The 56,086-nt window shown below is 29.4% G+C and overlaps 1 protein-coding gene across 1 annotated transcript; it reads left to right on the top strand.

The window, feature by feature from the left end:
- Positions 1-26,914: 26,914 nt before the first annotated feature.
- LOC101505551 (protein RETICULATA-RELATED 4, chloroplastic-like) lies at positions 26,915-33,828 on the top strand. The gene is made up of 8 exons (XM_004499877.4): positions 26,915-27,518; positions 28,900-28,968; positions 30,021-30,152; positions 30,768-30,821; positions 30,900-30,944; positions 32,115-32,248; positions 33,209-33,334; positions 33,428-33,828. Exons 1-8 carry the CDS (start codon positions 26,979-26,981, stop codon positions 33,474-33,476), a joined length of 1,149 nt encoding a protein of 382 aa, XP_004499934.1. The 5' UTR covers positions 26,915-26,978; the 3' UTR covers positions 33,477-33,828.
- The last annotated feature ends 22,258 nt before the right edge of the window (positions 33,829-56,086 follow it).

The following is a 56,086-nucleotide window of genomic DNA, read 5'->3' as shown; positions in this document are numbered from 1 at the left end:
GTGAATGAGTGTTTGTTAGATGTGCCAAATCAGATTTTTTTTTTTAGGTGTCAATATTTTAATGAGACAAAATATTTAATGACATGTCGTAATAGAATGTAGAGTCTATTTTAATATATTATAATGGATACATCGGAAGATAAATAAATTACGAAAAACACATAAATGTAATAAAATATCAAATAATTTAAATGAATAAATAATGTATGTTTAACATGTGAAAAGGCCCACAAGAGTTGACCATAACAATGACAATAATATCATCCTCATCATTTTTTGTCAAAAATATTTTCCACAAGTAACTTTGTCGGTACGAATCGTAAACACATTTTAGAGTTATGTAAAATCTCAAAACTTAAAAGAAAATAACAAACTTAATTATCATCTAAGAAAAAATACCAATATTTCTACTATATTTATTAGAACTACTTTAATTTAATATGTATCATGAGAATGTACTATTTTTCAGTATTCATATATCAAATATGACTTTTAAAGTCATATATATTATGTGAGAATAACTAATATATATATATGTTAAAACTAAAAAGTGATTGTAAATTTTAACTATCGTTACATTTATATATTATGTATTTATCATTGTAAAGTGATTAAGTACAAATCTCACATGCATCCTTTATCATTTTGTTATCATACCTAACACGAACTATTTAAGAGAATACAAAGATTAATTTAAACAATTGCTAGAACATTAATATTCTAATATTAATTTTTCAAACTTGTATTATTATTTTTTTACTTGTTGTTTGATTTTACAGTCCATTATTTTTATATACATTTTCAACTATGAATTTCATATTTTCTATTGCTGTCATTTTATCTTACTTTCAACTATGAATTTCATATTTTCAATTGTTGTCATTTTATCTTACAGTCCACTCTTTACAACGTGCATTCTTAAAATTCATATGAAATTTCTTCTAAATTTACCTATAAACTATCTATTTTAACAATAATATAAAATATTTTAGAAATAATATAAAGTAACTATATGTTACGACAATAAAGACAATAAAAAACAGTGTCGGTTATATGTTACGACAATAAAGACAATAAAGAACGGTGTCGATTATCGATGAATGACACATATAATAGAAGCTGTGATACATGCTTATTGTTTTTTTTTTTTTTATCAATTTTAATTTTAAATTGTTTATCGTTATAAATATATTAACTCATGTATTTATTAAATATGTTTACTTAGACTTAGACATCTGGTGTAAATGTTATAAAATTATTGGTAATGTAATGTAATGTTCCCGTAAATCAATTTTCTCTTTGTATACGAGAGAGTAATATGAAATAAATAAAAAGTAATGTTCCCGTAAATCAATTTTCTCTTTATATACAAGAGAGTAATATGAAATAAATAAAAAGTAAGTAGATAAGAATTTGTTGTAAAGTGAATCCATTCAAAGTCAATTTATTTTTGAATAATTATATATAAGCTATGATTGTTATAGTATAAAGGAGAAGGTAAAATATTTTTCACTAATAAAATCATTCAAGGTATATTGAAATATGAGACAATTCATAAGATTTTATAACTTTAGAGATGCAATTCTTGTCTTTAATATTTTTTAAATGTCAAATTGGTTTATTCAAACTTTTTAGTTTCATTGAAGTGTTCCTTCTAATAATATATTTGTTAAATATTAGTATATTTATTTATTATTAAAGTTGTATATTTAACTATAATACGTTCATAATTTTATATGATTTATATTAGTTTTGAAACATTAGATTTTATAAATTTATGTACTTTTTGACAATTTCAATTTTTTAGATTAATTGTAATTATGTCAACATCACTGTAAATCTAAGCATGCACTAAATGATATTGTGTGCCTTGCAATTTATAATAGCATTCATTCATGAGTGGTAGTTTGTTTAAAATAATGTTTACATTCAAAATATTGAAACAATTCTTCACGTGTGTAAATATAGGTAATATATATGGAAGCAACACTACAAAGAAAAATAAAAATTTCTTAAGGTTCAAAAATCTTAAATAATAATATTTTTATATAATAAAAATGTTAGTTATACAAAATTGTCAAGCTAGCCAAGTAAAACTTCAATACAAAATGTAACCAAAATCTGTAGGGTATTTTTTATGAAGAATATTATCAATTACTTTAACTATTGTTTCTTCTAAATAATTAGAATTTGAAATAAAATATTCAAATAATTATAAGCAAGAAATGTTTATGGATGTTTAAGACATAGAAAGTTTTGAGTCAATAGTGAAATGGTTAAAAGTTAATGAAATTGTTAGAAGTTATTCATTTCTAGATATTTTATATTATTCATCTTTTTTTTTTGTTTCGATTATGATTTTTGTTTTTATTTAACTCTAAAAAGAAGAAAAAATGCTATGAGAGACGTATTCAACATCATTGAGGAAAAAACTCACCTCTGCAATGATAGTTATATTGAAATATTTGAGAACTAAGAATCTGCGACATAAATAGGCGTAGCTTGGTTGCATTTTATAATTTCTTTATTATTGCTTGAACCAAATGCAAGAGGGTTTAACTTGGTTGCATTTCATAATGTTTTTATCATTGCTTGAACCAAATGCAAGAGGATGGTTGAAAAACAGAAGATGGATATTTATGTATGTAAGTAGTCGAACTTGCATTGTGATGCTTCGAAGATATCGGATGGTTTCAATTTTTTTTTGTGAGTGAGTTATTTAAATGAAATGTTTCATGAGTAATTAGAGTCTTTAAGTGTATTGCTAAGTCATTAAGTGATAAATTAAAGATGAAATTGCATAACATGTGGAATAATTATATACTTGAATGGGCAAGTGAAAAAGTTTGTGTTGTGGTGAATCAAAATACAATGGAAGTAGAAGATAGAAGAAATAGTGTGATTTGAAAGTTGGCACATCCTAATTTTTGTGAGTTGACAAATATTAGAGTATGTGTCATAGATGAAGATGAATTGTCGCAAAAGAATTTGAGGTTGTATTTTAATATATTATAATAGATTTGTAAAATTAATTAAGCTTGTTAGAGTTTACTTTTCTTAAGTTGATAGTAGATGTTTTATTTTGTATAATATTTATGATAATGATGTCAATATTAATGTTATATGTTTTTATATTTGAATTTTGAAAAGATTAATTAAGTCAATTTCAGTTAAAATTTGAAAATAATTGATTTAAGGATAAATTTATCTAGAAAAAGATCCAACTAAAATAAGTAGTCTTTACATAATGATATATATTATAGTCCTTAAGTCATACGTCAACTGAAAAATACCGATATTGTTATATTAAATGTCTTGTCCCGAGTATGATCTTATGATTTTTTTAGTTGTGTTAATTTATGATGGTATTTACACAAAAATTAAAGAATTTATAGATCAAAATATTTTAGAAAAAAAACAAAGTGAATTATAGTACTAAAAAACTATTCAAATCATAAGGTATTCTAAGAATAAAAAAATGCACAAATATTACAACAAAAGAAAATAGGCAATAGCCATAATAAATCTGGCCTCTAACCATTAACCCCTCAGTAACCATGGAAACCTAAACACATTAGAGATTGTGTAAACCATTGTTAGAGGTCATAGCAAAAACCTTGCACTTTAGGCTTTAACAAACACTATGTATTAAATTTTACAATCTCCAAAACTTGACTCACACAAAACCTTGTGACTAAAAATTATCTTATTTTGTGTCTTCCAAATTAATACCTCACTAACATGATAACCGAATAATAACAAATCAATCATGTAAAATCTTGTCTCCTTGTACTAAACCCTAGAATTAAAATGTGGATTAGAAGAAGTTAGATCTATTTCTATTACTGTAAGAGATATAGAGATCAAGAAAGTGGTCAATGAAGATGTAATATAGACAGAAAATAGAGAACAAAAAAATATAAATACAACATACTATAAAATGTAAATAAATCTAAATTTTTAATTAAAATTTTGAAAATTAAGTTTATCTTTAAATTTAATTATAAATTACGGTAGATTGCAACTATATAATTAATTTATATAAAATGTCATTATGGAGTTCAACAAAAACTTCTACAACTACAAAATGTTATTGTATCATGATTAAACTATACGTTCAAAGATAAATTGAATATTCTTTTTTTAAAATATTTGGTTTTGAAATCTTGTATCGGATTATGTTTTGTGGCTTCATTGTATTGAACTTGGCTAGAAAATTCAATTTCTGTTAGAAGACAAAGGGTGAAGCGTGTTATCCAAGTAACAAGCTTGTCAATTGTAAATTTTTTTAATTAGTGTTTCTTGACTAAGTCTCTTTTCAATTGTAAATTTATGTTATATTTTTGTTAGTTAGTTTTGTTTTGTTTATTAAGGTTGTCAATTGTATGTTAGTCAAGGTTACCTTGTATATAAAAGGTGTTAATCCCCTTGATCAATTCAATTGATTATTTTTTAATCAATTCATATATTTTAAGATGATATCGGTGGCTGCGGTTTAGACACAATAACAATCAAAGTAATGAAAACAATGAGAATAATGACAATTTTGATTCTGCGCAAAATAATCACAATCCTTATTACATCTTATTGCATCCATCCAAGTGAGGGGAAATTAAGAACAAGTTGGACTTTCTTGATGGCACAATTCCTCTCCCTGATACTTTTGATCCAGCACATAAGTTTTGACTTCAATGCAATAGTTTGGTTCTTTCATGGATCATAAATTTTGTGTCTCCTTCAATTGCACAATGTTTGGCTTTTAAAGGTAATGCTCATAGTGTTTGGAATTAATGAGCTCAAAGATAGTTTTCTCAAAGTGATTTGATTCTTATTTCAGATTACAAAAGGAAATTAGTTCTTTAAAACAAGGTGATTCTATTGTTTCTAAGTCCTCAATGTCCTTGTGATCTTTCTAAGTATACTAAAAAAGATAAAGTTATTATCTTCTTGACTGGTTTGAATGAACAGTTTGAAGTTATGAAATCTCAAGTACTTTTTGTTGATCCTTTACTAAACATAAACAAGGTTCTTTCTTTGATATTTCAACAAGAAAGGCAACATGGGACTTTTAATGATAACTTTGATTCCACATCTTTTGCCAATGATGCTGATGGTAAAAGAGGTTATGGAAAAGGTAAGAATGGAAGCAAGTATTGCACTTTTTGTGGAAGAATTGGACATACTGCATAGACATGCTTATGGAAACATGGTTTTCCTTCAAAACCAAAGGGTAATGGCTGCTCAAATAATGCTTGTGGTGATCATGATGATAAGTCAGATGATGATTAAGGTAATGAAAAAGATGACTTATCAAAGGATCAGTCACCTTTCACCCAGGAACGAGTTTAAAGTATAATGAATTTGGGTCAGATAACAAATAATGGATCAGGTGGTGCTGCAAATGGATCAGGTCAGAAAGCAACATTTCATGTATTTTCTTACTATTATTGATCATAGCACTAGGTATCTTTGGGTTGTTTTTATGAAACATAATTCTAAAACCAGGAATCATATTTATATATTCATTAAAATTATTGAAACTCAATTCAATTCAGACATGAAAGTCATAAGAACTGACATTGGTGCTGAGTTCGTTATGCCAAATTATTATTCTAGTAAAGAGATAGTGCATCAAATATCTTGTGTTGCAAATCCACAACAAAATCGAAGAGTTGAAAGGAAACACCAACATATATTAATTGTTGCTCGAGCTTGTCTTTTTCAATCCAACCTTTCTAAGCATTTTTTGTCTTAGACCATTAATGTACAGGCAGTCCATTTAATAAACATAATGCCTACCCCTTTATTGAGTAATAAGTCACCATATGAGTGCCTTCATAAGTATTTGTTTGACTTGAATGATTTAAGAGTTGTTGGATGTTTATGTTATGTTTCTACTCTAAACTCTCATCGTTCTTAAGTTTGATATAGAAGCAAGGAAATCTATATTTCTTGGCTACAAGGCAGGTACAATAGGGTTTGTTCTTTATGGTATGAATGTAGGTGGAAAATACACAAGAAATGGAAATTTGAATTGTGTATTTTGTTTTTAAAAATTCTTTGGGCTAACAAATGGTGAAAAGAAAAACAAAAAATGTCAGAGGCAGTAAACAGAGGTAATGAAAATGACACAATGATTTATCCTAGTTCACTGTCAACCTGGTAGCTACATCCAATCCCTTAACCCATAAGGATTTAATCTAGTAATTCAAAATAGATTACAACTACTTAACTTCACAAGTTAAGTCTTCTCAACATCCAACTTGAAAACCACAAGTCATTGATAATTTGTAGCCACTATAGGGTCAGGTTACACAAGTATATAGTTTGTGTTTTTGGATTTATTCTTGAAGGTGCAAACACGAGAAATGAGGTTGAATTTTGTTTGACTAAGTTGGATTCTTTTTGCTAATTTATTTAAAACTAGTTCGGGATTGGTGACTTACTTAGAATAAAAGTAGTGGCAATCAGATTAAATGATCAGAGGCAGAAGTAAAACTAGAATTGCAGAATTAAATTGACACTAGAATTTATCTTGGTTCACCACCAACTTGGTAGCTACGTCCAGTCTCCTCACTCAGAATGATTTAATCCACTAATTCAAAACTTGAATTATATAGCACATGACCCTAGAAGTCTGTCTTCTCAAAACAACCTAACACGTACAGACTTTTTGAGGATCCCAAACACCTTGACTTTACAAGCCAAATCTTCTCCACACAACCTGAAAACCACATATTGTTGAAGGCACACATCATCTTGACCCTACAAGTCAAGTCTTCTCAACACAACTTGAAAATCTTTAGATTTCTTGAGGAACACGAAAACCACTATCGAGCTGGATTACAAAAGTTTGGAACAAATTGGTTTGCTTATAACAAGTTGATTGTAACAATGACTCTCACTATAGAAAACACTTAGAAATATTTCTTTTGAGCAAGTGTTTCTCTATACCTTAACCTTATGAACTCTAATGACTTAGGAAATTTTGTGCTTGTGAGTTCTCTTATTTTCTTCTTCCGCCTTGAGTATCTATTTATAGAATAGGTTAGGGTTTCTCTTTTGTCCTTGCAAAATCTAAATCATATCTTTGCAAATAATAAATGTATCTTCTTGTTGGTGTTTCTTCTTGTAAACAATTCTTGATTATATCTTGTTGTAAATAATTCATATCTTCTTGTAAATAAATCTTGATCAAATCTTCTTGTAAATAATTCATATCTTTTTGTGATAAACTTGATCAAATCTTCTTATAAATAATACACATCTTCTTGTAGATTATGATCAACTCTTTTTGTAGATAATTCTTGATCAAATATTCTAGTAAATAATTCACATCTTCTTGTGATAAATCTTGGTCATATATTCTTGTAGATAATTCATATCTTCTTGTGATAAATCTTGATCAAATCTTTTTCCAAACAAATCTTGATTGTATCTTCTTTTCAACTTGGTCAAAGATTTTCTTCAATTATAAATCTGAATCAAATATTAATTTAGATTGTCTACAAAAACACGAATCTTCTTTCATACTCTTGCTTGATTTGAGCTGGAATGGATTTGGGTGGTTCTTGGATCTTCATAAGTTTTTGTTTCGGCTAAGTCTTCTTTTCATACTAAATTCTTTCAAGTTCAATCGTTAACTTTCCATTAGAGGCATTAACTTTCTTGTTGGAGTAAGATGTTGTGTTTCTTGAATAACATTATTTGGGGGAATAATTGCATGACTTAGAATTGGTGGCATTGGCCAAATCACCTTGTTGAAACTTTAGAGTCAATGCAACATTAAGAGTGTGTTGCACCATTTTGATCAGTGGATTATGAGCTTTGTATTTATGATTTGAACAATATCTTCAGAGTTAATTATATACCTTGATATGAACTCTTCAGATGCATGATGAGTTTGTGTAAATCAGAGGCATACAAGGGCTTTAGAGGTATTCTTCAAATTCAGTCTTCAAATAATCTTCAGAGGCAATCTTCATACTCAGTTTCAGTGCCATTCTTCAGAGGCAGTCTTTAGACCCAGTCTTCAAACCCAAACTTCAGATCCATACATCATAGACAATCTTTGTAACCTTCAGAGGCGTGTTACTTTCAGTGGTATATGCTCAAATGCAGACACTCTATAAGCTAAGTTTCCTTATTTAAGCACTCTATAAGCTTTAGATATTTTAGAGTATCAAATGAAGGTGCACTTTTGTGATATGGAATCAAACTTACCAAGGTTGTCTTTAGTATTTAACATATAACAAGTATAACCAAATTATTTAAATTAAGAGATGTTAGGTTTTTTACCCTTCCATAATTCATATGGTGTTTTATTCAGTATTGACCTAATTATGATTTTATTTTGAATATAACATGTAGTGGTGAATTCTGAAGGTGCAAATATGTTGTCGTTAATAAGTTAATCTTGCATAGTATTAGTGATTAACCACAAAGGTGTTTACATTCATGCATTCATAGTTGTATCATGCGTCCATAATTGGATGGATCCCACATATTCTTGTGAAGATTTTGAGTTAGTGGTGTTGCTTGGAAGAACCAACAATGTTCTTGCGAGGGGAGGCAATATTCTGGAATTATTGCATTGGCATATAGATTAAGTAATAAGGTTTATGTATACATCATGATTGAGGCGTGGTTAGCGTTTTATGAAGATAATTGATTTTTTGTACCTCTTGCTACTTGTTGTTGTGAGAAATAAGTGTTATTAATTATATAGATATTGTACTATTATTTTTTATTTATTGGTAAGTACTTTGGAGATAATCTTTACTTTTGGACAGATGACATTCCCAATTTGCTTTCGCACTCGGAGGAGTTTTCCGATGAATAGATGAAGCATTTCTTTTAATTTCTTGGGCAGTTGTAGTCAGCTTTAGGGAATTTATTTTTGATAGACTCTAGCTTATACCATTTTTTTTTTCTATTTTGGAAAGATATTTTTGAATCCTAAAACTTGAGTATTCAATTATCTGATTGAGATACTTGAGGATTTTTCATTAATTACGGATTGTTTGTTTGAGTTTATACGTGTGATTATGTATGTGCTTGCACGAGAATTGAAATATTTTAAAAACAAAATTGGATTGTATTTTAAACATAGTATTTCGAGATAATGTCTCAAAAAAAGTGGGAAGTTACACATCATTTGCATCTGAATATGAGTGTCATTTGCATTGTCTTATATGTGTGTTATTTGCATATCATTTTTAAATGTCATTATTATGATAGTTACTTGAAATTCATCCTTGCTTTGAAAGGCTTAACATCCTCTAAAAATATGGTTTGTTCCATTAGGCTTAGCATATTAAGAACAACAATAATCCAAAGGTCTTACATCCTAAGGAATTGTGAAATGTTAATCAATAGACTTAATAAGAATTCAAAGGCTTAACAACCTATGAATATGTGAATTCAATTGACAACAATTGTCAAAATTATGATAAATTTTTTATGTATCGTATATATTTTCTTATCTTTATATTTTTTTTCCTTTCTTTTGATTTCAATTATTAATTTTACCCTTGTGTGTATAAAAAATGTAAAATAACTTAATAAGTTTGAAATTCTTAGAAATCGTGTTATCATAATTAGGGAGAGTCCCGTAATATTGATTTAAAATTTTTTTTTAAAGAATCTCAAAAGGATTAATAAATTAATCAATTTTTGCATACTACATTCAGGGGGAGAAAATTGTTAATTAATTGCATAGTTGTTTGACATCATCTACGAGGAAGAGATGGTTAGTGCAAAAGTGGTTTTTAGCTACAATCCTCTTATTGATGCTTTGATGATAACAAAACAAACAAATAAGAACTGTTTTGATCCTCTGACTTCAGATCAAAAAAGAAAGCTTTGAATGAAGTCTCAACTAGAGTCAACACTTTGATTTAAAGTCAACCTTGTTAAGTCAAACAACTGAACCCAAAACTTGGAAGAAGTCAACATCTTTGCATCATATGATGACAAGAAAAGATAAACAAACATGTCAAAGCAATACTCTGAAGAATCTATTAAAGCTTGTGATTGACTCTGTTAAATGTGCTCTCGACACACCTCTGCTAAATTTGATAACAAGTTCACTCTAATGATTATGCGTTTAATAATTTTAGTAAACCAATTGACTCTTTGGTCAATGCTTCAAGTCAACATATGATAAAGTCAACGCTCATCTTTCTTAAGTCAATCATTTGAACTTCTTATCAAACATGGACTTATCCACTAATTTAAGAAATGCATGATATCCTCTAAAAGTGTCACCATATGAGAGATCTGCCTTCCTAAATCAAGATACGTAGAACTAATTATGAAGATATATATGAATGTGCCTTAAAGGTTTGTTTGCCTTAAATTCTTATCCAAGACCTCCAACGGTAATATCCTCAACTGGTATATTCCTTATTATTTAAGTAGAAAACGATCAATATGAAAAAGACAATGCTCTACGAAGATTTTAGTAAAAGCTTTGAACACATCAAAAAAGAGGAATTAATGGAAAATCCTCTCAGTAGAGAGTTATTAGAATAGATGTAAATCAATCACAGTGTCTCACACACTTGAATTGAAACAGATCTTGAAATGTAATATTATGTCAATAAGAGTTAGAACCTTAGAAAAAGACTTTGTGTCAATTTCGACACAAACTGGAACTGATATAAATTATCCCAATATGGAAATAACTCTTCCATCAATAAGATGTAACTGAAGAAGTGTAAAAATACTTATGAACCTCAATGACAACATGTCAGAAAGTTGAGAAAGATACGTTTTGTAACAACTTGGACAAGCATAAGAAAAATACTCGTAGAGTAAATAATAATTGTATGTTATTGTTTTAATAGTGGATTAAATCCTAGACTGTACTGAGGTAAAATCTCTCTATTAGGAGATGATTAGTTGTAACAACAATTTGTTGTGAACTAGTATAAAAATTCTTGTGTTTTTTCTCTCTCTCTAGTCTGTTATTAAATCTAAGTTCTTTATAATTCAACTTTATTCTTACTAAAAATGTCTCAACTTTATTTTTACTAAAATTGTTTCATAATCAAATAATTTTTCAAAAATGGAAAAACACAAAATGAAACTCCCATTTCTTATGTTTTTCAGCACCTTCAACTTGTGGACCTACCACCTGGTGTCAATCCTATAAGGAGCTAATGGGTGTACAAAATGAAGAGAAACCAGATGGAAGCAAAGATAGATATAGGATAGGTTGGTTGCGAAGGGATATAACCAAAAGAAGGATTGGACTATTTTGTTACTTCCAGTCCAGTCACAAAGATTATTATAGTCAGAACCTTGTTAGCCTTAACATCCATCAACAACTAGCACTTGCACCAACTAGACATAGATTATGCCTTCCAATATGGTGACCTAAACAAGAATGTGTATATGTGTTTTCCTACAGATATGACTTCAAAACTCTCAAACCAGGTATGTAAAAGAGAATAGTCTTTCACTGTCATGGCCATCTATGTTGATGACTTAGTCCTGGTTGAGAATGATCTCTCATAATTTCAAGAGACCAAGTAAGTTCTTCACAACTGTTAAAACAATATTGGGATCTGCAACAAAGATTAACCAACAAAACAGAAAAAACAAACAATTGTAAAAAAAACGAAAACGAAGAACGATCTTGACAGAACAGAAAACCAGAAAATAAAGACTGATTATCGTTCTTCGTTTTCTGCAGTTTTGATTAAACTGTTTTCAAAATCAAATGCAAGCGAAAATAAAGAAGGATAAGGGAAGAATAACACCAAGAATTTACGTGTTCGGTCTCAATTGATGAGACCTATGTCACGGACAAGCAAGCAAGACAATTCACTATGAATATTTGAATTTACAAGATTAAAGCCTCCTCAAGATTGTTCTCCTAGTATCTATCACTATTGAAACTCAGCAATACTAGTCTTCATCACAATCTCTATTTTTTGTCCCTTTAATCTTCTCTCTATGATTTTCTATGAATCATGAATTGCATATATCTCTCTTAGTTTTTTTTGGCCCTTGCTATTACAACCACAACATTACAGCTGCTACAATAACCACTTATCATAACCACCTATTATAACTACAACACAAGCAAACTAACTATAACCACCTATCATAACTAACTTGGCCAAAGGTAGTTATAACAACCACTAAAGCTTAATCAACTTTAGTTAGACGATTTGAGACACACATTCACAATTCTCCACCTTGACTCAATATCAAAATAACTCAATCATTGATCTTGCTGCCATTGCTTCATCTTTACTCTTTGTCGAAGCCAACTATGTCCAAGCAATGCTTGAACTTATCTTGCGAAAGTGATTTGGTGAATGCATCAGTTGGGTTGTCCTCGGTTGCAATCTTCTCAACTCAAACCTGCTTTGAATCGATCACATCTCTTATGAAGTAATACTTAACATCAATATGTTTAGACTTATTATGATACACTTGATGCTTGGATAAGTGTATAGCACTTTGACTATCACAATAAATTGAAACACAATTCAGATTTATTCCTAGTTCACCAATAATTTCTTTCATCCATAAAGCTTCTTTAACACCTTCAGTAAGCGCAATGAATTTAGCTTGAGTTGTAGAAAGTGCTACCACCGATTGTGTAATTGCTCTCCAACTTACAGCAGTCCCATATAGAGTGAAAACATAACCAGAAATTGATTTTCTAGTGTCCATGTTTCCAGAAATAGTTCCCCCTTCATTCTATTTCTTTTTATATCTATTCCTAAGATCCTCTTGGCCTCTCCAAGTTCTTTCATCTCAAACTTATTTCTAAGATCAGCTTTGAGCCTTTTAATCTGGTCTTTACTTGAGCTTGCAAGAAGAACATCATCCACATAGAGTAATAGGTAAATTGGAGAACATTCTAGACTTTTATGAAAAACTGGAGAATGTTCTTGAGCTGAAGAACGTTCTTGAGTTTTCTTTTTCAAAATGTAAACGCAGTTGTCAAAAGGACATATTTGGAAACCAGCTCTTATCATGAAATCATCAAACTTCTTGTACCATTGTCTAGGACTTTTCTTTAGGCCATACAATGATTTTTTAAGAAGACAAACTTTGTTTCTGTCTTTAGCAAATCCTTCAAGTTGCTGCATATAAATGGTTTCTTCCAGATCACCGTGTAGAAATGCTTTTTTGAAATCCAACTGCTCTAATTCCAAGTCTTGTTGAGTTACAATTGAAAGTAGAATTCTGATTGAACAATGTTTTACAACAGGTGCAAATACTTCATTGAAATCAATTCCTTCAAGCTGAGAAAATCCCTTTGCAACTAATCTTGCTTTGAACCTTATCTTCTCTTTACCTTGAATGCCTTCCTTTCTCTTGAACACCCATTTTGATCCAATTACCCTTTGACTCTTAGGAATGTCAACCAAAATCCAAGTTTGATTATTTTCTAATGATTGCAATTCTTCATTCATAGTTGTCATCCAAGCTTCTTTGTCCTCACTATTAATGGTTTCCTTGTAGTTTCTTGGTTCATCTCTTTGAAGATCTTCAGCAACACTTAAAGCATAACATATCTGGTTGGAGGCTTGATAACCCTTCTTTCACTATCCCTTACCAAATTGTAATTTGCCAAATCTGTTTCTGTTGCAGCATTATCATCAAGTGATGTATCAATTATGTATTCATGATTAATTCCTTCATCTTCAGGTGGCTCCACCTCTGTAAGACCCGTAATTTTAAAGTACACTTTATGTATTTTTGGGGTATTTTGGATTTTGGCTCGGAGGCTTTTAAGCCAAAGTTAATTATATTTTGGAGTTTTATAATCAAAAAGATATTTCGATGCCAATTAGAATTTCTCGTCGATAAATAAATTGAAATTAACTGCGGTGAATACTTTACGGTTAATTTTATGCGTTTCGGGCGAAACGGTAATTTAACAAATATCTAGATATTTTGAGATATTTGTTAAGTTATATTTTTTATATATATGTTTGCTTGGAGGGAAAAAGAAAGGAAAACTAGAAGGAAGGAAAAGGAAAAGAAAATAGTATAAAAGGAAGGAAGGAAAAAGGAAGAAAGGAAAAACAAAGGAAAGAAAAAGAAAGGAAAGAAAATCCCAATTGTCCATCTTCTTCCTCTGCGACCGCGAGCCAATTTCCCTCCTTTCTCCTATTTTCATTTTCGTCGCTTTCTTTTCTTCAAAACTAGTAACCCAAGGTTGGGTGAGAGTTAGATCAAGGTTTTCGCAACTCCACTCTTCCTCTTTGATTCGAAAACAAAGAAAAACGGTTTTTGAGATCCAAACACAAACCCCTCCGTTTCTTCTAGATCCAAACCTCATTTCTCGAAGAGATAGAAGGGAAAGTTGCTCACCACCACGCTACGGTGCTAGTGAACTAATTTGGAAGCGGCGTTGCGAGCGGAGATTTTACCGGAATTACTCGCGGTACCGGAAACGCACGTTAAAGCTAACGTTGAGGTAAGGGCTCCTTCCAAACTTCTAGCTTGCATTAGGGACTTATCTGTAGTTGTGTGGGAAGGAATTTGTTAGGGTTAAATGTATCGATTTGGGGAAAAACGAAACTAGTGCGTTATGGGTAAAAACCTTAGAGTTAGGTTTTGTTTATAATGATGAATGTTTCGTGGTAAATGAAATTTGATGTATCTGGGTGTTATGTTGCGTGATTTGTGTTCGTTGTATTTGGTGTGTTCGTACTTGATGTTTGTTAATTGGTGTGGTTGTTGTGAATTATGGTTTGAATGTGAAAGTATGTTTGAATTTGTTTCTGTGGAATTTGAAAACCATTAGAGTTAAACGAGTATTAAAAATGGGGAATCTTTTAATACCTCGGTTTACTTAATGTGTATTTGAGGAAAATGTTTAAGTTAACTGGGCGTTGAGAATGGGGAATCTCTTAATGTCTCGGTTACTTAATATTTTGTTTTGAAAACCGTTTAAGTTAACTGGACGTTAAGGAGGGGGAATCTCTTAATGTCTCGGTTACTTAATATTTTGTTTTAAAGAAAAATCGTTTAAGTTAACTGGGCGTTAAGAATGGGGAATCTCTTAATGTCTCGGTTACTTAATATTTTGTTTTGAAAACCGTTTAAGTTAACTGGACGTTAAGGAGGGGGAATCTCTTAATGTCTCGGTTACTTAACATTTTGTTTTGAAAACCGTTTAAGTTAACTGGGCGTTAAGAATGGGGAATCTCTTAATGTCTCGGTTACTTATTATTTTGTTTGGAAAATTGTTTAAGTTAACTGGGCGTTAAGAATGGGGAATCTCTTAATGTCTCGGTTACTTATTATTTTGTTTGGAAAATTGTTTAAGTTAACTGGGCGTTGAGAATGGGGAATCTCTTAATGTCTCGGTTACTTAATGTTCGTTTTTGAAAATCGTTTCAGTAAATGAGTATTAAGAATGGGGAATCTCTTAATGACTTATTTACTGAATGTTTTGTCTTGAAAATCGTTAAGTTAAATGAGAATTAAGAATGGGGAATCTCTTAATGTCTCGCTTTTTTATGTGTGTTTCGGTAAATCGTGCTGACCCGGGATAGGTGGCACCTTGGTAAACAGTACGGGCCGTGATAGGCAGTACGTTTACGATTTACGTTTGGTAAGTCGTGCTGACCCGGGATGGGTGGCACCTCGGTAAACAGTACGGACCCGTGATAGGTAGTACGTTTACGACTTACGTTCCTGAGGGAATTGTGTTTGGTAAGTTGTGCTGACCCGGGATAGGTGGCACCTCGGTAAACAGTACGGACCCGTGATAGGTAGTACGTTTACGACTTACGTTCCTGCGGGAATTGCGTTTGTCCGTGAGAGACTGCGCAGGGGTTTGTCCGTGAGAGACTACGCCCTGGTTTAAGTTAGATGAGAATTAAGAATGGGGAATCTCTTAATGTCTCGTTTACTCGTGTATGTTTTGGTAAGTTGTGCTGACCCGGGATAGGTGGCACCTCGGTAAACGGTACGGACCCGTGATAGGTAGTACGTTTACGACTTACGTTCCTGAGGGAATTGTGTTTGTCCGCGAGAGACTACACCCTGTTGATTTGTGAACTGTTGGTTCATTTTGTTTGTGTAGTAATGTGTTATAAATGCTAAGTGTTATGTTTTGGAATTTGGTGATAACATGTTTGATTGCAATACCATTTCGAAATCCATGATGTCGTAGTAATTGTGTTATCAGTGTTAAGTGTTAAGAATTGGGATTATGCATGAATGTGATTGAGTTAGTTTATGAATTTTTGAAAGAATACACAGGTAAATCGATTTCCCAATCGATTGGATAGTAAACAGGGACTTGGCCAAATGGACAAAATCGATTAGCCAATCGATTTTGTAATCAGTTTTCGAAAATCATTTACGAAATCGATTGCCCAATCGATTGGCCATTAAGTCAGGGGCTCAGCTATCCTGTCAATCGATTGCCCAATCGATTGAATCAAGCCAGAGTTCAAAATTTCACTAAAAACCTTCAGGAAATCGATTTGGAAATCGATTGGTATTAAGTCAGGGGCTCAGTACTCACTCAATCGATTTCCCAATCGATTGATTTCAGCCCAGGATTCTGTTTCATCAAAATCCTTCACCCCAATCGATTGCCTAATCGATTGGCTCAGTGAAAATCCTCAGTTTTAGTTGTATGATTGTTTGCTCATGAAACTATCCATGTCTTGATTTGTTATGTTATAATTAGGGGATTGAGAACCTCATTTTACTTTCATTTTAACTGGCAAAGTATTGTATGAACTTTTCGCATATTGAAAATCCTGCTAAGGTGCATGCTTGGTTGTAAAGTTATTTTTAGCATTCAAAACTTAAATGTTATGTGTTAACTGTTATTTTCGGTTGGTGACCTTTACAATTATTGTGGAAATCTGGGCTTTGCCCTCAGATGAGAGTCAGGACGATCCTACCGGTTCTTACCCTACGGACGGAAATGGAGATGGGAACGCTTGACTGCAGCTACGTTAGGAGAATCTCACGGGGCGCGTGGAGATTAGTCAGGGTGTTTAGTTGTGTTGTAAAATGATCAGATTAGGTTGGCATAGAGGGATCAAATGCCTTTCTTTTGTTTTGCATTTATTTTAAAATGGAAGACTGTACCTATACTAATATTGTCAGCTTGACATGTTATTTTCGATGGGTTACATGTACCATTTGTTGTTGGGTAAATGGTTTGGATTTATAATAGGAGTAACTTTTCCGCTGCCTGTAAATTATAATGACTCAATTATTTATCCAAAGGCATTTCTTTATTCATTTCTCTGCTTTATTTTAAATTCTTTTGAAAAAAAAAAAATATACCCTCGCTTTGAAAAACGGGGTGTTACAACCTCAATCTAAACACTCTTATCATTGTTGTTTGAAGCACTGTTAAATGAAGATTGTTCTTCGTTTCTGCAATGTTCTTCATTTTTGCAGTTCTGAAACAAAGATCGTTCTTCGTTTCTGCAATGTTCTTCATTTCTGCAGTTCTGAAACGAAGATTGTTCTTCGTTTCTGCAGAATTGAAACGAAGAATGATCTTTGTAAATCATGGGAATTCTTGTTTCATCAAACACTACATCTCTTGATATGATGCACTTGGGCACACCTTGGTCAATTCTCCACAACTTGTAACCTTTTATTCCTTTAGGATAACCGATGAAAACACATTTAATTGCTCTAGGATCCAATTTATCTTGCCTTGTGTGAGAAAATGATAAAGAACCAAATATCTTCAGATTTGAGTAGTCAATTGGGTTGACATTCCACATCTCAATTGGTGTCTTAAATCCAATAGCTGATGAAGGACATCTATTTATCAAATACACTACTGTAACTGCAGCTTCTCCCTAGAATGTTTTAGGCAGCCCTGCATTCAAGATCACACATCTGGCCCTTTCCAAGATTGTTATATTCATCCTTTCAGCAATGCCATTTTGTTGAGGGGTGCCTGCAACTGTTCTATGTCTTTGAATACCTAAGTCCATGCAATACTTATTAAACTGCTCTAAAAGATACTCCAGGCCATTGTCAGTTCTTAAACATTTAAGCTTAGTTTCCTTTTGAGTTCCAATTTGCATATGCCATTCTTTAAATTTCATAAAAGTGTCACTTTTATTTTTAATGACATAGATCCATACTTTCCTAGAATAATCATCAATTATGGTTAAGAAGTAAGAACAACCAGCATGAGTTTTTATCCTTAAAGGACCCCACAAATCAGAATGAGCATATTCAAAAGGTCTAGCGGTATTGTGTTGGCCAACACCAAAATTGCCCCTCTTAGACTTTCCTAGAATACAATGATCACAAAATTCCAATTTTTCAATTTTGTCACAATTAAGCAAATTCTGTTTTGATAACTCAATTAAGCCTCTTTCACTTACATGTCCTAACCTCATATGCCATATTCTAGAAGATGAATGCAAATTAGAACTAGCAACTGAAGCTTGTGCAATTATAGTAAACCTCCTAAAATATACAAGCCATTTCTTTTAATGTCTTTAACAATGATATTATCTTTATTAATAATAGTCATAATACCATTCTTTATGTTGGTGGAATATCCTAAAATGTCAAACATACCAACAGAAATCAAATTTTTTTTTAATTCAGGTATGTACCTTACATCATTGAGCAGTAAGTGGCATTGAACATTCTAAATCTGATTGTTCCTTTGCCTTGGACTTTACATGTTTTGTTGTTGCCAAGAAGAAGGACTCCACCATCACGAAGATCTATTGATTCAAAATAATCCTTTCTTGGACACATGTGGAAAGTACAACCTGAGTCTAATACCCAATTCTTTTCACCTTCAGAATTTGAAATCATCAATGCCTCTGCAGATTCATAACCAGCATCAACAAGTGCAACATTTCCTAAATCTTGAGAGTTTCTTAATTCATTTCTTTCTGGACAATCTTTCTTGAAATGTCCCTTCTTGTGACAATGAAAGCATCTATACTTCCCTTCAGATTTTGAATTTGCATTGGACATTTGTTTATTTCCATTTGATCATTTCCTTTTAATTCTTCCTCTGGTCACATTCAGAATTTCAGCATGATTATCATTCTTGAACTCAATTCTTTTATAGTTTTCCTTTGTCCGGATGGATGCATGAACTTCTTCAAGAGTAATTGTTTGTTCTCTTCCAAACATTATAGCATCCTTGAAATGTTCATATGAACTTGGTAGGGCTCTAAGCAAAGTCAGAGCTTTGTCTTCATCATCTAGCTTGACTTCTAAATTGTCTAAATCATCAAGACTCTTGTTAAAATCAGCAAGTTGCATTGTAACTGGTTTATCATCATCCATTTTAAAAGAGAACAATTGTTGTTTCAAGAAGAGTCTATTTGAAACTGATTTAGTCATGTAGAGAGATTCAAGTTCAAGCCATAAGGTTACTGCAGTTGGTTTCCTTGCAACTTCCATCAAAGCTTTGTCTCCAAAACACAAGATTATAGTGTTCTTTGCTTTTTCAATCAGTTCTTCCTTTTCTCGTGCAGTCATTGTTGCAGGAAGAGTCGATTCACCCTTCAACGCATTCCCCAAGCCTTGTTGTACCAGAACATCATGCATCTTTATCTACCATAGACCAAAATCATTTGATCCATTGAATTTTTCAATGTCGAATTTTGTGGTTCCAACCATTGTTGCTCCCTTCCCACAGACGACGCCAATTATTAAAACAATATTGGGATCTGCAACAAAGATTAACCACCAAACAGAAAAAACAAACAATTGTAGAAAAAAAAACGAAAATGAAGAACGATCTTGACATATTAGAAAACCAGAAAATGTAGACTGATTATCATTCTTCGTTTTCTGCAGTTTTGATTAAACTGTTTTCACAATCAAATGCAAACGAAAATAAAGAAGGATAAGGGAAGAATAACACCAAGAATTTACATGTTCGGTCTCAATTGATGAGACCTACATCACGGGCAAGCAAACAAGATAATTCACTATGAATCTTTGAATTTACAAGATTAATGTCTCCTCAAGATTGTTCTCCTAGTATCTATCACTATTGAAACTCAGCAATACTAGTCTTCATCACAATCTCTCTTTTTTCTCCCTTTAATCTTCTCTCTCTGATTTTCTATGAATCATGAATTGCATATATCTCTCTTAGTTTTTTTTTGCTCTTGCTATTACAACCACAATATTACAGCTGCTACAATATTACAGCTTTATTTATAGTATACACAAGCAAACTAACTATAACCACCTATCATAACTAACTTGGCCAAAGGTAGTTATAACAACCACTAAAGCTTAACCAACTTTAGTTAGATGATTTGAGACACACATTCACAACAACAATTTTGGAATCAAATACATTGGAAAGATCAAGTATTTTTTGGGAATTGAAGTAGTATAATCTCATAGGGGGATTTGTATATTTCAAAGGAAATATTGTTTAGACTTACTCACAGTTACAAGAAGGTTGGGATGCAAGTCAGCTAGCACTACAATTGATTACAATCTTTGGTTAAAGCAAGAGGATGTCAGACCATTGACTGAGTCATTTGAATATAGAAGACTTAGGCCAGAAATTACCTATTCAGTTCAACAACTAAACCAAACCAATTCATGTCATCACCGACACAAACACATCATTAAGCATTAACGAGGATTCTAAGGTATTTGAGTAATGTACCAGAGCAAGACACCGACTCTATTTTGTGACAACCTTGGTTCAATTCACATTGCAGCCAATCCAATATTACATGAGAACAAAGCACCTAGATATTGACTTTCATATTGTTAGAGAGAAGACTCATAATGGAACTTTAAAACGGTTGTCACTTGCAAAACATGACCAATAAGCTGATTTCTTCACCAAAGGACTATTGCCCAGAATTTTCAAATGCTTTACTAACAAGCTCGAAATTTTCAACTTATTCCAACCTCAAGCTTGTGGGGGGATGTTATAAAACAAATGATGAAGCTTGTTATCCAAGTAACAAGCTTGTCAACCATGATAAACTGGGAGCTGACTGAAGACTGGCTAAGAGCTGAAGGATAGATTCACTAGGAGCTGATGAAGTAACTGAGAGCTTATTGAAAACTTATGAAAACATTAACTGGTAGACTGACTAGAAGCTGACTGAAGGCTTATGGGCACATTGACTGAGAGCTGACTAAAGGCTTATGGACAAGCTGATTATTAGAATTCGTCATAATTAGTGTGTTTTGATTAAATCTCTTTTCCATTGTAAATTTATGTTATAGTTAGTTATATTTTTGTTAGTTAGTTTTGTTCAGGTAGTTAAGCTTGTCAATTGCTTGTTAGTCAGGCTAACTACCTTGTATATAGGTGTTAATCCCTTTGATAAACTCAATCGATTCTCTTGTTAATCAATTCATATTTTTATATAATTCTAAGAACGTTCGTGCTCCACCTTGTTTAGGCATTATGTTTATGTAGAAGTTTTTTTTTGTTTTTTACAAAAAAATAAAAATCATTAATTCAAATTTTTATAATACTGTTGACGCCTAATTTCGTCCGCTCCTTTTTAATTATTTGCTAAAAATAAAAATAAATGACATTTTATATTTTTTACCATTCTATTTTAATTTATTTTACTTTTACTTATTTATATAATTTTATTATCTTTTTCATCTAATTTTCGTCTTTTAATAAAAAGGGATATATACATATATATTAGACCTTTTTTTTTTTTTTTTTTTTCTTAGGTCTGAAAATAAAAGAAGAATAATTCAAAACTTTTCATTTTGTATAAAAAAACGAAAAATTGGTATAAAATTGATTTTCTTGTTCTTTTTGGAGTTATCTAATCAGATATTTTTTTCAATTAATTAAGGAAGTTTGTAATAGAAAAAAGTCAATCTTATTGATTTTCGTTAATTACCGATAATAGAAAAAAAATAAGGAAGTTTTAATTAATTTATCATAATCAGTAATAACAACATATTTTTTTTAAAAAGATTTTAATAGAAAAAAAAATTATTTTTTATTTAACCTAATAAGTAATATTCACGTAAGTAAATATAATATATAAAAGATGAGCTATCCTATGGAGCTACCTATAAGGAGCTCCAAGAATACTTTGAAATAGTTCAACTAAAATATATTGTTTAAGATAGAATGAATTATCCCCTTCTTTGTCTTAAGTGTGTCCTTTTATAATCATCTATTCTTACTTAATGGGGCCTTCTTTGAACGTTAAAACCCATTAAGTTACACCTCTGAGATCCACACTACACGTACATACGAGTACTACAAAACGTGGAGTTGTTTGCTTCTTCACCATGCAACTTGTTTGTACAAGAGACGTGAAGCTGGACCACACTTGGACAATAACTTAGTGTTGAATTAACGTGTGTAGTTGAACCGAGGGTGAGATTGATACATTTGATCAAGGTAGAACTCAACATAACTTAAATGGTGGAGTTAAGCTAGACTAAGTTGAATGGTTGAGTTGAGCTAGGTTGAGTTGGATGGTGGAGTTAAGTTAGGTTGAGCTGGATGGTGGAGATAGCTAGGTTGAGCTGTATCATTATGCAAACACAAGATACAATAGGTGAGATATCATATGGAGTCAACAAGGGAGGAATCCAAGAATACTCTAAAATGGCTAAGGGAGAATACATTCTTCACACTAGCAAATGATCTACCTTATCTCTTCCTGAGTGTTTTTCATATATAGTCTTCACTCTTTGACCTAATGAGCCTTCCTTTGGAGTCCAAGCCCATTAGATTTAGTTTATGAGATCTATAATACTTGTCATGTGTGTATTTGGATGTCTCATTCTCACCCAACTCATTTGTACCAAGCGCATAAAGCTACAACACGCGCAACTCACGTCACTTATCTATGTAGGACGTGTGGCAGGCCGTGAGGCATTTCCATCAAGGACTATAACTTTCACCCAGGAAACAACTTACCACAATTAATTAAAGTTGAGGTCGATTGTGAAGTTGGGCTGAAGGGTTGGCTTGAGTTAGACAAAGTTGAATGATGGAGTTGAGCTAGACTAAGTTCAATGGTGGAGTTGAGCTAGGCTGAACTAAATGGTTGAGCTGGTGTTGAGTAGGACATGGATGGTTAAGCTGCAATAGAATGGGCCATGTGGTATGGTTATCCATACCAGTCCACCAAGCGTCAATCCTTTTAATACGTAAACCTTTGTTCTCCATTAGGTCAGCCAATACTAGTCCACAACCCACAAAGCGTCAAGCATGGTAAGACCGATATTTCGTCAAGCTTGGTACAACGTAGACATTTGTTCTTCATCTGATTGGCATGTACCAGTCCACTGTCCACCAAGCGTTAAGTCTATTAAGGCGTAGACGTTTGTGCTATATCAGGTAAGCCTATACTAGTCCATGTCCATAAGTACTTGGCTTATGATTCCTCTCCACTACCTTTTTTGCCTTTGTAATTTTGTCCCTTTTTTTTAATTCTTACTTTCTGAGCCATAATTATTCAAAAGCCCGCATAGTTGATCTACACCTACGAATGCCCTTAACATCGAGGCGTACTTGGATCGTCTTCCTTTGTAGAGGCATGTTGGGATCACGTATAGCACTAGCACTAAGGCTAATTCTGCATCATCTTATTCTCTCTCCACATTTGGGCTTCATAATTAGTTACTGCAAAGGCCACATCTTGTCATTTCCAAACCAGTATTCATCACCAAAATGACCAAACTTTTCACATTTGCAGCATTGCACCTTTCTTTTCTCAAAGCCCTTTGATCGTTCTTTTGTTTTGCCAGGTTCTCCTCTGACCCCCCTTTTATTTAAGGATTCAGTCATGTCAACACATTTCTTTGATTTGCCTTTTCCACCTTTCATGTATTTCTTCTTTTGATGATTTTTCTTGCTTATTTGAGTTGCCAAAGCATGTTTAGTGGTTTTCTCTACATTTCTCTCATTCAATTGTAATTCTCTTGCCTCCAATGAACTATGCAGTTATTTCAAACTCATGGTTGAAATGTCATTTGATTCTTTAATTGCACACACAATATAGTCTAATCAAGGATGTAATTATCTGAATGTTCTAATAACTTCTTGCCACACTTAGCCATTAATTTGTTGATACTCCCCATCCCATGAAGAATTCTACAACCTTTTTTTTCTCTTCCATCTCTAGCGGAGTTTGAATTTTCACTTTCATAATTTTGGTTCTCCTTTGTAACATTTCTCCCAGATGTCTCATGCTTGTTTTGCAGCGGTAGCTGCAAATATCTTGTAAAAATTAGCTACATTAAGACATTGATGAAGAATGAACATGACTTTGCAATCTTTCTTCTTATTCTCCTTGTACGCAATTTTCTAAGCATCAATCACATCTTCACTCAGTTTAGAACAACCTTCAAAAATGATCTTCAAAACATCTTGAAAACCAATAAACACATGAGCTTGAACACGTCGTTTATCTCAGTTCTTACCATCAAAATATAGAAGTTGTGCATAAAATTTTCATTCAAATTCATCCTCACTTCATTTGTGTTTAATTTCTCATTTTACTCATGAGTTTCTTTTTTTTTCCTGAAAATATCTCTTTGAATAAACCAAGCTCTAAATACCAAAGTTGTTGGAACTAGGGGTGGGCAAAGTTCAGTTCTGAACTAGTACCATTTGAAAATTGAACCGAACCGATTTTCAGTTTGCAAAAACTGGACCGAACTGATTTTCAGTTCAAAAAATCGAACCGAATTGGTTTATAAACTAGTGAACCGGTTTATTTTTGAACCGAACCTGAACTGGTTTTTAAATCAAATTTTACATAATTACTCCTAATTACTTCTAAAACAAATTCGGTTCTAGTTTTTTCGAATTAAAAACCAGTTCGATTTAGTTTTTTAAACTGGAAACCGGTTCAGTTCGTTTTTTTAAACTGAAAATTGGTTCGGTTCGATTCTAGTTTTAAAAAAACCAATTCGAAAACAATTTGGTTCTCAATTTTTATAAATCAATTCAATTTAAAAACAGTTCAATTCAGATCAATTCTGCAATTTAATTTAATTTTTAGTTTTTTTGAACACCCCTAATTAGAACACTTTCACACACAAAAAACTTGTTAGAGAAGACATAATTGAGAAGAGAAACTTGTTAGAGAAGACGTAATCCAAAAATTAGAGTTGCAAGAATGGTCTAAATGGGACATAGCTCACCCAAGAGTAAGATCGTAAGCCTAAAAAAAATAAAAATAAAAATTACTTAGTAAAAAAGTCACACGTGCACATATGCTTTGAGTTTGTGACATTATATATGTTATTATTTTTAAAACTAAAATTAATAAAATCTTATTTAAAATAAATATTATTTTAATTAAGATTAATAGATTGATTTTCTAATCGATTAAAAATATTAATGAAATCAATTGTAATAATTTAAGAAATGATTTTTCATTCTAAAACGTTTGAAAAATAAAATGTAAACAAAAATATAATAATTTATTAAAATAATTTTATTTTAAACTTAAAAAAAAAAAAAAAAGCCTCATCTTGACATTGTATATTTTTGCACTTAATAATTAAGTCTAAAAACATTTTTTTAGCCACACTTTCATTTACATACAATTTTAATTCCTATTTTAAATTTAAAAATATAATCATCTGATTTTTAACATTCTAAATAAATCCTATTGATTTTTAAAATTAAGTTTAATTTGTATGCACCGTCAATGTAATAAATTTTATACAATTATAAAATTATGATCAATTATATCAGTGATTTAATAAATTGTTATAACAAAAATCAAATATTACTAATGATCCAACAATTATAATTAATTGACAGTATAAAAACTTTTTTCACTAATCATCTATATAAATAAAATTCTTTAAAACTTTTCAAAAACTCTCCATTACTAAATTTACTACAATATAATATGAAAATATAATGATATTAAAAACCAATTCGAAAACAATTTGGTTCTCAATTTTTATAAATCAATTCAATTTAAAAACAGTTCAATTCAGATCAATTCTGCAATTTAATTTAATTTTTAGTTTTTTTGAACACCCCTAATTAGAACACTTTCACACACAAAAAACTTGTTAGAGAAGACATAATTGAGAAGAGAAACTTGTTAGAGAAGACGTAATCCAAAAATTAGAGTTGCAAGAATGGTCTAAATGGGACATAGCTCACCCAAGAGTAAGATCGTAAGCCTAAAAAAAATAAAAATAAAAATTACTTAGTAAAAAAGTCACACGTGCACATATGCTTTGAGTTTGTGACATTATATATGTTATTATTTTTAAAACTAAAATTAATAAAATCTTATTTAAAATAAATATTATTTTAATTAAGATTAATAGATTGATTTTCTAATCGATTAAAAATATTAATGAAATCAATTGTAATAATTTAAGAAATGATTTTTCATTCTAAAACGTTTGAAAAATAAAATGTAAACAAAAATATAATAATTTATTAAAATAATTTTATTTTAAACTTAAAAAAAAAAAAAAAGCCTCATCTTGACATTGTATATTTTTGCACTTAATAATTAAGTCTAAAAACATTTTTTTAGCCACACTTTCATTTACATACAATTTTAATTCCTATTTTAAATTTAAAAATATAATCATCTGATTTTTAACATTCTAAATAAATCCTATTGATTTTTAAAATTAAGTTTAATTTGTATGCACCGTCAATGTAATAAATTTTATACAATTATAAAATTATGATCAATTATATCAGTGATTTAATAAATTGTTATAACAAAAATCAAATATTACTAATGATCCAACAATTATAATTAATTGACAGTATAAAAACTTTTTTCACTAATCATCTATATAAATAAAATTCTTTAAAACTTTTCAAAAACTCTCCATTACTAAATTTACTACAATATAATATGAAAATATAATGATATTATTAAGCTGAAAAAAAAAAGTTATAAAACCATTACAATATATATCCATTTAAAATCCTTTCAAATTATCTTATCAACAATCTCCCTCTATTTTTAACCGTCTCCAACCAACTACTCTCTCTCTCTCCTCTCAAAATGGCTATGGCTTCCTTCTCCAACATTTCTTCAACACACTTATTCTCACACCACCATCAAACTCAAACCAACTTCTACACTCATTCCTCTTTACAAACTTTCACCATCACAACCCACCATGGAATTTTCACATTCTTCTCTTCCAAGCTTAATCATTACTCTCCCCCCACTCATTTGCTCCGTTCTCCGGTTTCCGCCACTTTCTCATCCGGAAATAGCGGTGGGTTTTCGGGGAACGGAGGTGGCGGCGGCGGCGAGGGTGGGGGCGGTGAAGAGGAAGAAAGGGACAGAAATTGGGAAGAGGCAATGGTGGCTATGGCGGAGGCCAGAAGGTCGCTGGAGAGTTTTCCGGCGGATTTGGCGGTTGCTGTTAAGGCGGGACGGGTGCCGGGTTCGATAGTGCGGAGGTTTTTTGAGTTGGAGGAATCAGTTGTGTTTAGGTGGTTGTTAAAATTTGGAGGGTTTAAGGAAAGATTGTTGGCTGATGATTTGTTTTTGTCCAAGCTTGTTATGGAATGTGTTGTTGTCATCTTCACCAAGGTTTATTTCCATTATTACAATTACAATTTCATACATTGTGTGATCAATGTTAATGTTTTTTTTGCCAATTCCCATGTTTATATCCTATTGAAATTATGTTGATATGTCCGGTAAGTACAACTCAGATGACACTTTTAGGAACATTTGATATGATGGGGTGCGGGTTCAAATATAGGATACCCCTCTTTCTCCACATTAAATGTGTGTAAGTTTCGCTGTTAGGCTCTTTAGAAAAAAGCTTATGTTGCTATCATTGTGTTCTTTAATTATATTATTATGAGTGGAATTAAGATTAAGATTGTTTCTTGTTAAATTGGAATGTCAAATGGAAGATGACTTGCTCAAAACCGTTGTTGTCAAATATCGGTCATGTGGCACCAATTCGATTGGAGCGGCAGATTTTTGGACAACAGCCATGGTCAATTTGCGAAAATTTGCGAAAAATGACGGTGCAATTGCATTTTATGACTGATATAGTAGCTTAAAATGGCGGATTTTTGGCCTTCTGCCATGGTCTGCTAGCTGCAGTCGATAACAGTGCTCAAAACCAAGAAAACTAGAGATATAAGTTTCTTAGAATATAAGATATATATGTGATAAGAATAGAATCTGCATTTTTTTTGTGCTTAGATATTGACCACTAGCTTGGCTATAGAGCTCCACCAGCTCCAAATTCTTTTTTTGATGCCTTTGTAAAACACTAAAGCATCATTGGCATATGACGCATGACTAAGAGTGGTGAAATATTTAAAACTTGTAGTTGGCTTCATAGTACTACATTCCACTAGCATTTCGGCTAAGAACATCTTCTGCACTGTAAAATAAAAGGGGGGGAAAGAGGGTCATCTTGCCTCACTCTATTTATAGAAAAATAAGTTGGCGGATCTATCCCTTTTGGTTTGATGAGTTTGAGATGACAACATAGTTGGAATTTATCTGTATAATGATGTTTTTGCATACCATTCTTTGCTTAATATTGTTTCTTGTTCGTGATATTTTCTTGAAAATTAGCCATGAAAACAAAAGAATGGTGACAATTGATTTTATTAGCATAATTGAATTATCATTACAGTTCTGCTTCAAGCAAGTTATTTTCTGGTGAAATGTGTTAGAGATTGATTGTTAAATTTGACTTAATTTCATCTCCAAAAACTTTAAAATGACATTTAGGTAAGTTCTTTCTAATATCAAGTTATTTGGATTGACAGTTTGTAATTAGATTCAGTCACAAACCAATGCTGATTTATGAATGTGAACTAATGGGTTGTTTTATTTTAAATCTTGTTACAGTTTTTCAAATCATCCTGATTCTTCTTTCATCTAATGGTGCTCCAGGTTATAATAGATCAGGTATTCCAATTGATATCTTGTGTGCTTTCAGGCTGCTGCCGAATTCAAGCGGCGTAAAGAAAATTTCACAAAGGAGATGGATTTTGTTGTTGCTAATGTGGTATGCTTATCAATAAGATATATTCTTCGTCTTTCTTTTAGTTATCAAACATAGGAGTTTGACAACTTTTTCCAGCTTATCACTTTCCGAATCAAGGTTCATTATGTTATTACTTATTAGGATGATCAAAATATTTGAAAATCTCTCTTTAACTTGCTGACTCCGGATTTTCACTTGGATCACACAAGAGCATAGTTCTAAAAATTTGTGGTCTGAAATTGCAATTGATGCCGCATTTTTCCTCAATATCATGGTTCACAGTGTAACTGCCATAACTGCAGTTTAGAACCATGCAGAGAGAATATATAGTTATTTCATATATATTTATGATTTGTACATGAACATTTGTGATAGGGCTGCAAATGTTGCTTTTTGTATTAAATCAAAATAGGATACAAGGGCATATGCCATTTTCAGGAAATTCTACTGCCAACTGCATGTAACTTATGCTAGTTGGTCAAATTTCAAAATTAGCATGAATTGAACTGACCAGTTCAAGTGCTTAGTAATTTGGAGGTGTTTAATAATTTGATATTAGTCATTTACCTAGATAGTTCAACCTGACATCTGCATGATTCTCCCTCTTCCTTCCAAAATGAAATTGATAAATAAATCTTGATTTACATATTTATATAGCTTATACTAATGACTGATACATTTATTGAAGAACAAGGTACATAGCTTGCACAAAGTTCTCATTTAAGTAGGATTAATTTTGGTAAGCTTCTTATGCACAGTAGCATTTGTTAATGGACTTCTACAAAGCACAAACACATACACCAACACATAATTGAATGTAACTACATATGTCAGCGTCATGTTATGTCAAACACTAAACAGACCTTCAATTTGAAGTGTCGATGCTACATAGATGAATTTGTTTCCTTAAGTGGTAGCATGCATTATTGTAAGTGACACTATGTGAGCCACAAAGACCCTTCATTTATCCTTTTTCATTTCTATAATCTGCTTGATGTCACATTTTCCACTTTGTTTTGATCATATTTGCTTTAACTTCTTGTACTCTTAATCAGTTTGTTAATTTATCTTAGGTAACAGGCATTGTGACAGGTTTTGTACTTGTGTGGGTTCCTGCTCCCACTGTTTCTCTTAAACCTCCTCTTGCAGTTAGTGCTGGACTGATTGCCAAATTCTTCTATGGCTGTCCTGAAAATGCTTTTCAGGTTAAGACTCTTTACATTTTTGAATGTCGTTTTTTTCATTCAGTATAAAGCTTTTTTTTTTTTATACTTCTGATAAGGAATTTTTAACTGTAATGTAGTTAATCTTGTCAATTGCAGATCGTAAAATATAGCAGTTTGTTCAAATTTCATTATGCTACAGTGCTATAGTTATGTAATAGCGGCTTTTTGACAACACTTTGTAATAAATAGCATATCACGGGGCAATAGAGATTTGTTCAAATTTCTCTATGCTATAGCTTTATAGCGCCACTATATCGGCTATTTGACAACACTAGATATAGTTGATATATGGGACTATTTGGATTGACTTATTTGAACTTATCTACTGATAAAAACACTTGTGAGAGTGTTTTAGAGAGAGCTTATAGCAACAGATTATGATATGTCCATAAGTTGTTTTCAGTTTATTTTAATATAAACTCTCTAGGTTAGCTTATGAAAACAACTTATAACTTATATACAAACAATTTGACTTTATTTTATCTTTTGTTACAGAAAAAACTTAATTATACATAAGCACTTATACTATAAGCGTTTAATTAAGTTGTTTATCCAAACAAATCAGATGTTAATAAATTTTCATTTTCTCAACAGGTGGCTTTGGCAGGAACATCATACACACTTCTACAAAGAATAGGAGCTATAGTGGTATGTGTTGGGTCATTTAAACCAAGTCAAATAGTTATTTCCATATAAGTAAGGGTCATCTCCATCTCTCATATGCAGCGTAATGGAGCAAAGCTATTCGTAGTTGGAACCGGTGCTTCACTGGTAAACCAGCACCTTACTTTCTTTACAAAATTACCTTTTTAGTCTGTTCTAACTTTTTGGTTGATTCTTAAAAAAATTATCTGCTGCTGTGACATTTGTTCATGATTCTTGCATATTGAATTCCATTCATCTTCATTAAAATACATTGAAAGAGAAACTACTAGTTTATGTGGTATTTATTCTATCATTTTCATTCTTATAATTAGACTGAGTTTTTAATGGTTATATAGAATACAGGTAAAGCTATCATTTTAATCAAAAATTGACTAACTATTATACCATGCTTCACTTTGCTTCTTAGTGTCTAGTATAACTTTTTATAGATGCTTGTATTAAGATTATGTAGCTGGGTTAGTTTAGATATGTCATGTCCTTGAGATGTCAGTTCAGTGGTAAGACCTTGATTTCGTAACCTCAAGAAATGGAGTTCAAATCTCACTAGAGACAGTTGCATGTAGCCATTAGTGTCACTGTTAAAAATAATATGTTTTTCAGTTCAGATATGGCATCAATTTCCATAGAGAACATATGATGCAGACATGTATATTTTCCCAAGAAGAAAGTGTCTTCTATTAAACTTAATCCACAACACAAGTAGCGCATAAGTCATTACACTTTTCCTTCTTGGCTTAGACCCTGTGTGGATACCCGACTTAATTAAACTTTTAGAGTATAAGCGCTTATTATATAAGTGCTTTTATATAAACTATTTTTATAACAAATTATAAGCATGTCATAAACTGTTTCAATAAGCTATCCCAAACTGTCTTATAAATGCTTATGCCAGTAGATACGCTCAAATAAGTGAATCCAAATAAGTTCAAATACTCTATTTAATGGATGAATCGCCATCAACATCTAAAATTATAATATATATATATATATATATATAATTGGATCTCGATCACTATATATAAATATATAATATATATATATATATATATATATATATATATATATATATATATATATATATATATGGAAAAACATTCCAAGCATATCATGCGGTGAACTTCAATGTGCTGCAATAACCAAGTAAGTTGACGTAGGATTTATCTTGTGTTCTATGTCCATAACTTCAACATAAATACTAGAGTTTTTGTATAAAATTCAAAACAAATTATAGAATCAATGAATTTGTAACATGAGTGGTTGCAATTCTTTTTTCAGGTTGGTATAAGTATAACAAATGCATTGATAAATGCACAGAAGGCTATAAACAAAGCATTATCTGTTGAGAATTTACCTGTTATATCAACAAGTGTAGCATATGGTATTTACATGGTAGTAGTTAGCAACCTCAGGTATTCCATTGTTCTTAAACAAAGTACTATGAATATTCTTTAAAGTTTATCATTTATACACATCAAATATTCTTGTGCATATATATATACTTATTCAAACTGTTGAGGGGTACGTCTTGAGGATATATAGCTAGTGTTTTAAGGATCAAGATTGCATGCAGTCCTACAATTGAGAGTTTTTTGGCCGTCTGATCGAGATCGGAAACCCAAAAAACTCTGATCGCAAGACTGCATGCAATTCGAATCTGTATTTTAACCTAGCAGAGGTTTTGATTGGAAGTTAAGAATTGAGATCGGATTCCATTATGTAAGACTACTTTTAGATAGAAAAAAGTGATTGAGGCTAATTTTCATTTTGTAAATATGTTTTTGGTCTTACAAATGTACTACATTTTGTTTTTCTTCTGTGTAAAAAATATTTATTTTTACTCTTTATAAATACATCATTTTTTTTTATCCTAATTATTTTGTTTTAATCTCATAAATATTTATTTATGTTTAAATTGAACCTTGTAATATGTAAAGTATTTTATTTTAGTTCCATAAACATAGACTACACAAGAACTAAAATAAATATTACACATATTTCAAAGGCCAATTTCAACATGAACAAATTTTATAAACTATAAAAAAATAACAAGGATCAAAAGCAAATAGTGGTATCTTTGCAAGGAATAAAAACAAAGAAAAAAATTTATATGTACTAAAAGCAAAAAATTGTATATTCACAAGGACAAAAAACATACCTAAGCCTTTTCAATTTTGCTATGAAGATAATAGAAAATAATCAATGCATCAAATCTCTTGCAAAGAAGAAAAAGACAATGATACATTCTCTGCATGTCATAAAAAAAAAAGAATCTATTCAAAGATTATTGATACAATTTCTATGTTATACTTTTTTATACATTTCTCCCATCAATGATTTCTATGAAGAATTATAATAGTCTATGTGATCAGGTACCAAGTACTTGCAGGAATTATTGAGCAACGGATTCTTGAACCGTTGCTACGTCGAAACAAGCTTATACTAACTGCAGCATATTTCACTGTTAGAACTGCCAATACTTATTGGGGATCACTATTGTAAGATTATTTATTTAGTTCAATTAATATTTATGAACTAAAGTTCATTAAATTCTTGTCATTTCTCATTATTTGGTACATATTTTTGCATAGGTGGGTGGATTTTGCTAGATGGGTTGGAGTCCAGAAGATAAAGAGTTAATCATTATTATACATCACAGTGTGTGTGTATATATATATATATAGTCATGAGTTCAATTGATCAAAGTATGAGTATATTTGTGTGAATGATTGGTTCTTAAATTTGTTCCCTTGCATATATTGTTTCTGAAAAAAATGCTGATTTGTGTGTGGCATAGTCACCATCTTGTATAGTTGACCACAACACATGGCAATACCAATGGTGATTAGTACAAGTTTCCTCATAAAGTTGAGTCTCTAAGTTTATTATACAATTATGGCAATTACTTGCAAATGTTTACTTTGTTTGGTAAAATCAAATTCCATGATATGTAACTCATTAACAACATCAGTTCAATACATATTCCATGATACTTGCAATTGTTTACTTTGTTTGGAACAATGTGTGTAAGACTTGAGTCTTCTCTTTGTTGAGGTCAATCTCCTGAAGAAAATATTTATTTATATTTCTTTTTCTCGTGTATCTAAGAATAAGAATAGTTGGCCCACGTTTTAGCTAAGGAGATCTACTTATTCTTTGTTCATATTTGATTGGAGGAAACCTCTTTTAATTTGGAGCTAATTGTTGTAATTTGTAAAGGAGTCTTCTCCTGTTTTTATTTTTTTATTTTTTTTCTTTTTTAATGACGGAAGCCTCTCCTTCTCTTCTTTCTTAATAAATGATGCATTTTTAAAAATAATAATAATAAATATATATATTTTTCTTTATAGTTGAGGATTGATGATTATAATTCACCTATGTTATTATGAGAAATATTTTGTTTTACATATAAATAACTTTTATTCAAATACAAGAATAGTACAAACAAACTTATCATGAGTTAGAATATTCTTTATTCATATTTTGATATTAAAACTAATTAAAAAGGTAAAAAAACATGTCAATAATATACGTAAAAATTTCATAAGTCAATGAAAAAAAATCAAACCAAAATCTTAATTCTAACAATCAAACTAATTTCTTTCACACATGGTCGATTGTCAAAAATAATGCAAAATCCACATTGTTAAATTCAATTAATCTTCGAGAAAAAAAAATATTTGTTGGTGTTCGTTCTTTGACATGGTCAATACAACCACATGTTGACAAGTCATATATAAGGCTAAGAGAATGATGAATTTGGTAATAGCATTTGTAAGCCCCTTACTTAAAGTATGGTACCAACATAACCAATTTGTTGCATTGTGAACACTGCACTTAGACGATGACTAACAAATAAATATCGCATTCAGACGACAAAATCAAAAATAAAACACAAAAAAAAATTATATCTATGTTAAAACTCACTTATTTTAAAATGAAGGAATAAAAAAACTTGATAAGGTGATTCTATACTAAAAAGTAATCCTAAATCACCCTCAAATAGATAAAGAAGAAAAAAACATAAAAAAAAAATTAAAAATAAAAAATTGTTAGAAAAGAGAGATAGCGGCAACTAAATTATAGTTGTAAGTCAATAAATAATAGATAAATAAAAATAATAATAATAATAATAATTATTATTATTATTTATTATTATTATTATTATTATTATTATTATTATTATTATTATTATTATTATTATTATTATTATTATTATTATTGTTATTATTATTATTATTATTATTATTATTATTATTACAACAATGAGTTGGATTTGTGAGTTCAAAATGTCAAATTTGCTACCTAAATCAAACATTATTAGATTTAAACGGGTTGGTTTGGATTGGATACAAACTTTAAAAAAATGGGGTCAAAATGTGGGTTGAGGTCAAAAAATTTATGTTGCAGTAAACACAACAATTTAAAATCTTTCATCTTTCATCTCTCTCTCTCTTGAATCAAATATATCTATATGTCTTCTCCCCTTCCCCCCATTAAAATCTCACTCCTCCCCTCACCTCTATTAAACCAAACGGACCCTTACAATTTTTTTACTAATATTTTTGTTATAGCTAAATTACAATTTGTCTTTTATGTTTGTCAAATTCCGGGATAAGCCATTTTATGTTTTTTCTTTCCAACTAGTCTTTTAAGTGGAATCTCATTTGCGACGTTAGTCTTTATGTTATTGTCTGTTTGTAGAAATGTCATTTGCTGTTAGTTTCGTTAAAAAAATGTCATATGGCCATTACAAAGTGTGTGCATAATGATGCTTATGAGGTAAAAAAAAATTAATTACATTTTTTAAAATAATAAAATTGTAAAAAAAAGTTCTTAGAACTCTTTTGAGCAATAAAAACAAAACACATTGCGGTCCTTCAAGTTTCACACAATACTTAGATTGGTCTTCTATATTTTTTTATTTTTTCAAATTGATCCTTTAAGTTATATTTCATTTGAACTGTAATTATTTCTTTATTTTTGTTATCTTCCACTATAAAACATATTGTTCTAGACTGAGATTCACATTTCTAGATATTTTAGGTTTTAGCTTCAGATTTTCTTTTTTTTTTTTAATATGAATTTTCTAACTTTTTTTTTTAAGTTTATGATGAAGATGATAAAGGTTGATGACGAAGAAAATGAAGATTTCAATTTGTGTTCTTAGAAAAATAAATAACATATAGTTTGGAATTGTAAACCTCTTTCAATTATGATTGGAGATCGATGAAGATGGATGAAGAAATTCTTCTGGAAACCCATAAAAACAAAAATAAAATCAAAAACTAATTTGTGCATTCCTATAAAAAAATTATTTTTTCCCATAAAAAAATCTTTTTTAAAACCTACGTGACATTTACAATAAAAAAATCATTCTTGAAACCCATAAAAACAAAAATAAATTATACAACTAGATTGTACAAAAAAATATTTTGAAGAATATTAAAAATTGGCTGAACAACTCATTTATTTACAGGGAATTTCTCTTTATTTATAACAACTCATTTTTTTTAATTTTCCTTGGAATGATGTTTTTTTTTTATTTTTCTCTAATTCACATGCCCGATGTTTTGAGTTTTTCTATTGAAATTTTTTTTTTTTTTTTTTTTTTTTTTTTTTAGGTTTTTTAAAGATGGAGTGGATGAGGAAGATGGTAACGAGGAAGATGATGAAGAGTGGGAAGAAGATGAAGATTAGACCTTGACAAAAACTAGTTTAAACTTCGAGGACCATAAATATATTTTCCAAAATTTAAAGGATAAAATATGAAAATATTTTACTTTTATAATATGTCACGTTAGCATTATTATGCACATGCCAACATTGAAGTAGCAATATAATCACAAGGAGGGGTTTGAATTGTGATCCTAAATTAACTCAAGATCAATCTTGGTTACAAATAAAAATTCAGAATGTTTTGGGTAAGTTAAAAACGCATAAAACAAATTATTTATAGGTAATTTGTGATAGTGAATGAGAATTAAATAATGATAGAAATAAGAAGATTAATGATATATTCTGGTTCACCCAAGATGGGCTAGGTCCAGTCCTCACAATATCCAGATAAACATAAACAATATATGATATAAAATAATTTCTACTAATTGTAGTTGACATGCCTTTAAAATGACTTAATATATTAATTAAGAGTTAAAATTATAGGAATGACCGTTATCACTAATGATGCAAGAGCGAATAGTTAATATTTATTGTATTGTAATTTGAAACTTATGGCATATGAATAGTTCCACAAAATATTAAATGCAAAAATAGTAATAATAAAATGTGTGTTAAGCATATATAATGTGCTAAAACGAATTGCAAATATAGAATAATAAGAAGGAGAAATAATGCTTGTTAGATGTGTCACATCATATTTTTGCTGAGGTGACAATATTCGAACGAAGTAGCACAATGTGTTGATGACATGTCTTTATAGGTCGTGAGAGTCTATTTTAATATATTACTAGATTGTGACTCCCGCGTTGCACGGGTGTTGATATATATTTATACGTGTATATGTAATTTTTGCATTATTAATGTATGATTATTTTTCACTACAAAAATAGATAAAATAAAAATATAAAGGTCTAGTAGAGCTAACAATATAATTAATTGTCAACTTCAAAATTTAGGAGAATATTAAAATTTTAAATATCCCAACTGAAATAAAAACGATTTTTTTTTTCATGAATATAATTTATTTATTTGTCTACACATTAAATTTTGGTGTGCTTACATTATTGTTATATATGTCAAATTATTTGTTATACTTAACCATAATTGTTTTCGTTGAATAACCTTTGAACATTTGTAATTAATAATGTTATATATGCCAAATTATTATATATGTAACTAATAATGTTAAATATGCTATCACGAAATGAAAATTATTTTGTTTCACAAACATCATTTATTTATTTGTTTGCACATTAAATTTTGGTTTATTTGCACCATTGTTACTTCTCAACTGTTTTTAGTTTAAAAAATAGTCATAATTGCTTACGTTGGAGAACATTTGAGCATTTGTAACTAATAGTGATATAGTGTTTGTTAATTGGATACAATCAAATATATTGTGAACTTGAAATTAGAGAATTGAAATCGAATAATATATTTTAAAGGAAAATTGAAAGTGCAAAGAAACAATCGTGATAAATTGACATTTCAATTGTATTAGTTATTTGCAGTATCCTAAAAATATTATTATAAAATAAAAAGATTAATAACAAAAAATAGAGAAAAAGAACTGAAATCCTCTAAAATAGAATAACCTATTTATTTATATTGATAAAATGAGGTTATTGTTTAAATAGAAAGAAATTGAATCATTAAAGAAACACTTTTGTAAATACAACTAATTAGTTGGTATGCTTTCTTAACTAATCCTACACAATCACTTTCGTAATGACTTTTAGAGTTCCATTTTTTAGAGATATAACATTAATTTGTTAGCTTTGTTTTGTTGAAAGTATATTGTTTTTTTTTTGTTAGTGCAAGTTAAATGATACTTTATTGGTGTTTATAGCTAATAAATTACAATGAATACATATTTGAATTAAGGTATAATTTGGTTAGTGAGAGAGACATCAAAGAGTTTTAAGAATAAGTTCTTTGGTCCAAAATATAATAAAACTAATATTTTTTGGGTAACATGATAAAACTAATATAACCATCAATTTACTAACTTTTAGTTATAAAAAAAATATATTTTAACTATTAATAATAATATTGAATATGTCATTATTAATTTGTGAATAAAAATTAAATTCTTCACAATCACTTGAGTTAAGGTATTGCTTGGTTAGTGAGTAACATCGCAGAGTTTTAAAAATAAGATTTTGGGTCTAAAATCTGATAAAAATATTTTTTTTTGTAACATGATAAAACTTATATAACTACTAATTTGTTTAGCTATTAATAGTGATTTTGAATATATCATTATAAATTTGTAAAGGAAGATTAAAACAAAAACAATAAATTTAAGGATAACTGAATTTTCAAATTTAATTTAGTATTGATATATTTATTTGTGGAACTTGAAACGTTTTATTTATAGTAAAATTCAATTATTTATCAAATACATTTATAAAAAAAATTGTTTATTAACTATTATAAAAATCAAAATTGCAATCTTTTGTATATTTTATTATGGTTGAGTGAGATGTTAGATGGATTTGGACCCTCTAATATTGAATCGATTAAACATGAAAAGGGTTATGTTTGAAGGCCGTATCATATTTGTAAATGAAAATAGATTTTTTATTTATTTGATACATAAGCTACAAATTTTTTGAATGACAGAAGCTATAAATTAATATAAAGAATACCAAATGTATGATGAAAATTTAATAGAATGAAATAGAAATGTCAGTACCTGAGTTCTTTCTTACATATAAATTCGATTTTTCAAACTCAAAATATGTGCTTTTCAAATGTGTCGAGATGTCTGGATTCCAATTTTTTTTTGTCTTTGATACCCAATAAAGTGTCTTAAACACAAAACAACACACACACACACCTATATATATATATATATATATATATATATATAGTTGTATTGGGATGAGTGCTACTGTCATCAACATATACATTATTAGGTAATGTAAAATACTTTATTTATGATAAAAGTTACTTTTAAATGCATCACTGTCACATTTATTGGTAATTAATCTAATTTGATATTTTCATTGAAGGTATTTGTGTGAAAAGTTGGTGCGCATGCACAAATTAACAGATAGATTTTCATTCTTATCTCCCCATAAGCCATCCATGTTTAAACTCGATCTAGTTAACGTAAAAAAATATGTTGTTGATATACTTTTGGAAAATAAAGAGAAGGATAAGCTGTTTCTTGCGTCATATAATTCAGGGTAATTAGATATTCTTTATCTATATCTTTTTTATTTTATTTTAATTTATGATACTTATCAGTTGTGTAAACAAAATTGCCAACCACATTTTTGTTGTTGTAGGCAACATTGGGTGTTATTTGCCATCAATGCCACATCTGAAATTATATACTGCATGATCATTATAACATCTCGGTATCCCGCAACCCGCTATCTCATTTTTTGGGGTTGGCCACGATGCACTTCTATATGGAATTGACTATATATATATATATATATATATATATATATATAGGTGTTTTGTCTAGTTGTGTGGATAATTTATAGTTAATTCTACAAGAGTAGAGAAATTTATCTGATTGAGTCACAAATTTTTCAAGAAATAAGCACTTTGTGAGATATAATTCGTATTTACAAATGTTAATTGATATATTTAGGATGAGATAATTAATAGGGCATATTTTATTACCAACAAATATGCATGGATATTAAAGTTAGAAATGGAGGAAAAGTAAAAGTTGAATTGTAGTGAGAAGATGATAGGTTTATTTTCATGAGAAGTTGTGGGTTTTCAACATATGCATATGATGTGTGAGATGCAAAAGCTAAATTGAGAAATTGAAGATGTAGGATGAATTGTAAAGCTTATGAAGGCACAAATACTATGATGTGGCACATAAGGGTGTGATGTTATTCAATTGATATAAATAAGCTAGGAGAATAATTGAAAATCTTTTCATTTAGAAAGATGGAAAAAAATTGTGTTGAAAGAAAAAAAATCAAGATTAGGAACAAATAAATCTTTGACCATATTGATCTGTTCATTCAAAAAGTTGTGGCAGATTTGAACGAACTTAATGAGATTTTTGGAAATGAAGGCAGCCTTAATCCAGGTATAAATGGATTGGAGAAAGCGATTTGAATACAAGGCTCTATCATAACTGTCTAAAAACATAAGGACGAAGAACAATATTGTGACATTGTGTGTTGCAAGTAGTTGGGTGGAAGGTGTTTAGAATGTGAAACATGAAGTTTTTTCTCATGTTGAGCCGCAGTTAAAAGAGAGAAAAATTTCAATCAACTAGTATATGATAGCTTGCAATTCAATGAATTATCAAGTGAGGAAAACTTATTGTTAACAATCCCATTTTCAAAGAGATTTGGGTGCGTGATGGGATGTTTAAGATATGAGTTGACTCAGAGGCGAGTAATCTATTGACATGCATTTTAGAATCAGTTTTTAACTAACTAACTCGGATTCTTTAAATAGTGATTTGTACCATTATTTTTTAGAAGAATTGTTTCATTTATTCATTATGGTTCATTCATGCAAGATCACAAAAAAGATTAAAATTTTATGTTGGTTCAAGTCTAATGTGTTTTTTTAGTTTTGAATGAGAAACAACAATAATGAAATATCTATTGTTGGGATGATTATTTTAGAAGTGAGCAATCGAGGTGGTATTGGTCAACTTCACGTCGAAGGTCTTGAAAGGGGTTTCTTTCTAGGTTCTAGGGTGGCAATTATTTTAGATTTTATATCTTTGATGGTTGGAGAGGTGGTCTTCATCTTCAAGATAGTGGTTTAGATTTGTTCTTGAAGGTTATTTCAAGTAATATAATTTATGAGTGTCTAGAGAAGAAGAATTGTTGAAAGATTTAATGAAATTATTGGTCTAGACGCCACCGCTTAGTAGAGGTGCTCAAAAAAACCAAAAACTAAATCAAACTGCAAAACTTAACTGAACTATTTTTGAACTGGACTAGTTTATAAAAATTGAGAACCGAATTGTTTTCGAACTGATTTTATAAAACTAGAACCGAATCGAACCGGTTTTCAGTTTGAAAAAACTGAACCGAACTGGTTTTCAGTTCAAAAAACTGAACCGAATCGGTTTTATTTCGAAAAACTTGAACTGAATTTTTTTTTTAGAAATAATTAGGGGTAGTTATGTAAAATTTGACCTGCATAAATAAATAAAATTAAGTTAACTGGTTCGGTTCGGTTCAAATAATAAATCGGTGCACCAATTTATAAAACGGTTCGGTTTGATTTTTTGAACTAAAAACTGATTCGGTTTGGTTTTTTCAAATTAAAAACCAATTCAGCTCAATTTTTAAACGGTTTTAGTTCAGAACTGAACTTTGTCCACCCCTACTGCTTAGTTGATTAAGATCCGAAAAAGCACGGTAGGATAAACTAAAACAAATTATTGGCCTATATGTCGCCCCTTAGTTGATGAAATGTAGAAATTATTGGCCTATTCCCCACCCCTTATAAGAGGACTAAAATAGTGCACTAAACCATATTAAATCAATTTCTTGGAGTTGGCTAGTAACCCGCAAAGCAGAAGGATTTAGTTATAGTTTATCGGATTGGTGAAATTCATTTATACAAGCCAATAATAAAAGGATATTAATACCAATTATATTTGACTAAAAAAATCTTATTAGTTACAATAATAGTACGAAATTAAGCCCATTTTAAAACATAGAAAAATTGTGAGACCATATTAGGTATTTGAGAAAACTTAAAGCAATTTTAAGTCTCTAAAAAGAATGTGGGTAAATTAATCCTACTTGAACTACTGTCACAAAAAATAAATAATTAGGTTATGAACAATAATTGAAAATAAATAGTTTTATTCTTGTAACACAAAAGGTATCAAACTAATTTTTTTCAACAACTCATTCTTTTTTATTAATATTTTTTCTTTAATATTCAAACAAGGTCACTCAATAAAAAGGATTATTCAATTAAATATCAATAAAATTTTAAAATTAAAAAATGTCAATAACATATCCAAAAATTGATATCTGCATTGTACCAAAATCGAATTACACATTATTTAGTTCCTAATAACAATGATGTATCTATGTAGAATAATTAATTATTTAGAGACCTTTTAATATTGTACAACTCAAAATGTTTTTATTTTAATTATTATAAATGGTCAAATTGTCATTTTTAATCATTATTAGGGACTTAATTGTTCCATTTTTAAATATTGTTCATATATAGATTAAATTATCCAAGTGTATTTTCATAATAAATAAATATTATTTATTTTTTTAGAGATTACATTAGTTTTCATATATTTTTGTAGAAACTAAAATGCATCTTTACTATTTTATAATAATAAAGAAAGATAAATAATTTAAACTTTTTATGTAACTTTTATAAGATAATATTTTATAACTCAATAACATATTTATTTCTTATTGACTTTTTATTTGGACATATTACTAGATCCCATAAACTATGAGAGCATTCCAATATTTCAATACTTAATTTGAAATTTGAAGTATTAAACATTAGGAATATTTTAGGCATTTGGTGGATAGTCCATACACCAACACTTCCCATTCAAACATTTTCCAATTTGTCCTCTAGGACAATTGGGTAGACATACTGCATCTGTTTTACATGCGTAACCTGAATAGTATCCACTTGCTCCTTCGGATTCTTGACACAAATCTAGACATCCAAATAATACACGTGATCATGAAATAATTGTTATATGTAAGTGAGAACTTAAAAGAAAAACTAGTTTGAAGTGAAAAAATACAACATTAAATATTAAAATTTTATCTAATTTAATAATTTATTTCGTACCTGATGCAATAACAAAGAAAGCCAATAAAAACACCATTGTGAGAGTAGAAATCTTTTTAGTATTCATATTGTATTATATTGTATTGAAAATGGTACATATGATAGAGTATATATGTGTTCTTATATAGGAAAATAGTCAGATATCACAATGACCATATTATCTATTTTAGATTGATATATTAAATATAAAGATAATATTTAATTCACCTTAGACAGATAAATATATAAATAATTTTTTATATCAGTCAAAATAAATATATTTTTTTATTAAAATGTAAATTATTTTTATGAAAAAGAAAAAGTAAATAAGTTAAATGCAAAAAAATCTATAAAATAATTTAAAAATTATATTTTTGGTGTAGATAAATAAATTAAATGGAGAGACCAATCTTTTTTGGAAGCTTTTACAACTTTTTTTAGGATTCTTTTGATCTCTCTATTTGAGAGTTCAACTTGTTCATTTGTTTGTGGATGATGCGCAACGGCAATTTTATATTTAACTTCATATTTTGAAAATAAAAATTTCAAACACTTACATGAATATATGGTATATTCTTGTACATGTGCTATTATGTGTATAACATACTGAAATGTTTATTTATTTTTTGTCGAAATAAATGCATTGTTAACATGTTATTGTGAATGATTTGTTGTTCCTTTTGTTAAAATTGTTGTGTGAGACATGTTGCAGTGATTTCTGAAAATATAAATATATATGCGGTTGTTATGAATTTAATCTCATATAGTATTGATGATTAATCAACAAAGTGTAACATCCCCTCTCACTACCTTAAAAATAATTACAATCTTAAGAAAATAATTAAACCCTTAATTTTGTTGTTAAGTGATAACAATTAATTACTAGTAATGTTTAGTTTATATTGTTTTCTAGAATTGAGGTAGAATAGCGGTAGTATTATCAAAGACAAGTGTTGAAAGATGTACGTATACTACTCTTATCTTTTCCCTTACACGTCACACACAACCTATACACACATTGAGATTTCCCCTTTTTCCTTCACCACCAGCCCAACTCTTTCATTCCCTCCAACCATCTGTTTCCCCGTCTTTCTTGTGCATTCTTTTGTTCTTTTCTTAAAATGGAGGAACCAAAAGCTCCATCATCTTCAACCCCTTGTATGTCCTTGATCAAGAAACTAAAATACCAAACCTTCAACATTTATACTTATTCTTTGATTTTGTTACTGTTCATCATCCATCTCCCTCTCCTTATGTCTACCTCACAAAACTTCTTTCCATGGAAGTAAAATTTGGTTTTTCTTTCTCTTCAATTTGACCTCACACATGTTTTTTCCTTCAACTTTAGTATCACATGTACCCTAAAGAACCACCAAAAGACGATAAAGATAAAAATTGGGAATTTCATATTCAATCCATCTAAGTAGAGGCAGAAGTAGTAGGAACTAGGAGGAATTCTTCCTTGTTAAATATTTTGAGTTACTTTTCTAGTATACTCGATTTTTCATGTTGCATGTGGGTTCATGGGTTGATTTCAACATCTATTTCAGTTGAATTATGGGGTCTTGAAATAATGGGGGTTTTGAAATTGAGAATGAGGGAAATTGTAAGGTTTTGCATGTAGGTATTGTTAGCACGTCAATTCAATTTTTCAGGAATTCATTCATTTTGTATGTATGTTATGTTAATTTTGGTTTGTTATTGATTTGAAAAATTGAGTGTTGAATATTGTGGATTGTCTGGTGTTAATTGTCGTATCTTGTCTATGAATATTATAATTCGATTTTTTCTAAAATTTCCCTCTAAACATTGTAATTTGATTATGTTGGAACTTCCTTCTGTCTGGAACTTTCTCTAACCAAAACTTCCCTTTTTTTGAAGCTTCCTCTGACAAAAACTTCTCTCTGTCTAGAACTTCCTCTAATTGGAACTTCCCTTTATCTAGATTTTCCTTCCTATTGGAACTTCTCGTATGGAACTTCCCTTTGTTTGGAACTTCCTTTACCTAAAACTTCTCTCTATCTTGAACTTTCCCCTAATTGAGACTTCCCTTTGTGTGGAACTTTCGTTTGACAAGACTTCCCTCTAACGAGTACTTTCCTCTTAATAGGACTTCCCTCTTACGGGAACTTCCTTCTTATCTGGAACTAACTTTATGTATTATTTTTAAAGTAATTATGTTAAAGCTAGTCAATTAAATTGAAATTTGATTGATAACGAGGAATGTTTGATAAACATAATGTTATGATATGCATTATTTTGATTGAAAACGTTACAATGAGATACAAGGATGTTTGAATAGTGAAACATCTGTAAGGGAACAACATATAAGACGCCTATTGTGGTCATTGCTAAGAGCTACCTTATAGAGGAAAATGATCACAATCTTGGTGGTTCACATTGATATAATTTTGATAGTTTGTCCATGATTTATGGATAAGATTGAATTTTAAGAATTTGATAAAACCTATTATGTTAAAAAAATTTATCTAAACATAAATTTTTAAGAAATTTCCTTCCTTTTTTTTTAACGAACGAACTGAGATTATTATCACACCCCTATTTTTATGTGTTATAACAAATATGAAGACTCGAGCTCAAACTCAGGGCGAATAGATGATGATATTTTGTTATGAAGATGTATTATATTTTGTGTAATGGTACCTCAGAGGATGTTTTGTAAATTATATTGCATGAAGTTACGATGACATTTAATGTGTGTATGTTATTAGAACCTATAAGATTGTCTTTGAAACACTGTGATGTATGTCTTTAATATGATTTTTTAGATACATGATATTGAGTATTACACAAGGTGTCCCCATTCATGCATTTATAGTTGAGAAATACATTTTTGGAATGAAAAAGTAAATTATTTTTCTGAAAAAGAAAAGTAAATATTTTAAATGCAATCGAATACGTAAAGTAATTGAAAAATTGTGTTTTTGGTGTAAAAAATAAAATATAAATATAAATGTAAATTCAAATGTTTCCATAAATTGTAAAATTAGAATATAGATAGCATAAAATATTGATTAAACATTACTAATATTTGTTAATTAAAAAGATTATATATATATATATATATATATAACCTTCCAATTTTTTGGAAGATAATTAACGAAATTATAAATGTGAAAAAATGGGTAAATAATTTTTATTTAAAACAAAAATAAACCTAATAAAAAGTTTTCTTTTATTAACTTCCTCAATAAATCAAGTTATTATGATTACAAACAAAACCTAGCTGATCATCATTATGAATGTTTGTGAAGAATTTTCTTGACAAAGTTAACAATAGTGTCAACAAAATAGTGAAGCCTCCAACGGCACTCCACCGTTTTACTCGCATCTTCAACTACTAGATCAACTTATGTACCTCTCACGGGTCACCGTCAAGGAGGAAATACATATTGGCATTCATCTTTCCAAAAGTAAGTATCGACTTCAAACAACCAACATAAGAAGTATCCGAGTTTTGTAACACCTCGAATTTTTTAATAAACTATATTATTAATGAAACATAATTTTAGATAATTAATTTGATGTTAAAATTATTTTAGAATATATGATAAATTTTGTGATTAATTTTTATTATATGTGTGTTTTTTGTGATGTGCTAATTTTATAATAATTTAATTGATTTAGTCGCTAATATAAAATACTGATTTTATATTTTTTTTTTTATTTTAACCATTCTCAAAATATAATAACATTTTAATTTTGATATTTTGAAAGATATTATTTTAGTGGCAGATAAATATATTAAAATTAGTGTATAATTAATTGGGTCTTATAAAAAAATAAAATATAATAACAAAATATGTTTAAAAATAAATAAATAAATAAATAAAATAAAACAACATGTCAAATATAACCTAATACAAAAGAGAGAAAAAACATATTAAGAGAAAAAGTAGAAAACAAAGCGGCCAATAAAGTAGCTGGCACGGAGGAAACATATAACAACTAAAATAGATTAGAAAATTGATGAAGATGTCCTATGATTGTCCATAAATCTTTTTTTTTTAATCCAAATTTTAGTACATCCTAATTTCTGATATGACTTCTTTGTTTATATAATTTGTTATTTTGCACCGTTCTTCTTCATCATAAGTTCAATTTGAGTGAAATCAACGCCAAAATAACCGTGTGAATAATGACGATATTATTCACTGATTACTTTCAGATTTAGGGTAAGTTTACTTGATTCAATTTCTAAATTGATCCTTTTAGAGTGTGTTCTCATAATTTATTTTTGAAGTTTATCCATAAACTATCGAGTTAGATCGATTGAAGGACAAGGATTCAAAAAACAAATAATTTTTGCTTGTGAACTCGTATTATGAAAGCGTCGAAATAAGGCAATGGGTGAAAGTGTTTGAATTCATGAGTATAATATATTGTGAGATAAACAGAAAAATCGTATTTTTCAAAGATTCATCTGGGGCTCGCTACTTACAACGGTGATCCTTTGAGAGATAAATCAATTAACGTGGAAATATGAGAATTGTGAGATTAAAATATATAATACAAATATTTATAAGGTTTCGATTGATTTAATTTCGTTTAATGTGTGAAATATATTTGATTGTATGAGTTTATGTGAAAGTGATAATAAAAATGGATGTATTGTATGATATAAGTTTATATGTAATGTATGATTTATGATAGTGATGTTATAAATTTATGTTATGGTGATGATTTATGATTGATGATTGTGATACTATAAATTTGTGATAGGTAATATGATAATGACTGTTGTTTTGAACTCTAATACTTTAGATAATATGTGATTGAGACATATTGCAAATGGAGCTTCAAAGATCTCGTTCTATATTGGAATAGATTATATTGTAAACCACTGTTCCTAGTTTTTTTTTATTTACAAACTATAAAATGTTGTTTTGTACTCTAATACTATAGATAATTAAAAAACAACTTTTGGAGTTGGCAATATAGCATGTTGGCTATCGAACTTTGAAGGGGGTATCAGGTATGCATTGTCAATTAAATTGAGAGATTAATGAGAATTTATGAAATAATAATTATGGATAAATGTTTCAACATTATTGGTTTGCAGTGGGAAAATCAAACAATATTAGGGGAATGATAATGTGTTTTGGAGGTTTGACAGTATAATTTAGAAGGTGTCAATTAAATTGAGAGATTAATGAGAATTTATGAATTAGTAATTGTAATGAGCGTTATTGGTTTGGTGTAGAAACATCAAAGAATATTATAAAAATGACAATGTGTTTTAGAGGCTTGAAAGTATGATTTAGAAGGTGACACATCAATGAAAAGCAATATCACTCTTCAAGATAAGTACTTCATTCGTCTCATTTTAAATATCTTATTTGAAGTATGTACGATTTATTAGAAGATGACTACTTGATTTGATTTCAATGATAAAATGTTTCATTTACTTAATATTTTCATTAATTGCAATTAGCGGGAAAATTTGATGAGTTGAAATATAATAAATAAGTGTAAGTAAAAAAAAAGTAATTAATATTGTATTGGTATTGTAAAATGACAAATTATTTGAGACAAAAAGAAATGGTATATGAGGCATTTAAAATGAGATGGAGGAAATAATTGTTTCCTCGTAAACTTGACTAGTTAGAATGGAATAACAATTTATAAATTTGCGGCGATTCTAATATATTTGGTTAAAACCTAATTTATAGTCTCCCTTTGTTCATCTCTAGCTCACATGCCTCTTGTGTCGGGTCTTTTTTGTTGATTTATATGAGTCAAAAGCAACAAATATAATGTCACTCATGATACAATTATAACGCAAAAGGAAATATTGAAATTTTATTTGGAGAATGTAAAGTTAAAAACATAGATTAGAGATTTCAAATTATCTTGCAGACAAATGCATTGTTATTAGTATTCCTTAATTACTGTGGGAACTTTAATTTTCCAAGAATTGTGTAAATTTCAACAATTATCCAGTTGATTTATTACACTAAAAAAATGCATTGTAACAATGAATCTACTTTGAATGATGAAAATTAGGAACTATCAAGATATTATGGTTTAAAAAAACTGTTGATTTATTACACTAAAAAAAATGCATTGTAACAATGAATCTACTTTGAATGATGAAAATTAGGAACTATCAAGATATTATGGTTTAAAAAAAGAAGCGTAAATGGCATAATAAGAAGTGACTAAAAAGAAGCAAAACGATTTGTTGAATGAAACATCTATAATTGACATCAACATAAATGAAATAAATAAGATTTTTGTAATAGTGATATTGTAAATGAAAGATAACATAAAAATTATGTAACTAAATGTTAGGCATAAAATAGAACATGCATTTCTAGTGGCTAGCAATCCCTTGGGGAAGAAGAAGATGGCTAGGAAGGAGAAAAATATATCAGTTACTCAAATGAATATAAACATTTTCATCAAATGAATATAAATATCATGTCTCGAGATTGTGGTATCATGTCTTCTTGAATCTTGTTTAGCCAAGAAAAAAAGATATATATTTGGACTTACATTAAAAATGGTTACATAATAAATTCAACTTTAATAAATGATAAATAAATAATTGAGAAATTTTTATTGCATTATGAACTATTATTAATGTTTGTTTATTGTTGAATTTTTTTTCGTTGATCAAATGAAATGTAATAGATGAAATAAAATTATGTACTACATCAAGAATATAAAGAGAAGAGATTTTAACTATAACAATTAAGCAAATAAGTAAGGTGACACAAATAGAGTTATGTGGCTTATAATGTGATTAGGTGTCAGATAAATGGTTTTGGAGTCTACTTTAATATATTAGAATAGATTCATGTTGTTAATTTAAATTAACTCAATATCAATCTTGGTTATAAATAAAAATCCAAAACTTTCTGGATAAGTTAAAAATGAATAAAGCAAATTATTTCTAGGTGATACGTTATAGTGAATGAGAAATAAAAAATGATAGAAATAAGAAGAACACACAATGAAATATCCTAGTTCATCCAAGGTGGGCTACGTTCAGTCCTCACAATCTGTGAGCTTTTCCACTAATGTGTTTGGCACAAGAATGTTTTTCCTTTCACACTATTTTTCTTGATCAATCTTGGTCAATTACAGAGTTAACCTTTCAACCTTGAAAGGATTTTTACAGATACTTTTCAGTCTAGAAAGGATTTTTACAAGTTACCTTTTAATCACTAAAAAGACTTTTGCAATTTACTCAAACTATCTTAAGAGAAAGACTTAAGTTTCAGATGATGTGTATGATAAAAGGTTTTAGGATCATAATATGCTCAATGCTTGTTTCAGATTGGTTGTCAGCAATAACTCGTTAAAGAGATCCTTGAATATAGTTAGAGAAAGTTGGAGTTTTTGTTTGATTGAAGAGTTTTGTTTGCTTGAGTATGATTGTTTGAGTATTGAAATGATTGCACTGAAAACTCTTACTATTGTCTTCATCTTGATGTTCTTCTTATAGGCATGGGGAAGGTTAGGAAAGACACATTATAGCCTTTACTAATCCTGAGGAAAAACGTATGTCCTGAGTGAGATGTAGTAGGCATGTGTGCTATTTAATCCATAACATTCTTCTTTGAAATCCGAACGTTCTTAGTTCTATTTTGTATGGGAAACGTGGATGAGTGATTTAGTAGTTGTCTGGTGTCAATCCTTTGTCTCAGAGGTATGTTAAGCATTCTACTAAAAGTGCAACAACAGTGTCCTTTTTTCCTTACTTCACAGCTCATCAATCTAGAGATTGATCTGATAATTGATCTAGAGATTGTTTTGCTTCTTTGGGTCTTCAACTTGAATTATGGGCTTGATTATAGTTTTGAGTAGTCTTGATATTATGTTATCTTATGATTTGGACTATGGAGAATGATTCGTTTTACTTATATCCTTAAAACAAAATAAACATATATAATGATCCTTTGAGAAAGCAGAATGATTTTGATAAACTATAATGATTCTTTGATAAACCAGAATGATCTTGTAGTCAATTTTCAGTTCAATTAAGGCATGATGTTCTTTGATTTATATCATTGTGAGATCATTGATTGTTGTATGAATGTAATTGATCATCTATCTTTTAATAAATCACTCAAAAATACAAGTTAAATAACAATACAATTAGAATCACGATTAGAAATTAATTAACTTGTTTGTTTATCTTCAAAACACTTGATTTGATATTTTGGCTCAACATGCACCATAACGGCCATATGGTGTTTTTTTTTTTAACAAAACTAAATGAAAATGACATTTTAGCAAAGGGACAATAACATAAAGCTAACGTTGCAAACGGATTTTCACTTAAAGGATTTGTAAAAAAAAAAAACATAAATCACTAAAAGTGTAATTTAACTTTGGTTATACTACTATTAATCTTTTGTCACATCTGGTAACAAAACCTTTTTAAAATAATAGCAAGGATTAAATATATTCTTAATCCTTATAAAATTTAAAAATTTGATTATTAATCCTTATAAATTTTTCTTTGACTTTTAATGAACACCACTTCCAAAATTTGAATTCTACTTTATATTTATGATAGTATAAAACATATCAATAATTAAGAAGAATGATTTAATAAAATGACTATTCTCTTTGTTTTATTTATAGTTATTATTTATTATTCCATCTGTTCAAAAATAATTGACTCATTTTTTAAAAAAAATTTGTCACAAAAAATTGGCGTTTTCAATTTCCAATGCACTTTTATTTCAATTGTACCCTTTGATTAATAATAGGTTTAATTGCAGTATTGGTCCTTCTATTTTTACCAACTCACGAAATCGGCCCCTCTATTTTAAAAGTTGATAGTTTTGTCCAACTCTCATATTTTTGAACTAAAAAATGACGATTTGACGTATTTTAAATAATGTGAGATACAATTCTATAATATAGAACCATCTAGATGCATTAATTATTTGTATGTCATTAATTAAATCACAAATATGAAGAAAAAAATTGAAGTTGAAAAGTAAATTTTTACGGTATTTTATTTCAGTCTTATGTGTGTTAATCATTCTACATCACTGTATCATTTGAAACATTATTCAAAGCATGTCACGTCGCCATTTTTTAGTTAAAAATTCATAGAGATGAACCAAAATTATCGACTTTTAACATAGAGTGATCAATTTTGTAAATCAGTCAAAATAAGGGGATTAAAACTATAATTAAACTTTAATAATATTTGCATCATTTTCAATACAATATCTCTTACTGTACATTTATGACACTGGCAATGCACTAATATTTAACAAAGATAATTTGGTAAAAATAATATTCCCTGTTTTATTTATATAATTTTCTTAATATGTGTGAAATGACTAAATAATTTAATTATTTTAAGACGGAAGAAATAATATGTATGAAATAAGTAAAAGTTATACTCATTGTGCAATCAAAAGAGTATTATATTGAAAATTGGCAGGGCCGACCCAACACATTATGAGACCTAAAACAAACTATTAGACGTGGTCTTTTAAAAAATTAATAGATAAATTATTAATATTTTATTTAATAACTATAGAAAATTTCTTTAGTAGAATTAACAGCATTTTCAAATCTATATTTTATTTATTTATATTTTTCAATAAAATAAAATAAGACATTTCAACTGTTCTACATCAACATCAAGAACTCATGTAAAAAATTTCATCTTTTAGTTGAAGAAGAAATACCACTCTAGTAACTCATATGTTAGCCATATGTTCACGACTTGTCTCATGATTTCTCAATTTATAACTAATATTTTTCATATGGGCAATGTGTTCATTTTTTGTCTCGTAATTTCTCAATTTATAATTAATATTTCTTTCATCCCTACTATCTTCGTTAGCCAATAAGTTATATTAAGAAGATTATTAAATAATTTGCATGAAAAATATGTTTTATTTAATTTATATAAGATTTTATCATTGATAACAAAAGTTAATATGAAAGTTTCATTGTGATATTTTACAAGACCGAAAAATATTATCGCGGCCTAAAATTTCGAGTTTTCCTCGAATTCAATGGAGTCGCCATCAAAATTTATTTCAAAATAGGGAAAATATTGGGAAATCCTTAAAATAGTAAAAATAAAAAAAAAATATGGTCTTTGAAACCAAATTTTGAGTTCGGGAGTCGATTATGCGTAAGGAAGGTATTAGCACCCTACGACATCCGTTAAAATACGGTTACCTATAATTAATTGTGCAAAATTAATATTAACTTAAATATATTTATTTTTCTTTATTATTAAATATGAATAACAATTATTACTATACTTAAAATATGATTTTGAAATAAATATGTACTTAACAAATAAAGGACAAAAAAAGAAATTTTAATTTATGTGCTTGACAAGAATGTGATCTTGCTCCTACGTATCTCCCGGTGCGATGGAGAAATCAAAGCTACGTAGTTCTTGGTGTAGAAAATGTTTATGTGTTGAGTGTGTTTTAAAGAAAATTTGTTTTGTGATAAAAAAATGTTTTGACAAAGTAGAAAAAATAAAATAGTTTAATTTGAATAAATACTTTAAAATACGAGTTTTAAGACGAATCAAGTTGTACAACTTGTGTCCCAAAACTCAAGGAATAAAGAAGATGTCACATCTAATTTAATCCTCTAAAAATATTTTATTGTTCTCGATTTTTAAATTGAGTTTCAAAACCACCAAGTAGTACAACTTGTGTTTTAATAACTCGAAGATAAAAAAAGTTACATCTAATAAATAAATCGATTTTAGATTAGTTCATTAAGATAAATAAATGAATAAATAAATAAATAAAGAGAGTTTTAGGACTATCAAGTTGTACCACTTGTGTCCTAACAACTCAAAGATTAAAAGATGTCACATCTAATTAATCTTTTAAAATTCGATTATAAATATTCTTTTCTTTTTAACAAAAATTGATGTTAAATATGAAATAAGTTTAAATAATTCTGCAAAATAAAGTCAGTAGTAAACACACACAAAATGGTAAAAAAAAATACATGGACTTGTAATATGATCTATTAAATAAATAAACATTTTAATAGAAAAACATATTCAAATGTAAAATCTTTCAAAATAGCTTTTAAGTAAATAAGTGATTGAAACAAAACTCTAGTAATATAAAGTAAAATTCCATCTTTCAAATAAAATAGTTTTAGCTTCCAATCTAGTAATATAAAGTTCGAAAAGCTGTAAATGTGAAGATAATGAGAAGATACATGCCTTTTCAGATACTGGTGAAGACAAAAACGGTGGTGTAAGGTGGAAGTTAGAACGACGGTGATGCCTCCTATTTCTTCTTCTCTTCCTTTTTATGTGTTTTTTATCAGTATAAATCTCAGATTTTTCCTCCTCCAAAAAATGTCTCCCCTCTTTGTAAAAAAAAGATGTATTTATAGAGTTTTTTTTTTTATCTGATTAGTTGCTTTCTGGTCTGCCTTGACCTGATTTGATTTTTATTGTAATTTACTTTTGTAAATTTATTGTAATTGTAATTTAAAAATTATAACTTGATTTAGCATTGTAAATTGATGAACCTACTTATTGTAAATATAATTACTTCCTTTTTTAATATATAATTACTTCCTTTTATCTGATTAGTTGCTTTCTGGTCTGCCTTGACCTGATTTGATTTTTATTGTAATTTACTTTTGTAAATTTATTGTAATTGTAATTTAAAAATTATAACTTGATTTAGCATTGTAAATTGATGAACCTATTTATTGTAAATATAATTACTTCCTTTTTTAATATATATTTCCTTTTTTAGTTTATTTTTAAATAAGTTGGACAAAATTAGGGTACTACAGCTGCCCCTATTTAATTATATTTTACTTGAAAAATATGAAAATATGAATAACAAAATGGTATTCGTTTTCATGTTATCAGGTAAAAGATAAGTAAATATAAGGACCTAAATTTTGTCCAACAACAAACACATGTATTAAAGTGCATTTGAAATATTAAAGTGGGAATGATGCAAACTTTTCTTGAAATATGCAAAATAATCGTCTTCGGATTAATTACCGATGCGTAGATCGACAGAAATAAAAAAATGATCGTCTTCGAATTGGTTACCGATGCGTAGATCGACAAAAATGAAGGTGATCGTCTTCGGATTGGTTGCCGATGTGTGGATCTATAGAAATTAAAAAATGATCGTCTTCAGATTGGTTACTGATGCGTAGATCGACAGAAATGAAGGTGATCGTCTTCGGATTGGTTACCGATGCGTAGATCTATAGAAATTAAAAATGATCATCTTTGGATTGGTTATCGATGCGTAGATCTATAGAAATTAAAAATGATCATCTTTGGATTGGTTATCGATGCGTAGATCTATAGAAATTAAAAATGATCATCTTTGGATTGGTTATCGATGCGTAGATCTATAGAAATTAAAAATGATCATCTTTGGATTGGTTATCGATGCGTAGATCTATAGAAATTAAAGTGATCGTCTTCGGATTGGTTACCGATGCATAGATCTATAGAAATTAAAGTGATAGTCTTCGGATTGGTTACAGATGCGTAGATCTATAGAAAAAATGATCGTCTTCGGATTGGTTACCGATGCGTAGATCTATAGAAATTAAAGTGACCGTCTTCGGATTGGTTACCGATGCGTGGATCTATAGAAATTAAAAATGATCGTCTTCGGATTGGTTACCGATGCGTAGATCGTAATTGGTCCAATCTTGAAGGTAGATAAAGAGGATAAGTATATGATACTTGCAATTCAAATGATAAGTTATGAATGATTCATGCGTGTGTAATGCATTGAGTATAAGTAAAGTGTCAATGAAGATGCATG

The sequence above is a fragment of the Cicer arietinum genome, chromosome 5 (assembly GCF_000331145.2).
Source record: "Cicer arietinum cultivar CDC Frontier isolate Library 1 chromosome 5, Cicar.CDCFrontier_v2.0, whole genome shotgun sequence".
Lineage (NCBI taxonomy): Eukaryota > Viridiplantae > Streptophyta > Magnoliopsida > Fabales > Fabaceae > Cicer > Cicer arietinum.
The sequence above is the reverse complement of the archived record's forward strand: the minus strand, read 5'-3'. Positions and strand labels throughout refer to the sequence as shown.

Excerpts from the sequence above, each read along its gene's own strand:
- LOC101505551 (XM_004499877.4), top strand. The coding sequence starts at position 26,979 with ATGGCTATGGCTTCCTTCTCCAACATTTCTTCAACACACTTATTCTCA. Across the intron at positions 28,969-30,020 it reads ATTTTGTTGTTGCTAATGTG|GTAACAGGCATTGTGACAGG; the intron begins GTATGCTTATCA and ends AATTTATCTTAG. Across the intron at positions 33,335-33,427 it reads ACTTATTGGGGATCACTATT|GTGGGTGGATTTTGCTAGAT; the intron begins GTAAGATTATTT and ends ATTTTTGCATAG.